Below are 72,089 nucleotides of genomic sequence, written 5' to 3'. Positions count from 1 at the left end.
AGGCGGAGGCTGTTGCCAGGAGGCTTGAGGCTGACTCGCCGAAGCAGCAGAGACTGCAGGATGGTTGCCCACATATTCTGGGATGTAGGGCGAATGATACGAAGCTGTATGCATGACCTGCTTCGGCTGGGCTTGTTGTGCTGCTGCTTCAGCTATTTCCTTTTGCTTCTGTATAGTAACATGGCACATCCTGGTAGTATGGCCTTTGTTCTCACCGCAGAATAAGCAAAAGATTCTTCTCGGTTGATCGCCAAATCTTCCTCCGAAGCCCCTGGCGCCTCTGCCTCTTGGAGCTGGTGGCCGGAAGGAGCTTTGCTGTTGTCCAGAAGCCTGTGAGGAGCATTGTGGCCTTTGCTGTTGGCTTCCTCTGTCATCATTTTGTGTAGAATTGTGAATTGATCTCACATGCCTCGGGTAAAACCTCCCTCCGAAGCCCCTGGTCATTTCAGAAAACCTGAAAGCCTCTTCCCTTCTTTGGCGAAAATCATTGTCGGCCCGAATGTATTCATCCATTTTCTGGAGAAGCTTCTCCAAAGTTTGAGGAGGCTTCCTGGCGAAGTACTGAGCTGACGGACCTGGCCGAAGCCCCTTGATCATGGCCTCGATGACAATTTCATTGGGCACCGTTGGTGCCTGTGCCCTTAAACGCAAGAACCTTCGGACATATGCCTGAAGGTATTCTTCGTGATCCTGAGTGCACTGGAATAGAGCCTGAGCAGTGACCGGCTTCGTCTGAAATCCTTGAAAGCTGGTTAACAACAAATCCTTCAGCTTCTGCCATGAAGTGATCGTTCCTGGTCGAAGGGAGGAATACCAGGTTTGAGCAACACTTCTGACAGCCATAACGAAAGATTTGGCCATGACTGAAGCATTGCCACCATACGAAGACACTGTTGCTTCGTAGCTCATCAAAAACTGCTTCGGATCTGAGTGGCCATCAAATACGGGGAGCTGAGGCGGCTTGTAGGACGGAGGCCAAGGTGTAGCCTGCAGCTCAGCGGACAGGGGAGAAGCATCATCAAAAACAAAATTCCCATGATGGAAATTGTCATACCAGTCATCTTCGTTGGGAAAGCCCTCCTGATGAAGGTCTTGATGCTGAGGCCTTCGGTGTTGCTCATCCTGAGCAAGATGACGAACTTCTTCAGAGGCTTCGTCTATCTGCCTCTGCAGTTCAGCTAGCCTGGCCATCTTCTCCTTCTTGCGTTGAACCTGCTGCTGAAGGATTTCCAGATTTTGAATCTCCTGATCTAGATCATCCTCCGGAGGTGTTGGACTGGTAGCCTTCCTCTTCTGGCTTCGTGCCTCTCTAAGAGAAAGGACGTCTTGATTGGGGTCCAGCGGCTGCAGCGTGCCAGCCCCTGGTGCTGAAGCCTTCTTCGGCGGCATGACGAAGGTGATGCTTGCCGAAGGTATTGAAAAGCTCAAGAAATGGAAGTGAGTTCACCGGAGGTGGGCGCCAATGTTGGGGACTTGTTCTCAAATGCTAAGAGTTAAGAACAAGGCAACATAGAAAATGTTAATCGTTAATATCCTTCGTCCTCCGAAGCATTATTTCCCTTAGGATATAATGACTTGCGGACGAAGGTGATGAAGGTCATACCTTCATCAATTCATCAAACAACGATGAAGGATGAAATATAAAGAATGTAAAAGAAAACGTGAACAATCATTTATTATTATTGAGCATAAACAAAAATATTATTGAACTACAAGTGTACCTTCAATCGGAAGGAAATGACAGTACAAGCGTGACGCAAAAAGCGAATGCCAAGTCAGCGTGAACAGTACGAGGATACTGTTCACCTATTTATAGACACGGGACACAGCCCTTACAAAATTACATTCATGCCCTTTACATTTGATAATAACTCTATAGTAGTCTATTGAGGTCTGAATAGCCTTTTCATCTTTAAGTCGGTTCCACTCTTTGCTGTCGCGCCGAAGCTTTCCTGCTCGCACCTTCGGCTCTGAGTCAACCTTCGTATTATTCCGGTCCACTGCAATGCCGACTTTAGTCCGAGGATACCTGTTTACACATTGTACTGCAGGAATACTGTTAAATCCTGTTTTTGAGGACCTTCGGACGCCGAAGGTCCCCAACAATACACTATTGCTAGTAAAGAGCACCTCTTTAATTCAGTATATTAGTTCTTGTTAGAGTTGGCCTAGAACTAATATGAGCATTAGTCTCAAGTCTAAGTTTCGTAGATGCCGAAGGACCTTTATTAGTGATAGTTAACAACACCAACTTGAACTAAAGAATATATATTAGTCTTGATTGATGCTATCGACCCAAACTAAGGAGCCTTGAGACATTAGTCCCGGATGGTAACAATAACCATGATCAATATATATGGATCCTTTGGTAATACCAAACATGAGTAAAGGTACTTCTAGAGTTGATCCAAAAGAAAAGCATCTTAGACTTAAGTTATTTGTGTGGCGATGATGAAATATGTGAAGACTGATGTGAGACGTCTTGGTTTGAATTCCACACCTTCTATTATTCCTTTGTAGTTTTAACGAGCATCTTTAGCGCTGGTTATCCAAACGAAGACTAAAAATATAACACCTTTAGTACTAAATTTGATGCCCTTTGAGAAAATGAGACTAAAGCATAGTTTCTAGTAGTGTATGTCTAGATCATAACTTTTTTCTATATATCTAGAAATGTCAAATGACTTATAATTTATAATCAAGGGAGACTAGTACTTGTGGGATCGGAACACACACTCTCCTTTTTACATTTCGTATTAGTTTTGTTATAAGTCAAATATTTCTATCTTTGTGGAGCAAATATGTGATCAACATGATATTTCCTCTGTTGTTTTGAGTGGTTGAATGGACTGAAAATAAATTATCACAAATCAGAAATACTTGTTCAGGAGAAAACCATGAAGGCGAGCAATTAAAGATTGTTAACATGTCTAATCGCAAAGTTCATCTACTTCTAAAGAATTACTTGGGGATTCCAAAATTAGTGATAAACATTTGGGTCAGCCAATTGGCCTTCAAAGGTGTAGTTGAGAAGCTATGAAAAAATGACTCTAGCCTTGAAACGGAAAAACATAACTTCAGGGAATGGCTGATGCTAGAATGCCTCTTAATCAAGCAACCTATATATCAATTTATACCATGGTGGTATGTATGTGATATATGAGGGTATCTATTAGTTAGATACTATTAGATGTAAAAATTTTGGTCAAGGCACAAAAAATAAATATCATATGACCAAATGGGTTCACTTATGCCTTCTTAAACATCATGGAGGTCTAGGGATTGTCAACAGAAGGGTAATGAATGAGGCTCATTTAGGGAAATCAGTTTGTAGAATATCGAAAGCTGATGACAAGGACATGTGATGCAACAAGTTGTGATGGAAATATCTACACACATCACAACTCTAGAACTATATCATAATAACACTGGATTGTAGTTCTCGAAAGGGTTAATTAAAATAAAACTCAATATAAATGGTGAATCAAGACTAAAGTAAATAATGGTTGTGTCAAAAATATTTAACTTCAGCAATACATATCAACATATCTGTCGGAGAGCAAATCTCCGGCCGGGTGGCGGAGTGCACCCGCCCAAAATCCTAAGATGAGGAGGGGCCTAAGCATTTTGCTTGTTAGTTGGAAAAGTGGGAAGAACACAAGAACACTGAAAGGGAAATGTGCCCTTGGGCCATTTCTAAGTATTTTGGTGATTGAGTGCCAACACAAGTACTCAAATGTGAACAAAGTGAAAATCAAGAGCTAAGGTATGTTTCTAAGACTTAGTACATTGGTTTTATGTACTAACATACTTGTCTAAGTATCAGAAACAGGAAGAAGAAGAAAAGAGGAGAGTTGGTTGTGTACAGCCAAGATGCTGTTTCGGTCTGGGGCACCGGACTGTCCGGTGCGCCAGGCTGCCTCGGCCGAAGAGGCCGCTCTCGGGAATTTGCTAACGGCGTACGGCTAAAATTCACCGGACTGTCCGGTGTGCACCGGACTGTCCGGTGAGCCAACGGTCGGCCGGGCCAACGGTCGGCCGCGCGATCTGCGCGGGACACGTGGCCGAGCCAACGGTCGGAAGGGGGCACCGGACTGTCCGGTGTGCACCGGACATGTCCGGTGCGCCAACGGCTCCCGCATCTGCAACGGTCGACTGCGCTGTTTAAGGAAGGAAATCGGGCACCGGACAGTGTTTGGTGTGCACCGGACTGTCCGGTGCGCCCGACGACAGAAGGCAAAGATGGCCTTCCAGATTTGTTCTCAACGGCTCCTAGCTGCCTTGGGGCTATAAAAGGGACCCCTAGGCGCATGGAGGAGAACAACAAGCAACCTAAGAGCATTCTTGATCATCCACACTCATTCTTTGCGCATTCGTCTGTCATTCTAAGTGATTCGAGCTCCGTTCTAGTGAGAACTTTGAGATAGTCTTTTGAGCTCGATTCTTGGCCGTGTGTGTGCGCATTTTGCTGTGGATTTGTGTGTGTTGCTTCCCTCCCTTACTCCGTATTTCTTTGTGAATCTCAAGTGTAAGGGCGAGAGACTCCAAGTTGTGGAGATTCCTCGCAAACGGGAAATTGAAAGGAAAGCATAACACTGTGGTATTCAAGTTGATCATTGGATCACTTGAGAGGAGTTGAGTGCAACTCTCGTCCGTTGGGACGCCACAACGTGGAGTAGGCAAGTTTTGTACTTGGCCGAACCACGGGATAAATCACTGTGTCTTCTCTGTGTTGAACTCCTTGTGATTATCATATTGTGCAAGATCTTCTCTCTAGCCACTTGGCATTAACTGTGCTAACACTTAATCAAAGTTTTGTGGCTTAAGTTTTGAAGTTTACAGGATCACCTATTCACCCCCCCTCTAGGTGCTCTCAATTGGTATCGGAGCCGTTCTCTTCAAGAAAGGGACTAACCGCCCGAAGAGATGGATCCTAAGGGGAAGGGAATCGTGATCAACGACAAGGAAAAGGAGTCCTTCGTCAACGAGCCAAAAGATGACAAATCCAACGACTCCGGCTCGGGCCACAGACGTAAAGATGGGAAGAAGAAGAAGACAAGACGTATCAAGGAGATCGTCTACTACGACAGCGACGAGTCTACTTCTTCCCACAAGGACGACGACAACGACTACAGGAAGACGGTCAATTCGAACTTTTCATTTGATTATTCTCGTATTCCACATAGTTTGAATTCGCATTTGCTTTCCATTCCTCTTGGCAAACCTCCACACTTTGATGGGGAGGACTACGGATTTTGGAGTCACAAAATGCGTAGCCATTTATTCTCTCTCCATCCAAGCATATGGGAGATTGTAGAGAGTGGAATGAAATTTGATAGCTCGGATAGCCCTATGTTTATTAACGAACAAATTCATAAAAATGCACAAGCTACTACTGTGTTGCTAGCCTCTTTGTGCAGGGACGAGTACAATAAGGTGAGCGGCTTGGACAATGCCAAGCAGATATGGGACACCCTCAAGATTTCTCACGAGGGGAACGACATCACCATGCTCACTAAAATGGAGTTGGTGGAGGGCGAGCTTGGAAGGTTTGCAATGATAAGGGGCGAGGAGCCAACCCAAACATACAATCGGCTCAAGACCCTTATCAACAAAATAAGGAGTTATGGAAGCACGCGATGGACGGACCATGACATCGTCCGACTATTGCTAAGGTCCTTTACCATTCTTGATCCTCATTTGGTGAATAATATTCGTGAGAATCCCAGGTACACCAAAATGTCGCCCGAAGAAGTCCTAGGAAAATTCGTCAGCGGGCGAATGATGATTAAGGAAGCAAGGTACGTGGACGACGCCTTGAATGGACCAATCAACGAGCCGCAACCTCTTGCTCTCAAAGCAACAAGAAGCAAGGAGGCGCTACCTAGCAAGGTGGCACAAATTGAGGCAGCCGGACTTAATGATGAAGAGATGGCTCTCATCATCAAACGCTTCAAGACGGTGCTAAAAGGTCACAAGGGGCAGCCAAGCAAGACCAAGACAAAAGGGAAGCGCTCATGCTTCAAGTGCGGTAAGATTGGTCATTTTATCGCTAACTGCCCCGATAACGATAGTGACCAGGAACAGGGGAACAAGAGGGAAAAGAAGAAGAATTACAAGAAGGCCAAGGGCGAGGCACATATCGGAAAGGAGTGGGATTCGGATTGCTCCTCCGACTCCGACAATGAAGGACTCGCCGCCACCGCCTTCAACAAGTCATCTCTCTTCCCCAACGAGCGTCACACTTGCCTCATGGCAAGGGAGAAGAAAGTAAGTACTCGAAACTCTACTTATGCTTCTTCTAGTGAGGATGAGTCTAGTGATGATGATGACATAGACTATTCATACTTATTTAAGGGCCTAGATAGAACCAAGGTAGACAAAATAAATGAATTAATTGATGCCTTGAATGATAAGAATAGGCTTTTAGAAAAGCAAGAGGATTTGCTGTATGAAGAACATGACAAATTTGTAGAAGCACAAAAATCACTTGCATTAGAGATTAAGAGAAATGAAATGCTTTCTTGTGAGTTGTCTACATGTCATGATTCAATTGCTAGTTTAAAGAGCAAAAATGATGATTTAAATGCTAAGCTAGAAAAATCTAGTAAATTAACATCTTGTGTAGAACATGTTGTGATTTGCACTAGGTGTAAAGACTTTAATGTTGATGCTTGTAGTGAACACCTAGAGTGCATTTCTAAATTAAATGATGAAGTAGCTAGTCTTAATGCCCAACTTAAGACTAGCAAGAGTGATTTGGATAAACTAAAATTTGCAAGGGATGCCTACACAATTGGTAGACACCCCTCAATTAAGGATGGGCTTGGCTTCAAGAGGGAAGTCAAGAACTTGACAAGCCATAAGGCTCCCATCTCCGCCAAGGAGAAAGGGAAGGCCCCTATGGCTACTAGTGTTAAAAGGAACCATGCCTTTTTGTATCATGATAGGAAAAATTCTAGAAATGCTTTTAGAAGATATGATGCTTTTGATTCACATGCTTATGATTCTTATGTTATGACTGCTTCTAGTTCTCATGTTGTGCATGATAGAAAAGTTGGTAGGAGGAATGTTGTTCATAATATGCCTAGGAGAAATGTTGTTAATATTCCTAGGAAAGTTAATGAGCCTTCTACAATATATCATGCTTTGAATGCTTCCTTTGCAATTTATAAAAAGGATAGAAAGGTAATTGCTAGAAAGTTAGGGGCAAAATGCAAGGGTGATAAAACTTGCATTTGGGTCCCTAAGGATATTTGCACTAACCTTGTAGGACCCAACAAGAGTTGGGTACCTAAGTCCCAAGCCTAAATTTGCCTTGCAAGTTTATGCATCCGGGGGTTCAAGCTGGATTATCGACAGCGGATGCACAAACCATATGACGGGGAAGAAGAAGATGTTCACCTCCTACGTCAAGAATAAGGATTCCCAAGATTCAATAATTTTCGGTGATGGGAATCAAGGCAAGGTAAAAGGGTTAGGTAAAATTGCCATTTCTAATGAGCACTCTATCTCTAATGTGTTTTTAGTTGAGTCTCTTGGTTATAATTTGCTATCTGTTAGTCAATTATGCAACATGGGGTATAACTGTCTATTTACAAATGTAGATGTGTCTGTCTTTAGAAGAAGTGATGGTTCACTAGCTTTTAAGGGTGTATTAGACGGCAAACTTTATTTAGTTGATTTTGCAAAAGAAGAGGCCGGTCTAGATGCATGCTTAATAGCTAAGACTAGCATGGGCTGGCTGTGGCATCGCCGCTTAGCACATGTGGGGATGAAGAACCTTCACAAGCTTCTAAAGGGAGAACACGTGATAGGTTTGACTAACGTGCAATTCGAAAAAGATAGACCGTGTGCGGCTTGTCAAGCAGGTAAACAAGTGGGAGGAGCACATCACAGCAAGAATGTGATGACCACTTCAAGACCCCTGGAGCTGCTGCATATGGACCTCTTCGGACCCGTCGCCTATTTGAGTATAGGAGGAAGTAAGTATGGTCTAGTTATTGTTGATGACTTTTCCCGCTTCACTTGGGTATTCTTTTTGCAGGATAAGTCTGAAACCCAAGGGACCCTCAAGCGCTTCCTCAGGAGAGCTCAAAATGAGTTTGAGCTCAAGGTGAAGAAGATAAGGAGCGACAACGGGTCCGAGTTCAAGAACCTTCAAGTGGAGGAGTTCCTTGAGGAGGAAGGGATCAAGCATGAGTTCTCCGCTCCCTACACACCACAGCAAAATGGTGTGGTAGAGAGGAAGAACAGGACGCTAATCGACATGGCGAGGACTATGCTTGGAGAGTTCAAGACCCCCGAGCGTTTTTGGTCGGAAGCCGTGAACACGGCTTGCCACGCCATCAACAGGGTCTACCTTCATCACCTCCTCAAGAAGACTTCATATGAGCTTCTAACCGGTAACAAACCCAATGTATCTTACTTTCGTGTATTTGGGAGCAAGTGCTACATTCTAGTGAAGAAGGGTAGGAATTCTAAGTTTGCTCCCAAAGTTGTAGAAGGGTTTTTATTAGGTTATGACTCAAATACAAAGGCGTATAGAGTCTTCAACAAATCATCGGGTTTGGTTGAAGTCTCTAGCGACGTTGTATTTGATGAGTCTAATGGCTCTCCAAGAGAGCAAGTTGTTGATTGTGATGATATAGATGAAGACGATGTTCCAACGGCCGCTATACGAACCATGGCGATTGGAGAAGTGCGGCCACAGGAACAAGATGAACGAGATCAACCTTCTTCCTCAACAACGGTGCTTTCCCCAACTCAAGACGATGAACAAGTTCATCAACAGGAGGCATGTGATCAAGGGGGAGCACAAGATGATCATGTGATGGAGGAAGAAGCGCAACCGGCACCTCCAACCCAAGTTCGAGCAATGATTCAAAGGAATCATCCCGTCGATCAAATTCTGGGTGATATCAGCAAGGGAGTAACTACTCGATCTCGATTAGTTAATTTTTGTGAGCATTACTCCTTTGTCTCTTCTATTGAGCCTTTCAGGGTAGAGGAGGCCTTGCTAGATCCAGACTGGGTGCTGGCGATGCAGGAGGAGCTCAACAACTTCAAGAGAAATGAAGTTTGGACGCTGGTGCCTCGTCTAAAGCAAAATGTTGTGGGAACCAAGTGGGTGTTCCGCAACAAACAGGACGAGCACGGGGTGGTGACGAGAAACAAGGCTCGACTTGTGGCAAAAGGTTATGCCCAAGTCGCAGGTTTGGAATTTGAGGAGACGTTTGCTCCTGTGGCTAGGCTAGAATCTATTCGTATCTTGCTAGCATATGCCGCTCACCATTCTTTCAGGTTGTTTCAAATGGATGTGAAGAGCGCTTTCCTCAACGGGCCGATCAAGGAGGAGGTGTACGTAGAGCAACCCCCTGGCTTCGAGGATGATCGGTTCCCCGACCATGTGTGTAAGCTCTCTAAGGCGCTCTATGGACTTAAGCAAGCCCCAAGAGCATGGTATGAATGCCTTAGAGATTTCTTAGTTGCTAATGCTTTCAAGGTTGGGAAAGCCGATCCAACTCTTTTTACTAAGACTTGTAATGGTGATTTGTTTGTGTGCCAAATTTATGTCGATGACATAATATTTGGTTCTACTAACCAAAAGTCTTGTGAAGAGTTTAGCAGGGTGATGACGCAGAAATTCGAGATGTCGATGATGGGCGAGTTGAACTACTTCCTTGGGTTCCAAGTGAAGCAACTCAAGGATGGCACCTTCATCTCCCAAACAAAGTACACGCAAGACTTGCTAAAGAGGTTTGGGATGAAGGACGCCAAGCCCGCAAAGACGCCGATGGGAACCGACGGACACACAGACCTCAACAAAGGAGGTAAGTCCGTTGATCAAAAAGCATACCGGTTAATGATAGGGTCTTTACTTTATTTATGTGCTAGTAGACCGGATATTATGCTTAGCGTATGCATGTGTGCTAGATTTCAATCCGATCCTAAGGAGTGTCACTTAGTGGCGGTGAAGCGAATTCTTAGATATTTGGTTGCTACGCCTTGCTTCGGGCTCTGGTATCCAAAGGGGTCTACCTTTGACTTAGTTGGATACTCAGACTCCGACTATGCTGGATGTAAGGTCGATAGGAAGAGTACATCGGGGACGTGCCAATTCTTAGGAAGGTCCCTGGTGTCATGGAATTCTAAGAAACAAACCTCCGTTGCCCTATCCACCGCTGAGGCCGAGTACATTGCCGCAGGTCAGTGTTGCGCGCAACTACTTTGGATGAGGCAAACCCTCCGGGACTTTGGCTACAGTCTGAGCAAAGTCCCACTCCTATGTGATAATGAGAGTGCTATCCGCATGGCGGAGAATCCTGTTGAGCACACCCGCACAAAGCACATAGACATCCGGCATCACTTTTTGAGAGACCACCAGCAAAAGGGAGATATCGAAGTGTTTCATGTTAGCACCGAGAACCAGCTAGCCGATATCTTCACTAAGCCTCTAGATGAGAAGACCTTTTGCAGGTTGCGTAGTGAGCTAAATGTCTTAGATTCGCGGAACCTGGATTGAATTGTAGCATACATGTAGTTCTGCTTTTGATCATGTTCCTTTTTGCATTTTGTTGCTTATTATGGTGCTCAAGTTGTACAAACACTCCCTGGACCTCACAAGTCCGTTGCAAAGTGATGCACATGTTTAGGGGGAGATGTGTTACAACTTGACCCTTTGAGACTAACCGTATGCTTGAGTTGATGATTTAGTCTCGAAGGAGGATTGAAAGGGAAAAGGTGGACTTGGACCATGAAAAACTTCCACTGCACTCCGATGAGAGGGTAACTTATTCCAAGTTCATCTTTAAACTCTTATTGCCTAATTACTCTTAATTGAAGATTTTGGTGAGGCAATGGGGTTAAAGGGGCCAAGATTGATCCCGTTTTGGTGCTTGATGCCAAAGGGGGAGAAAATAAAGGCCAAAGCGATAAATGGATCAGCTACCACTTGAGAGAATTTTGAAAACAGTAGTATAGAGTTTTTGTTTTGTCAAACTCTTTTATTGTCTCTTATTGTCTCTCTTGTCAAAAGTTGCCTTCTTATGGGGAGAAGTATTGGTTATGGGAAATAGGGGGAGTTTTTGAAATCTTTGATCAATCTCTTTTGGAATGACTCTCTTTATGCTTCAACATGTGTGTTTGACTTAGAGATAGAGATTTGAGTTTGATTTGCAAAAACAAACCAAGTGGTGGCAAAGGATGATCCATATATGCCAAAATTGAATCGAAATCAATTTGAGTTTTATTTAAAGTGATTTTGCACTTGTTCTAGTTGCTTTATGTTGTGTTGGCATAAATCACCAAAAAGGGGGAGATTGAAAGGGAAATGTGCCCTTGGGCTATTTCTAAGTATTTTGGTGATTGAGTGCCAACACAAGTACTCAAATGTGAACAAAGTGAAAATCAAGAGCTAAGGTATGTTTCTAAGACTTAGTACATTGGTTTTATGTACTAACATACTTGTCTAAGTATCAGAAACAGGAAGAAGAAGAAAAGAGGAGAGTTGGCTGTGTACAGCCAAGATGCTGTTTCGGTCTGGGGCACCGGACTGTCCGGTGGTGCACCGGACAGTGTCCGGTGCGCCAGGCTGCCTCGGCCGAAGAGGCCGCTCTCGGGAATTTGCTAACGGCGTACGGCTAAAATTCACCGGACTGTCCGGTGTGCACCGGACTGTCCGGTGAGCCAACGGTCGGCCGGGCCAACGGTCGGCCGCGCGATCTGCGCGGGACACGTGGCCGAGCCAACGGTCGGAAGGGGGCACCGGACTGTCCGGTGTGCACCGGACATGTCCGGTGCGCCAACGGCTCCCGCATCTGCAACGGTCGACTGCGCTGTTTAAGGAAGGAAATCGGGCACCGGACAGTGTCCGGTGTGCACCGGACTGTCCGGTGCGCCCGACGACAGAAGGCAAAGATGGCCTTCCAGATTTGTTCTCAACGGCTCCTAGCTGCCTTGGGGCTATAAAAGGGACCCCTAGGCGCATGGAGGAGAACAACAAGCAACCTAAGAGCATTCTTGATCATCCACACTCATTCTTTGCGCATTCGTCTGTCATTCTAAGTGATTCGAGCTCCGTTCTAGTGAGAACTTTGAGATAGTCTTTTGAGCTCGATTCTTGGCCGTGTGTGTGCGCATTTTGCTGTGGATTTGTGTGTGTTGCTTCCCTCCCTTACTCCGTATTTCTTTGTGAATCTCAAGTGTAAGGGCGAGAGACTCCAAGTTGTGGAGATTCCTCGCAAACGGGAAATTGAAAGGAAAGCATAACACTGTGGTATTCAAGTTGATCATTGGATCACTTGAGAGGAGTTGAGTGCAACTCTCGTCCGTTGGGACGCCACAACGTGGAGTAGGCAAGTTTTGTACTTGGCCGAACCACGGGATAAATCACTGTGTCTTCTCTGTGTTGAACTCCTTGTGATTATCATATTGTGCAAGATCTTCTCTCTAGCCACTTGGCATTAACTGTGCTAACACTTAATCAAAGTTTTGTGGCTTAAGTTTTGAAGTTTACAGGATCACCTATTCACCCCCCCCCCTCTAGGTGCTCTCAAACACACAGGGATTTAGAGTGGTTCGGGCCGCCGGAGCGTAACACCCTACTCCATTGTGTGATGTATTGCTTGAGAGCTTGTATGAACTTGTGAGACTAAGATTAGGTCTAAAAGATTGAGCTTGTGTGTAACGTCGCATGCCTCCCCTTTTAAAGCTGAAGGGGGCATGCACAAATGTACTAGGCCCCGACATGTGGGGCTAGGAACTTAAAGAATATAGCGCTTGGAGCCACTAATGTTTGCTGCTGGGGCAATCTTCTCGTGCCCTGACGCCCGAGATCTCCGTATCCTTGGCGTGCAGGGGAAGCTTCTTGTAGAAGGGACGATGAGTATTGTGCCCCGCTCGGCACGGGCGCACTGTTTGCCAATAGACTGGTCAGGCGCGCCGTCTCCTGGGTGACCCTGACGCTGTCTGCCGACGGATTGGACAGGACGCATTAAATGCTAAGAGGGCGCATCGCCCGTCAGCGTGGTGGCAGGCGGTGCGTCCTCTCCGCAATAAATGCAAAAGACTGCACAGCTGTATGGGCCTTACGTCAGGCTCGGCCCGTTGGCTTATGTCACGAGCCACAAGCCACGCGGCCGCGGCGAGTTTTCGCCTGAGCGGGGAGCGTAGGGCAAGGCCTGGACACGTGTCGGTACCAGACCCTTGCTTGTGTCAGGGTCCTCTCCGTCCCGGGACCTTGATAAGGCCCGGACATCACTTGGGGTGACCCAGCATGTCTCCTCGAGAGCTCCGGACTCGTGCTCATAGGGGTCCGGTGTTCCTCTGCGGAGGTCCGGACCCAACGGTGCTTCCTGGGATGTATTATCCTTCCTCGCCACGTGGTGCCCTTAGACTTGCCCATGTGGTGGGGTCGGGTGCCGCTCTCCATGTGACCTGGAGGTGTCGTACGGGTGTAGCGTCTTCATATTGTAGAAGAGGGTACCCCTAATTCAGGGTACCGGCAATATCATAGAGAAGAAATTAAATGGATACCAGACAAGACATATTGTTCATATTAGTTTAGGTATGTGGTATCGTATGTCCAGTTTGGAGTAGATCCCTTTACTTGTATGCTCAAGTTTATCAGGGTGCTGATTGTAGCTTGGGACATTTTATGCCAATCAAGGCCACCCTACCCCATCTTCTATAGTTTGCAAGGTAGGGCTATAGAGTTTCGACAAGCTTACCTATATATTTATAACTAATTATGAGGAATGTATAACAAATCTTCCATTGTATGTTAGTAGGAATCAACATAAAAACCTTCCTTATTGAATTTCTTGTCTAACATGTCTTGGTAATAAATGTCGATTATGTTGGGCTTTATCCTTGCTGTATTCGGGCCATCGAATCATAACATATGGTTGTACCAGTAGTAAGAAGGCAAACCAATCTTAAAGTGGGTGTTTTCAGTAGCAAATCATCACTAAGGTTGAGAAGGCACTCATGGATCTATCAACTAGTCTTTGAATGGGGCAACTTGTTGTAGCCTTAGCAAGGGGTATGAGTTGTTGAATGCTTAGCTTCGTCCCTTTTGTGGCCATCATTATCTTTGGTGTTGACCATGTTACAATCACAAAGATTTGTGAGATAGTCCATGATCTTTTATCCTCCAAGATATAGTCAGCCATGAGCTAGTCATATTCAACCAAATCAATGGGTTCAATGGGCCACCAGTGGAGTTGTTGATGTTGTCATCAATGTTAACTGAGGGGTCGTTTCTCATAATCCTAATGAATTGACTCTGTAGTGGCCCTCCCAATCACCCTCGGTAATGAGGTGATCTGGGTCGTGGGTAGCCTCTGTATCTTGATGAAGCTAAAAAGCTTTTATAGCCACCAAATTTATGAGCCTAGTTGGGACACTAACTAGGTTGTAGTCCAATAGTATTGTGTGTCTATGCACTAGTAGAAAAGAGCTCTAAGATTGCGGTGCGTTCAACGTTTTACAAGCGGTTTCAGTTATCGCACGCTAGTGATAATAAACTGATGGGCTCGACTAGGCAACCGCCAGTGGAAACACATTTCCACTGGCGATTTTCTTAACAAAACCGCCAGTGGAAATAAGCTATTTCCACTAGCGGTTTGTCGGTGTTTCAAACCTCGCTCTGACAAGTAAATTTATTGTGCACATTCCGGGCTCTGGAGGGTGAGCGTGGTGGGTGCAAGATTTATACTGGTTTGGGCACAACGTTCCTACTTTCAGGCATTGGTGGCTTGCTCTACCGACACCATTGATGATCAAAACTTGTAGTAGGGGTTACAAGCAGGCGAGAGAGGGAGGAGAGGCTCCAGTCTCTTCTTCGAGGTGGCAGTGGAGCTTAGAAGCTATAAGGTGGAGTCCTAGCTAAGTATTGGCTCGGTGGCTAGGCTCTGGCCTCCTAGTCCTCGCCGGCGCTACTCCTCCTATTCGTCCTTGTGGGTGCTCCGTCTGAAGGCGTCCGATGTCGTTAGGCTATCTTATGTAGTGTTTGAAATATCTCGCTTCAATCCACCAGCCAACCAGCTCGTCCAATAGCTAGCCCAGTAGCCCCTTGCCTAGAGGCCAACCCCTTTCTTTTATAGGCCAGGAGAGCGGTCAGCCAGTGGTGGTTTCCTTGGGAAGGAACCGTAAGGCAAGGGTAAAACCAATGTTCTACCTGGGGCAAAGCCACACGTACTCATGGGGCCCAGTATTGTCTGGTTGTATCGTATTTATCATGGTGGATGACGCGGGGCTTATCACACCCGGTTCTAGGGGCAAAACCAAATGCATATCATATGTGTGCCATGATCCATTTTCCACACATATGTTGACGTCATAAGTGTAATATATCATAAGATAATGCAATAAAGGCATAAAAGAGAGTATAATAACTTTATTACATCATCCAGACTTAAGAGTCTTAAATAGTATATCATTAAAGTACAACAGAAATATCATGGACAATCTCACACAAGAAGATGACCGGAGCGTCGCTAGACTCAGTACTCGTCAACATCTTCGTCAAAGTCTTCCTCATCAGCTTCTGATCAAAAAATTAGCAAGAGGTGAGCTCACTTACGGTGGGGGGCTCAACAAATGGGAGGAATTATGCAAGGTTAACAAGGTAGTCTAAGGTTAAGCGGTAAGCATTTTAGTTGGTCAATATTTTATTATCAACACCTAACTTACTAATTGCAAGTGTATGCCAAAATCCCAATTAATCATGAGCATAATGATTATATCTCAAAAGTACTTAAGTGAAACCACTTAAGAAAACCATTTCAAAAATCACGGATCACGATTTATTTCTCCATCTTTAAGTTCATTTATCATGTGAGGGTCCAGGCTGCTCTTAACCGTGATCACGGCTGACATATCAGTTTTACACTCTGCAAATGTGGTACAACTTTACCCATAAGTTGTGTATCCCCTCTAGCCTGGGTTGTACGGACCCTTAAACACTGCCGAGGTGAATGGCTACGGATTCACTATGAGGCTTTCACAAAATATCCTTAGTACAAAGCCACTCGCTAAGGTTTCCATGTTAGTAATTGTGACCCTCTGGACGAGGTAACTTAGCCAAGACTACCACCCCATGTTAACGTGAGCTGCCACCAAACCACTACCGTCCCCTCTTGCCCATCTTTCAGGTAGGGTTGCTAAGCACTAAGTCTAAAAAGTTATTTACAAAAGCCAGAGCCATGAAGCCATGATAGCACTCGTGGTTGCACTGTTTTCCTGGGTGGTCACTCTATGTTCTGTTAAGAAAACCACCGGCAGAAATAAGTTTTCACTAGCGGTTCCTTAAGCCAACGGCTTGTGATCTTTGTAGTATAAATACCCCTTTGTCCTCCCCGACAGGAGCTGTAGCTTGCAGCCAACTTCCATTGGAGGCAATTTTGAGGTCCAAATTTCACAAAGTACAAGGGGGAGGTTTTGATATTCATTTTTTGGAAGAAAGTTGAAAGGTTGGTTTATGTTTCTCTTGACAATTTTTGTTCATTCTGCTAAATTTCATCCACATTTTGGATCTAGAGTTTCATCATGTGAGAGAGAAGAGTATATCTAGGTTATTTTCTCTATTTCCTCAAATGAGGTTGCTTAAGATGGTTAGATTTTATCTTTTCATGTTTAGTTCTCAAATTAGTTTATTCATGATATATTTAGTTTTTAATAAATGGTGCATGTGTTTGTATGGGCAATTTAGTTGGATTTTGGAGAAACTGGGGTGTATATACTACTTAATCAATGTATTCAAGAATAATGTTTAGTGGGGCAGTTGCAAAAAAAGAATGAAAAAGCTATGGAAGAATATATAGTATGTCGTTGAATCTTAAGCGTCATTACAGGAAACACACAAATTTCCAACAACCTAGATTATGTTCGACGACTATCCTTAACCCCGTCGGAGATTGGGTTAAGTAAGTCTGACGGCCTGCTAGAGCTGTGAGAAGTAAGTAACGTCCGACGGCTAGGCCTAGGTAGGGCATAAGCCTTACTTCCAATGGCTACTGATATAAGTCGTCAAAAGTCCCTTAGAATATGGAACAGTGCCCGACACCGTTCTTTTTTTCTCTCCGTCTCTCTCTTACGCATAAACCGAGACGCGTCCGCCTCCCCGAAACCGCCGCTCGTCGACGTCGCATCGCCGCTAGAGCTCTCTTGCCTCGCGCTGCGCCTGTCGCCCTTAGCCTTGCCACCGAAGCTCGCCGACCGTGCGGTGTGCTGCACCCGTCGCCGTTGGCCATGACCACCACCTTCGGCCATGCCCGCCGCTCTCGGCCTTGCCGTTAGAGCTCGCTAGCCCTGCGCCACACCGCGCTCTCGCTCCCTCGGCCACACCCTCGCTGCCCAACATTGCTCGACGTACGTGGTCTTCCTCGCCAATTCCTCTGCACTATCCAATCATCTGCGACTTAAGTAATTGCACCAATATTTTAAATATGAGCTAATTTATTGTTTGTTTTGTTTCATACTTCCTCAACAATTACTTGCATCTAATTTATAGCAAGTGGCATAACAGATGGGCGTCCAACTGCTAGCCTTTGGGATGCCGCCTCTGGCACTTGCATCATTGCCCCCACCTCCACCACATTTTTCTTTGGTTTGTCTAGAACTGGTATTCATTTATATGTGCATGTGTGTTACAAACGAAGAGCTTAGTGTTTAATATCCAAATATGTGTTATAGGGCTTCCAAACACCTCCTCCTTTGGTTGCAGCACTCGAAGATGGATCTGGCCAAGACTACGTCGGCAAACAACCTCTTCGCCAGCCATAGTCCAGCCAGAGGAAGTGGCTACAACTCTAACCAACCAGGTGACAGCTGGTAGGCTTAGTTACTTAGGCTTTTATTGCACGTTAGAACTTTAATAGTTTTATGATGACATTCGAACTATGTGAACGTGGATTGGCCTTGAACTATGTCAATGTGAACTATATGTGAGGTTGAACTATATGTGAATGCGTTTTGTGGTTGTGAATGTCGTTTTGTGAATGTAAATTGGTGTTGCAAATGGGAATGGGAATGTGTGAATTGATGTATGTGTGAATGTATATATTTATGTTCTGGATGAATCTGATGTTTATGACATCTATAATTTTGTGAATTGTGGGAATTAACAAGAAAAATGTAGAATTTTGACCTAGCTCAGGATGTCGGACTCTTCCCTGGGAGCCGTTGGACTTCAATGCATTACGTCCGACTGCTCCCTGGTGACTGTCAGACATAAGACAAGTGGGTCCACTGGAGGTCGTCAACGCCGTTACGCGAGTTAGCTGCTGACGGCCGCCAAGTACCGTCGAAAATAAATTATATTTCCGATGGCGGCCGTCAGAAATAGCCTTATTTCCAACCGTTTAGAACCGACGGGCCATTGCCATCGAAAATAAGGTCTAAAGCGTTAGAAATAAGTTAATTATGTCCAACAGGTTAGGCCTTATTTTCGATGGCAACAACCGTCAGACTTTCACTAGTAGAAAAGAGCTCAAAGCCTGCGGCACCCATAAATTATCACTGGCGGTTTCAGTTATCACGCGCCAGTAAAAAAAACAAGGTGGACCCGACTTAGGAACCGCCAGTGGAAACCTATTTCCACTGGCGGTTATCTTAACACAACCGCCAGTGGAAATAGGGTATTTCCACTGGCGGTTCTGTTACACCAACCGCCAGTGGAAACCTATTTCCACTGGCGGTTGGTGTAACAGAACCGCCAGTGTAAAGACCCTATTTACACTGGCGGTTGTGTTAAGATAACCGCCAGTGGAAATAGGTTTCCACTGGCGGTTTTTCAAACCAACCGCCAGTGAACTGTCTGTTATAAATACCCATCTTCCCCGCGACAGTGAACTGTATGCTCGCAGCCAGCTTCCATTGGAGGCGATTTTGGAGGTCCAGATTTCACAAAAATATAAGGGGGGAGGTTTTGGTCTTCATTTCTTGGAAGAAGGTGGATAAGAAAGGTTGGTTTATGTTTCTTTGTCAATTTTTGTTCATTCTTGCTCAATTTTAGCCACATTTTGGATCTAGGGTTTCACATGTGAGAGAGAAGAGTATAGATTGGTAATTTTCTCTATTTTCTCAAATGAGGTTGCATAAGATGGTTAGTTTTTGTCTATTCCCTCTCTTTTTCATGTTTAGTTGCTTAATGAATGGTGAATGTGTTGTATGGAAGATTAGTTTAATTATGTTTCAATTGTTAGTTATTGTTTATTTTTTGCTCAATTTTAACTACATTTTGAAACTAGGCTTTCACCATATGTTAAAGATAGGTTTGGGTATTAATTTTTTTTTGTTTATTAGTTGCTAGGAAAGTTTGGCTTATGTTTCTTTTGCCAAATTTTGTTTATTTTTCCTCCATTTTAGCCACATTTTTGGATATAGGGTTTCACCATGTGTTTTATGTTACTTTTTTACAGGTGGTGATGGAGAGGACATCCTGGATGTATAACTTATCAAGGCTAGATCCATCATACATATCCGAGGTCCATAGGTTTATTGATGTCGCTACGAACCATGCTTGGAGAATAAAGACAAAACACATATATTGTCCATGCATGGACTGCAAAAATGCTGCTGTATTTAATGACACAGAACAAATCATATCTCATCTGGTATGCCGAGGATTTATGAAGGATTACACAATTTGGACAAAGCATGGAGAGGGTAGCTCTTCGCCTTATACGACTGGAAACCCTGAGAACATCGACGACAGATTTCAGTTCGTTCACGAGACACACCAACCTCTTCCACAGAGCGAACATGTAGTGCAAAATGTTACTGATCATGGTTACGCTGGAGGAAATGAACATGATAGACCTCATGTTCTGCCAAGTGTTATGGATGAGGAAGATGCAGAGTTGCTAGAGGCAATGTTGCGTCGTCATACAGATCAATCGATGTTCTTAATGAAAGGTATGGAGTCCCTAAAGAAGGCAGCAGAAGAGCCTTTGTACGACGAGTCTAAGGGTTGTACCAAAGAGTTCACGACGCTCCGGTCTGTGCTAAAGCTGTTGATGTTAAAAGCTAAATATGGTGTGTCTGATGCTGGCTTCGATGCGTTCTTGAGTATTATCGCAGACATGCTTCCAAAGGAGAACAATGTGCCTGCTAACACGTACTATGCAAAGAAACTAATCAGTCCGCTCACTATGGGTGTGGAGAAGATCCACGCGTGTAGAAATCACTGTATCCTTTATCGAGGTGATGATTATAAAGACTTGGAGAGCTGCCCAAAGTGCGGTGCAAGTAGGTACAAGACGAATAAAGACTATCGAGAGGACGAAGAGTGTGTTGCATCCGTGTCTAAAGGGAAGAAGCGAAAGAAAGCCCAAAAAAAGACTTCAAAATCCACGAGCAAAGAAAAAGAAGAAGTAGACTATTATGCGCTCAAAAAGATTCCTGCTTTGGTGATGTGGTACCTCCCCGTCGTCGATCGATTGAGGTGTTTGTTCGCTAATCCTGAGGATGCCAGACTTATGAGCTGGCATGCTTCTGATGAGCACAAAAACGATGGGAAGCTTCGACATCCAGCCGATGGGAAGCAGTGGCAAGATTTCAATGACAACCACCGAGACTTTGCCGATGAACCGAGAAATGTTAGGTTCGCACTGAGTACTGATGGAATGAACCCATTTGCTGAGAGGAGCAGCAAGCATAGCACATGGCCGATGATCCTCACCATATACAACCTTCCTCCATGGTTGATGCAGAAACGGAAGTACATTTTGCTAACCATCCTTATTTCTGGACCTACACAACCTGGAGTTGACATGGATGTATTTTTGGAGCCCTTAATGGAGGATATGAAAATATTGTGGGAAACGGGTGTTCAAATGTTGGATGAGTATCGTAAAGGTTCATTCACGCTGAGAGCAATTCTTTTTGTTACGATCAACGATTACCCTGCTCTCTTCACATTATCAGGCCAGTTTAAGGGAAAGGTTGGTTGCACAGTATGCATTGATGGAACTGCTTACGTATCCCTTGCTGCATCTAGGAAGATAGTTTACATGAGGCACAGACGCTTTTTATTGGAAGGACACAGGTACCGCATGCGAAAGATGGATAAGTACTTCGACAATAATGGTGAACTACATTCTACTGCTCCATCGGGTAACAATAGAGGTCATAGAGTTTTTGAAATAGTCAGGAATATCAAGTTTGTTTTTGGGAAGAAGACAAAAGACGGAAAAACAAGGAAGGATGTCAAACCAGCTTCGGGGGCTATATTCAAGAAGAAGTCTATTTTCTTCGAGTACTTGCCTTACTGGAAAGAGTTAGATGTGCGGCATGCGATCGATGGTATGCACGTTCAGAAGAACGTGTTTGAAAGCATAATGGGCACCTTGCTAGACATAAAGGGCAAAACAAAAGAAGGGCTCAATTCACGCATGGACTTGGTAGATTTAGGCATAAAAAAGGAACTACATCCCGTTCTTCAAGAAAATGGGAAGTACCATCTCCCAGCAGCAAGCTACAATCTCAATGTAGATGAGAAACATGCGATGTGTGTTTGGCTCAAGAATTTGAAAGTCCCATCCGGATTCTGCTCTAGCATACGGAGTATTGTGTCAATGAAAGACCTGACAATCACCAACTACAACTCACATGATTGCCATGTCATGCTGACTACATTCCTACCTATTGCCATCAGGGCTATAAATCCTTTGTTTTTAAAGATGGCAATCACACGGTTGTGCTACTTTTTCAACAGGATTTCACAAAAGGTAATTGGCCGTGATGAGTTGGCATCTCTTCAGGAATTCGCAGTGGAGACAATATCACAGTTTGAGATGTGTTTCCCTCCATCGTTCTTTGATATTATGGTGCACCTTGTGGTGCACTTGGTGCCACAAATAGAGGCATTGGGTCCTATGTACTTGCATGAAATGTGGACGTATGAACGTTTCATGTCAATACTGAATGGCTATGTATCAACCCGTGCTCGTCCCGAGGCATCCATGATAGAGGGGTACTGTACCGAAGAGGCCATTGAGTCCGGAGCTCCATTCTGCAATAGTATCCTAAAAGACCAGGTTGCAATAGGTCTGCCTCCGTCACGACACGAGGGTAGACTGTATGGAAGCGGGAGGATGGGACGGAAATCTTTCATCCCACCGGATTACGATATAGTACTTGAGGCACATCAGAGCATCCTACATCAGCTAACAATAATGGAGCCATTTATCCAACAACACATCAATGAGCTTCGCGAGCAAAATCCTGGGCATACGGATGATTGGGTAATGAAGCAACATAAGCAGCGGTTCAACACATGGCTAATGGTGAAGGACATTCCACGTGGAGAAACAATAGAAGAACAAACCATCAAGGGCTTGGCATCTGGACCATCACGCCAGGTCACAACATGGCAAACCTATGACATTAGTGGATTCACATTTTGTACCAAGTCCAAGGACAAAAAGAGCATGTCACAAAACAGTGGTGTTCGATGCGAAGCCATAGATGATGAAACTGGTGAGATTATTACATATTTTGGCTTTATTGAGGACATATGGGAACTAGACTATGGTACATTTCAGATCTCGGTTTTCCGATGTCAATGGGTTGAAGACAAACATGTCACGGTAGACAACTATGGGGTCAGAGTTCTTGATCTAAGTAAGGTAGGTTACAAAGATGACCCATGGATCCTTGCTAATCGTGCTGCACAGGTCTTCTATGCTGAACATATCATTTCTAACAATGAGAAGAAAAGCACCGACAAACCGAAGCATGTAGTTTTTCCTGGAAAACAACAAGCTATAGGAGTTGATGGTGTATCTGATTTAGAGGATTTTAACCAGTTCAATGACATGTCTCTTTTCATAGACCATCCAACCAAGATAAGGAACGTTGAGCGAAGCATCCCACGCAATTCGATGCCCTGGGTACGCCACGATGGACAAGGCAGAACAATAGCTCCCTAGATTATATAGTTGTCATGTAATTGATTATTGTTAGGACATGTCATGTAATTGATTATTGTTAGCGACAAACCGAAGCATGTAATTTTACACGACTTTCTAGAGAGGAGAGAGAGAGGATAGAGAGAGAGAGGAGAGAGAGAGGATAGAGAGAGAGGAGAGAGAGGAGAGAGAGAGGAGAGAGAGAGGAGAGAGAGAGGAGAGAGAGAGGATAGAGAGGAGAGAGAGAGGATAGAGAGAGAGAGAGAGAGAGAGAGAGGAGAGAGAGAGGAGAGAGAGAGAGGAGAGAGAGGAGAGAGAGAGGAGAGAGAGAGGAGAGAGAGAGGATAGAGAGGATAGAGAGAGAGAGGATAGAGAGGAGAGAGAGAGGATAGAGAGGAGAGAGAGAGGATAGAGAGGAGAGAGAGAGGATAGAGAGAGAGAGAGAGAGAGGAGAGAGAGAGGAGAGAGAGAGAGGAGAGAGAGGAGAGAGAGAGGAGAGAGAGAGGAGAGAGAGAGGAGAGAGAGAGGATAGAGAGGATAGAGAGAGAGAGGATAGAGAGGAGAGAGAGAGGATAGAGAGAGGAGAGAGAGAGGATAGAGAGAGGATAGAGGAGAGAGAGGAGCTAGGGAGAGGAGAGAGAGGAGAGAGAGAGGGAGAGGGGAGAGAGAGGGAAGAGAGAGGAGGGAGAGGGAAGAGAGAGGAGAGAGAGGAGAGAGAGGGGAGAGAGAGAGAAGTAATATATAAATATATATATTATGTATACTAAATATATATATTTATATATTTAATATGTACAAAAATTTATATACTTAATGTATGAATATACAATAAAAAATAATATACTAAAAACATTTCTACTGGCGGTTGACAATGAAAACCGCCAGTAGAAATCATTTCTACTGGCGGTTGACAATGAAAACCGCCAGTAGAAATGATTTCTACTGGCGGTTGTCATAGAGAACCGCCAGTAGAAATGGCCTCCACAGTCTGTGGATGGTATTTCTACTGGCGGTTCTCTATGACAACCGCCAGTAGAAATGATTTCTACTGGCGGTTTTCATTGTCAACCGCCAGTAGAAATATCTCCTATATAAAGGAGCGCGCGCGGGGCCGAAAAATTCGCTAAGTCTCTGGCGCCCTGTCTTTCCATCTTCCCGCCGTCAGGCTGCCGAATTTTCGCCCCGGCGATCTTCCTCCGTGCGCCGCCGTCGTCCACGCCGTCGTCCACGCCGTCGTCCCCGCGCCGTAGGTGAGTTCTTCTCTCTCTCTCTCTCCCTTTCTTCGTTCGCTCGGGCTCGGTCTAGGAGTGAGAGGGAAGAGAGAGGAGGGCGCGCGCCGCCGCCGCCGCCGCGCGCACGCGGGCGCCGCCGCCGTCTCTGCATAGAGTGAGAGAGAGGAGGGGCGCGCCGCCGCCGCCGAGAGGGAGGAAGAGAGAGGAAGGAGAGGGAGAGGGAAGAGAGAGGAGGGGCGCGCCGCCGCCGCCGAGAGGGAGGAAGAGAGAGGAAGGAGAGGGAGAGGGAAGAGAGAGGAGGGAGAGGGAGAGAGATAGAGGGAGGGAGAGGAGGGTGAGAGAGAGAGAGGAGGGAGAGGAGAGAGATAGAGAGAGGGAGAGAGATAGAGGGAGAGGAGAGAGATAGAGGGAGGGAGGGAGAGGAGGGTGAGAGAGAGAGAGGAGGGAGAGGAGAGAGATAGAGAGAGGGAGAGAGATAGAGGGAGGGAGAGGAGGGTGAGAGAGAGAGAGGAGGGAGAGGAGAGAGATAGAGAGAGGGAGAGAGATAGAGGGAGAGGAGATAGATAGAGGGAGGGAGAGGAGGGAGAGGAGAGAGATAGTTAGAGGAGGGAGAGGAGAGAGAGGAGGGAGACATATGTGTGTTCATATGTGTTCAATATATATATGTGTTCATATGTGTTCAAATGTATGTGTTCAATATATATGTGTGTTCATATGTGTTCAAATGTATGTGTTCAATATATATATGTGTGTTCATATGTGTTCAAATGTATGTTCAATATATACATTGTAATTTTATCCGTCACAACTCGATAATATACATATCCGATCCGATCCGAATTCGATCTGAACTCGATAATTTCCGTACGACTCTCCCTCTCTCCCTCTCTATACGTCCTATGCGACTCTCCCTCTCTCCCTCTCCTCGTCCTATACGACTCTCCCTCTCTCCTTCTCTATACGTAACTCGATAATATCCATACGATTCTCCCTCTCTCCCTCTTTATACGTCCTATGCGACTCTCTCCCCGTCCTACACGATACTATACGACTATACGATACGTCCTATACGATACGTCCTATGCGACTCTCTCCCTCTTTAGGGTTAAGGGTTCGGGTTTTGGGTTAAGGGTTAGGGTTAGGGTTAGGGTTAGGGTTAAGGGTTCGGGTTTTGGGTTAAGGGTTCGGGTTTTGGGTTAGGGTTAGGGTTCGGGTTAAGGGTTCGGGTTTTGGGTTAGGGTTAGGGTTAAGGGTTTTGGGTTAGGGTTAAGGGTTATAGTTAGGGTTAAGGGTTATAGTTAGGGTTAGAGTTTAGGGTTAAGGGTTCGGGTTAATATGCTTACGTTAATATGTGTTAATATGTATTTAATTATTGCTTATGTATTTGTATATATATAGCTCAATGAGTTCTCCGATCAAGGACCAAGATTTAGTGCCCGAGCACATGGACAAGAGTGTTGCTAAAGAAAAATCCAGCAGTGAAGGATATGAATCGCCTAGCGACCCTTTTCCTACCACTAGCATAGATAGGGCCGCTCTCCGTGAGTTGCAACGTGACCCTACTTATGATCCACGAGAAGCTGAGGTAAAAGTACGCATCTTTAGCTTCGTATGTGTACCCTACTGATTTCACATGCATGATCTCTTGTGCATTTTATTACATGAATAGGAGGTCATGTCTGAATTTCGTGCGATACTCGAAGAAGCCGTGGCACGAAACGAAGACGTACCGGAGCCGACCCAAGACGCACCGGAACAGACCAAGACAACAACCGAGACGTCAAGGAAAAGGAAGCAGAGCGATCGAAAAAGAGGTGACAGGGGGCTGAACAAGTTTCCCGACAAAACATACAAAATCTCAGACGTGAGCCCGAAAGGTCAGCCCCTTGCTCCAGAAGAGGCACTACCTAAGTTCCGGAATGCACTTGGGTTTTTAGTTAGAGATAATCTTGACATAACAATACGACAGTGGAGAGATGTGTCAGATGATGTCAAGAATCAAATATGGAATAAGCTATTAATGAGGTTCGTTCTGCCTCGGGGTTCAGAAGAACTCGTGAAGGAATACACGATGAAGCAGCTTGCGATAAATTTCCGAAACTGGAGGTCTGAGATGAACACAAAGTTTGCAAAGAAAGGTCTGGACCCGACCAAAAAATATAAAATCTCAGCAGGTCAGTGGGCAGTATTTTTAGAGCAGAGGAGCAGCCCTGATTTCATATCTATAAGTGAGGCAAATTCTGAACTATCAAAGAAGAACAAGTACCGCCACCACCTAGGCACAGGTGGTTACAAGCGTCAGGTTCCTAAATGGAGACAAGAAGACGCCGAGAAGAAGGCCGCAGGGTTGCCGACGCTGTCCGAGCAACTTGGTGAAAGGGCGGCAAATTGGCTCTGTGCTAGAAAACCAAGGGAAACCGAGACCGGTGTATCTTTTGATGATCCCATTGTCGAAGAAGCGGCAAAAAACATATATACAATGGCAGCTAAGCAGAGCGAAGGAACTTTTAAGCCACAAAGGGAAAGAGACATCCTAACGGCTGGTCTCGGTAACCCTGAGCATCCTGGCCGTGTACGAGGAATCTCGTCTAAGGAAGGATGGAAGGAAGGATTCGGACAACAGTGGGAAGGTCTGTACAGGAAACGTGATCGATACAAGCAAGAGATGGCAGATTATTTTAAGTTGGAGGCCAAGAAAGAGTTCAAAGCCATGATGTCTCAAATGCTATCGAATCCTCCTCCAGAATTGATGCAACAGTTGGCGAGTGCGATGTCTGTTCAACAGATGACCACTCCACAGCTACAAATAATTCCAGCAGCTCAACCGCCGGCTTCCACAGATTGTACGACATTACCAAGCTCTGTTGCTTCAACGGGAAATAAGGACCGTTATCCAGTTGATGACATCACAAGGCCTGTGGCGTGCACACTGGTTATAAGATATGGTATTAACAATAAACGTACAAAGATGGTAGCCACAGGCCTTGCGATCCCAGGACGCAAGTACCATGGAAACGATATTCCAGATGATTATTGCAAAGTAGAAGTGACGACGGTCGTCCAAGGATACGAGGACGACATGCTAGACATCCCTGGGCCCGAAGATATCGAGAAACTTGGACAAGCTATTAAGAATTTTATCCTTTGGCCTCGAAGGGATGTCGAATTGCTTGATTTGTCGAATTCGTCGCAGGCGTCGCAGGCCCAACCGTCTCCGCCTTCTCAAATTGCTGTTCCTATTGTACATCCATCCTCACCTCTTCAAACTTCACATGCTGCTCCTCATCCTTTTTCTGACCCACCGTCTCCGCCACAAGCATCACCATTCAGGGCTCCACCACCTTCTCCTCCCCATCCTCTTGGTGACCCACTGTCTACGCCACCATCAAGGGATCCACCTTCTCCACAGCCATCAAACGATCCACGGCCATCAAAGAAATCTAAACTTCCTATACCAAAATTGGTGTCCCCGTATCAGAAAAAGAAGAGTAAAGCTACTACTGCTGGCACAGTTAGGTTTTTGAAAGGGATTGGACGGAGCCTCACGTCACAAACTGTTGATTTGGCCGAGCACGAGGAGTCTGCAAAAAAGGCTGAGGCAACGGCCGCAAAGATAAAGAAGCCAACTAAGGCAGATTACAAAAACGTGCCTAAAAAATATGTGCCGGGAAGACCTCTGCTACCTCTTGACAAACTAAGAAAGGTCCCGGCTGGTGTTAAAAGGTTGCATGACTGGTACATGCGGGCATCATCGGTTGGCATCGACACAATCAGTGTGCATATACCAGACCATGCTTTTATTGGTTCGAACCAAAAGGCCGTTGTTACATTCGAGGACATGTGGTTAATGATGAACCTTCAGAGACTCGACGTGCAACTTGTAACGATGTTTGCATTGTAAGTGTCGCTCATACTTCCACATATGTGTGTTATTATTAGTGAGCTGTATAAAATTTCAATATCTGACATGCACGTGTGACTTGCAGAATGCAACATGATCAGCAGGAGATTCTTTACGGTACCAAGCCCAATGCTAGTGCCAGTAAAAGGGTTGGGTATCTCAACCCAATACTTATATCCGAGGAAAGCCACACTTTTAGAATCGGGAAAGACAACGATGAAATAAGGGGAAAGACGGACGAAGAAGTTGAGAAGCGTATAAAGGAAATGAAGAAGGATTTTGAAGCTCGATACGCCACATACATAGGACATGCAATGCTTCAATTTCAAGACAGGGAAGCCATAATGGCCCCGTACAACTTTAAGTAAGTGTGATTTTGCATAAATAAAATTAATAATTTCAATACACATGCATCACAAATTTGATTCGTACAGGGACCACTGGATATGCTTCCTCATTTATCCTAAGGTTGGAAAGGTGCTGGTGCTCGACTCCTTGAACTTCGACCCTTCGACATATGCAACATTCCTCAGCATCTTAGAGCTGTAAGCCTTTTCTATGCATGCATACTTTTATCGATTAAAATTTGAGAATAACATGGTGATTCTATTTGAGATCACAGTGCTTATAGATTCTATAAGATGAAAGGTGGAAAGTACGACCTGTCGAAAAAACTCGTGCCACTAGACATCCATCATCACTGGCCGGTAAGTATGTGATTTTATGAATACATATCATACACAATGTTGCAACTAAATAACCAATCTCCCGTTATGTAGTGCCACAAGCAACCACAAGGATCGGTCCTATGTGGATTCTATGCGTGCGAGTTCATGAGAGTGAACGGACGATACATCACGAACCCTGACAAGGTATTATTAGTAATAGTTAAGTATGTATTTATGTCATTAAAGATGCAAATGTGTTATTATTGAGTATAAATAGATAATGTTTATAAAATTCCTTTACAGCAATTTCAACGAGGAAACCCGGAGAACTTGACCGAAGCTGCATTGTATGGCATAGTCGAGGACCTCTGCACATTCATATTGAAAGAGGTCATTCCCGCAGAAGGAAAATATCACGATGCTTCCGGGACATTAGCTTTGCCAGAGTTCAGAATACTAACAGAAATTAGTAGATTATCTCTTAGCCGAGATAGTTATTAGAGCTTAGGTGAAAACTTATGATGTATAGAATGCATGAAGCATATATGGTTGTAAACAGAATACTTTGATGTATATAAATGTATGATAGAATTTAATTTCATGTTGCTTTCAATATCAATATAGATATATATATATATATGTTTGTGTGTGTGTAAATAAATATATATATAATTCAGTATTGTTTGAAATTTTGAAAAAAGGCGGGAAAACTTCCACTGGCGGTTTTATAAAGAAAACCGCCAGCATTTCCACTGGCGGTTCGTTAAGAAAACCGCCAGTGAAAATGCATTTCCACTGGCGGTTTTCTTTATTCAGCCGCCAGTGGAAATGCACTTTTCACTGGCGGTTCGTTAAGAAAACCGCCAGTGAAAATGAACTTTTCACTGGCGGTTCCAAAATAACCGCCAGTGGAAATGCTGATTTCCACTGACCCCTAGCACTGGCGGTACTGAAAAACGCCAGTGTAAATATGTTTAGAACCGCCACTATAGAGCTTCTGTGTACTAGTGTTTGTAGGTTTTCCTATAGTGAGTTTCTTCTAGATACATACACAAGACAAAGTTCCAATCAGGTGTCAATCTGAAGAAAAAGAAATGGATAGGGAGTCACACGACTTGAATTCTCTGAAGCATATGCATACCATAAGCTATAGACCACTTCCTTCCTTGCATAAGTGGAAAATCCTCCGCTTCTGAAAGTAACTATATAGATTCCTAATTAGAATCAGAATGAGAAATACATTCATAATATATTGTTAACGTAGAGTCGTCGTAGATGTCGTGAAACTATATAGACGATGTTTTTTAAATAATGATAGAAGTTTAACTTAGAACAAACCTAGCTAGCTAATAGTACAATATTGTAAAAAAAATGGAGGAACTACATTGAACTGCTCCGATCGACGACCTCCGGATCCAGTAGTCCAGATTAAGGCTGTCTCCAACAGAGCCGGTAAAATGTCCTCTACCCTAAATATAGCGTATATATATGTGTCTTGTAAGCGTCCAGCAACAAACGCTAAATCATCCGCTATAATATAGCGGCTCTCTCTCCCTCTATTTCTGGCGGACACACGACGCTCGCTATGCACTGTTCAATCACACACGCCAACTCCTTCCATTCTCTCCCGCGCTTGCTCGTCGTCGTCGTCGAAGTCGTTTGAGCTCTCGACTGCTGAGCTGGACGACCTCGCCGCCTTCCCCGTCCCTGCCCCCGGCCATGGAGCAGAAGATGTCGAACCATTGCCAAGTTACGCGCCCGAGAGGGAGTAGACGAGAGACGGCGGGAGGTCGACGGCTGGGGAAGACGGTGGCAAGGTGGACCTCATGATGTTTGTCGCCAATGGCTGGTGCTCAAGGAAATGTTTGAGCCCCTCGGAAATCACGGACGCCTGGCTGGTGCTCAAGGAAATGTTTGAGCACTATAGTCTATAGACATGAATGATGTAATGTATTTTATTTTTAAAAGTCGGATAACCTTTTTCTTATAGAAACACGAGTAGTAATGTAGGATACAAAATGTAATTATTTTTATTAGTTCCTAATTCATTTTTGCTAGAAAGGTTTTTTATTGTGAAATCTGGCATACTGTAGATATAGAGGACTAAATTTAGGGAACATTGCTGGAGATGACGAAAATATAGAGGACAGAATCTTTTAGAGTGTGCTGTAAAGGACAGAGAATATTCTTTTAGAGGATGAATTTTAGGGGACGTTGCTGGAGAGAGTATAAACCCATGGAGCGAACTCATCTGTGGGCAGAGGAAGAGGGCCGGGCGGAATCCGCCGGAGAGGACCGTTCAGACATCAGAGACCTGTCGGTACGTGCCCGATGGCCATGCATGCAGATGTCGCAGTAGCGAGCGGGGGGAGAGCGTGTGTACGTCGGTCTGTACGACGACGATGAGGAAGTTAAGGTTACCTGGCGCTGGCGGGCAATGCGAGAGGGCGGGTGGTCCAGCGCTCGCTCCAGAGTCGCACTGTTCCGTGAACAGGACACTTCACCAGCAGGCAGCAGCCACCTGCTGGAGAATCCTTCGGCGGGCTAATTATGGAGATGAACATGGGCTGCTAGCTAGCTCTCATCTACCGCCTGATACCGTCTCTCTGCTTCACGCATGCATGCAGCTGCTGCTACGGCCGGCGTAGGCGCATCGGCGAGCTTGCTTCAGGTAGCTAGATCCAGGATACTCGCTCGCTTTGAGCAGGCAGAGATCAGTCAGGCGCGCGCGGATCGGAGCTTGTCTAGGGCCTAGGCTAGTATGTAGCAGTAGCAGGCGGCCATACTCTGCAGTACGCAGTATACTACGTACTGCAGAATGCATACGTCTCTCTCTCTAGATCTCTCGCAGCTGCTTGTAGTATAGTATATGGCTGCATCGGGTCCAGATTCAGAACCCTGAAAAGTGTATAAATTTGTATGCTCCCAAGGACGCATTATATACAGTGCTAGTCGTGAGGTTCCTAAGCTCATAATGCAACGCAATACGGCGACCATGTATGGATGGCGTCTCAAACATCTAGCTCCTCTTCCCAAACAACACCCCTATACATATACTAGCTATTTACTCGTGCATCGCTATATTTTTATTATATATGATATATGTTTTTTAGACAACACAAACTAACATAAAAGCTGTAGTGGTTAAAGGCGAGTGCTCTCTTCCTACACACAACGGTTCAAATCCTACGACTCTAATTTTTTAATATTTCACTGGCGCGTGGGAATGCTCGCTACACGCATTGACGAGGGAGACGATGCACAACAAAACTCGTGCTTTATATTAGTATACTAGTCGTTTGTTCGTGCGTTGCGACGGCTCACATCAATATCCATGTAAACTATCTGATCGTAAGATTTTTTATTGATTGTCTCCGTTCTCTGCATAATATTTTTTTTATTTGGTTATCTGAGTCAACATCATGGTAAGGGAAAGATCATGTAGACAGGCGATGGCGAGCCATCGAACGGGTACCATAGGCAGCAAATCAGGGACCCCCATCACTCGTCTCCCCCACTTACAAGGTTTCGTAGAGCAAGAAGGGAAGGGAAGAGGTAGTCATACATGTTCATTACCGGAGAAGGACACGACGAAGACCTAGACATCTGGAGTCGACATAGGTAGTATACCTCTAGATAAATACAGGGAGATAGCACACAAATGGAGAAACATGCCTAGTCGGAGCAGCTCCAAACCGAGAGGCACCCACACCAGGCGTCAGTCTGAGAAGGGCGAGAGAATGCGAGTGCCTTCCCAGCCGTTGACCCGCCGAGGCGACACAACACTACCACCAACTCCGTAGCATATGCCGATTGTTGCCACGCTATAGGCCTTGGTTGTCCAATATCTCAGATCTGGACTCCTCATCGCCAAGATAACCTAAGCATGGCAGGTGCCACCGTGTCCTCCTCGGCGTCACGCACAAAGAAAAGCCAGGAGTAAGACCGATTCGCCCGTACTCGCGTCGACGAGCGTCAGTTGGGTCGCGGCTGCACCCTTGGGCGGGGGCAGCAGGTTGGGGAGGAAGAACATGACGAAGGCCGGGAAGACGAATGGGACATCCGACGATGACAAAAACGATGGTGCGTGCATGCTGTGAAACATCCTCGTGGACGTGCAATAGCCACTGCGCGGTTCGGTGTCGGGGCTGGTGACGGACGAATACGGGGAGGAGACACCTGCTCCCACACCCTCTGTCGAGAATGTGTGGCGCGGAGGCGGAGACATGAGGGGAGAGAGAAAAGAAGCAGGATGGCGAACAAGGTGGTGGCAACTGAGGTGAGGACCATCATTATCGTGCGGAGGTATATATGACCAAATGGACTGTGTCTGGCGGGTTGTCCCAGGGCACGACCCATTTAATAGTGCCTGGGCCAGCCCGGCACGAGCGCCGTGACGTGCTTGGGTCGTAGCCTCGGCCCATATTGCTGACCTGGGCCGACACGATTATATTTTTTTAGTTTACAAAAAAATCGTATATACATATGTATAATTTATATTCAATATTAAAAACACTTGACAATAATGTTCTACTGGTTAGATGGCTTCACTCAGTGTCTTCCGCCCTTCTGCCATTAGGGTGTGGGTTTGAACCCCACCTCATGCATGACTTTTTTTAATATTTTACGTTAATTTAACCAAATGACCTAACTGGCTAACTGGCCAGACGTGGAGGTTGTGAGGGGTGCAGCGGGTTAACTTGAGATAGATATGAGAGGTTATTTATAAAAATATGACGTGCGACGATCGTTGAAACTGGTTCTTTAATATAGTCTCTACTACTCCTTAAGTTGTTAGCGTAGGCGTTCACAGGTTAGGTTGGTGCACGGTTCTGCCATACCCCCTCCTCCACGATTCGCGTCTCTGCCGCCATCCCCGCTCTCCATCGAAGGTGCCGCCATCCTCGCCCTCCCCCACGCCCTCGCCCCGCTCTCCATCGAAGGTGCCGCCATCCTCGCCCTCCCCCACGCCCTCGCCCCGCTCTCCATCGAAGGAAGGCGCCATTCTAGGGATTACCGCACCATTCTCGCCCTTGTCCGCTCTCCGGCACCATTCCAGCATTCCAGGGATTACCGCCTCCCCCTCGATCCGCGGCACTCTCCCCCGTCCTTCTCGAGTATGGCACCGCCAGTCCGCCTCGCGACCCCTGCCTCCTCCCCCTCGCTCTCTTGTTCCCCCAGCCACCGCGAGGAACTCTGAACCCCATTCCCCACCACCGTACCAATCCCCGCATCTACGCCGCTCCCCCCCGCCCCCTGTCAACTACGCCAGGTCCTCGCCATCGATGTCGCCCAAGCGTGTTGTCCTCGCCCCCGACCTCGGCGTGCGGGATTCGGTACCGAAAGAAGAGACGGGAGGAGAATACAAGCCCTCAGCCTCGGTGTTCCCCATTCACCGCTCAGGCGCAGTCCATCGCTCCTTCGACGAGGACTCCAGCGACTACGGCTCCATCGCTCCTCATGGTGATGCCGCCGAGGGTTGTCCTACGAAGCCGTCCGCGATGCCGAGGGTTGTCCTACGAAGCAGACACGCCCTGCGGCTGCCCACACAAAGGGTGCGTCCGCCGCTGCTCATACACGCGATGAATGCATAGTCCCGATGAGTTCTTGGAACCCGATCTGCTTCTTCTTGATTCGTGATCTTAGGTTGGTTCTTGTTCCTCCAAGCTACTGCGCGTGTGCTTCCACATTCGGCACAGTGGGAGCCCTCATGGCAGCAGACGACGTGTGACTCCAGACTCGGCGTAGATGACCCACAAGGAGGTTTGTCCCCCCCCAAATTTTTGGTTCGTTTCCCTCATTTTTGGTACTGGCATCATGTTAGTTTTCACTGACCCTCATGATTTGCTGCTGGCAGCTGCTAATGGCGGAGGCTGAGCGCCGCCATGGATCTGACACGGTGTGGAATGGGAGGAGCCGAAGCGGAGATTGGATCAAAGTGCACTGGGCAGGAGCCAAGCAAATCGTGAGTATTTTTGTTTTGTGGCTTTGAGTATTTGGATCCCCGTATTCCCTCCCTATTGTGCAAAATTAAGCACCTGAACCCTAAATTGAGCTATTTGTATTCGAATCATTCTTATTCCCTCCCTATTGTGCAAAATTGAGCTATTTGTATTCGAATCATACTTAGTGGTGGACGCCTAAGGATCAGGGCGTGGTGCCTCCCGCACTGGTCCGCGGCTGCTGGAGCAGCTGCCACGGCTGGCATCGCAGTGGTCTTGTTAACCTCAAGAGGTAATCTGGTGGTCCGATGCGCGGAAGTTTTGATCTGCTGCTATGGCCTATATGAGAATGGGTTAACCGTTTTGTTAGTGTCACTGGAGTCGTAGTAGTAGTATCTTTACTATCAGCTGGATAATAGACTAGATGAACATGTATGGCAAGTACCTTTACTTTCTGAAGTTTTCAATGGTAATAAGAGTCGTGAACACAAACATGAGGTATAATTGAGTTCTTGTCTGATCTTTTGAGTTGCACCTGATTCCAGACTTTGAATTATTATGACTTGGATGGTTTGTACTGTTAGAGGAAAGATGGTGCTACTTTGTTTAGTTGATGCCTGAGATGTTTTTTATTGCAAATTTGAAATATGCATGATTGTTTGCATGTCTCTCACAGCTTGATGCTTGTAGAGATGTTTGTTGCATGATATGCTGACTGCTAGGCTATCTCACAACCCCATATGTACTAAAATTGGCAACATGAGAGCCATCATATGCATTGCCTCTTGAAGTCTTGATGGATCGAATCCAAAACAGTAGGAGTTGTCCTTGACTGAATTAACATATCTACAAAGTTGAATCCAAACAGAGTAACAATAAGCTCTCATGTTGAATCCAAACATATCAATAGTAGAAGTCTTGAGGCTAGTGCACCTTGTGGGCTGCCACAAAGTTAAGATATAGTTTTTTTTTCAGTCCCTAATACATGTTATCGTCATGTTCATTTTGCACTTAAAAATGATATTAATTAAACCAAAGCATGGATAGTTGAAGTTGTTTTTCTTCATGTTTTACCGTGTTCCTATATATTACTAATAGGGTCTTGGTACAGAGCTATCAACAAGATAGCTGATTTAGTGTCTTGGTACAATCCCTAATACATGTTGTCTGTTTATATGTTGTGCAGCCAAATGTGTGAGCTGAGTTTCGGTCTCATATTGGTGGAGCTGCTGTATCTGCAGCAAAGGTGAATGTTTCTGAACATTAGTATGTGCTTAGAAGACAAATTTGTTGCTCTCAGTTCACTATTGTTGGTTAAGATCTTTTCATTATCTACCTGCTAAATTTTCTGCACCAATATAGAATGACAAATGCGCAAGCAATTTGCTTCACATGAATGCCAATTCAAAGTTATATGTATTATCTAATGGATCATTTTAGTAGAATTTTTTTCTAATAATACTCAACAGTTGGCAAGCTACCTAACATTTTCATGCTATCTATCATAAAACAAGTGGTTCTTTCTTTGTTTTCTCTGTTGATACGTTTTTAGCAGTTATTCTGTTTAATCCTTCTATTTCACATATAGGGTCATTTATTGGATTGTTTGTGTTGAAGGCAGTTGGTTACTACAATGCTGGAACAGTGGAGTTTATTGTGGACACTCTTTCTGGAGAGTTCTACTTCATGGAGATGAATACTCAACTCCCTCCTCCCCTCCTAGATCCCGTGATCTGCTACGAAGCTGCCATCAACGCCCTCCTCCCCCTCCGCTCAGCTCCTCCTTGCTCTTTCGTAGAGGAGAGGATTTCACACTGATGCAAGCGCTCATCAAGGCAGATTTCTGGCTTCTGTTTTTCTCGTCTACCAGATAATCAAGAAAGATTTTAGTATTGCAAGATTTGCTCAGGTGCCTATGCTACCTCATCAGTCTTATTTTGTGCTATGTCCTAATGAGTTTAGTACTTTAGTCTCATGTATTTCTTGTTACCGCCTTTTAAGCACTAGACCAATAACTATACTTTCCATGCAGATGATGTGGAGGTTAAATTTCTTTGTGGCATTCTGTTGCATTGGGCATATATAATAGAGCATGAGATCATTGTCAAGGATCACTTGGTCTGTTTAACACATACAATGAGGTACCATCAATCATGGCTATTAAGATTGCTTGCTGCTTCTTGTCTATAATTTTGATATGGGAAATCCCTGGGGTATTTGAATTATTGTGGACCCCTTTACGTTTCTGCTAGGTAAGTTATTGATGTAGTTTTGTATGACATTCTACCTACCAGTCATGCTCAGGAGTTCAGGACCAACCTTAATTATTTCCTATTCAGGCTATAAAATTCATCACCATCCAAGGCACACTTACCCCTGCTACATGAGTGGCATTTCCGATCTGGCCTCGATCGATACATATGGATTATTGGAATGATTTATGCTTACTTCCATCCTAATGTAAGTATTTCAGATATGGACCTATATTACCCTGATCACCCTCTGCGACTGTATCTGCGAGATTTTATTGGATACGTCTCGATATATTTTCCCTAATCTCTATATATATTAAGCATCGTTTCTTTTGTTCAGATCATGCTAACCTTAACATGTAGCTTATGACGTAAACAGGTTGAAAGATGGATGGAGAAGCTGGAAGAATCTGAGACTAAGGTTAGATTATCAATCAAGGGAACCATTGTCACTCTTTCGTTGACGGAAAGTTTCCACAATCTCTTACCTTTGTTGTTGTGGAAACTGTTGGATTTCTTTAAATCAAGTACTTGACACCACTGTGTTGTTAATACTGTACTGACTTGGTGTTGTGTCTCTTCTTCTAGGTTGGCTTTCTATGGTATGAACATATATACAAGCTAGACAAAGGTACATACAACAAGTAGCATCCCTACACATCATGGATCCCTATAACGTACGTATAAGAAATTTAACATGTATTCATAATCGATGTGGCACTGGAAATTTAACATGTCAGTTCGATGTCATGATTTTTATGGGTGGCAATTCATTGCTACTGGTGGTGTTAGGACATAGGAGTAGGATCCCTTTTTTATAGAGAAATGTAGGCACTTCAAGTGTATTGATATTTTTTCTTCTTATTTTGCTGTTCGGCATGTGGTAGATGGGGGTAGACGAAGAGCAGCAGTAGCAACATGTTCTGCTTACCACAGGAGCAGCAGCGAAGTATTTTATTGTAAGCAAGCTGGGGTAGACTCCGGTTAAGAAACTCAGTAGAATGCACGGTTCAGGCATATAGATAATTGTTTTTCAAGAATAAATCTTAGATATATCCTTCTTCTTTTATTGCTTATTTTCGTATCAACTTCAGTTTTATCTTCATCTTTTTCTATTGTTATCACGCCTTAAAATCCTACTATGCTTCTTCAGCTTGGCTCAGTCTGCTTATATTTCAGATTATCTTGCAATAATTGGATGTTGTTTTTGGCTGAGTTAGAAGCCCCGTGCAGGTCGGCTCAGGCTTCTTATGTTTCAGATTCTCCTGCAACCATTTGGTGTTGTTTTTGGCTGAGTTAGAAGCTCCGTCCAGGTTGGCATATAAGAGATTTTTTTTTCTTATAGTGCCGCTTGCTGCTACTTACTAGCATGAAGAAGTTCCCTTAGTTTTTTAGCTGTCAGGAATTCTAAAATCTTACAGGAAGTTCACTGCCATTAAAAGGCCCAGAAACACAAATGCACACCCTTGCCAAAAACATCGCTGGGACTTCATTGGTCTACACAAAATATTTTATTATGTCCAAATTCAACATTTGTGATATGCAAGTCCTGATCCCATGCAAAATGTTTGCAGGATAAACGATGCTCCATAAATCATGAAGCAGATGCCCCCGCCACCTAAGGATTTGGAGATTGCTATAGTGTAAGTAGAGTGTAGTGATCAAGTAGAGTGTAGTGATCAATGGGTCCTGATAATGTTCAAAGGCTACAAGCATTAGCCGGGACATAGTCCAAGCCTGATACAAGAAAAGTGTCACTTAACATTATGCCCAACTTTGTTTTGTTTGTGCTACGAGCTGTGTAACTATTTAAGTAATTATGTAGCTATTTTTATTTCAGTTTCACTAGCATTGTCTAGAATATGGTGTTCGGTATACATGTTTTATACTAATTTTTAACTTCCGTGGCAACGCACGGGCACATACTGAGCCCTGTTGAACTGGAAGAAATAGGTTATAAAATCATAGCCTATCCATTATCTCTAATTGGTGTATCGATGCATGCAATGGAGGTTTGTTTTTCATTTATATATGTGAATAGAATGTTTTTCATTCATATATGCAAACAGTATGATTGTTTTTCATTTATATATGTCATTATTTCATTGCACGACTAACTGCATCTCAGTGGATCATGCACATTGTTTGCAGTCGGAGCTCGAGCTGCCCTTCGATCGAACCAAGAATAACCCTGCTGCCCTCACAACATCAAAGTTTGGTATCAGCAAGATGGAGCTTCTCAAGGCATGCTTTTGTAGGGAGTGACTGCTGATGAAGAGGAACTCATGGATGAAGGTATCAGGTACTAGCTGACTTAACAGAATATCCATCAGTATTCTACAATGATCAATACAGGTTGTCCAGTTGTTTTTTCATGTCTGTGTTCAGTTGCCTCCAACTTTCTTGCATATGCACAATACTTCTGAATATTTGTGAATAATTGTTGCCTCAGCCAAGCTGTTTATTGTTTATTTACTGAAGCACTCACCAGTTTCTCTTAAATTGCAGATCATTGATCCCTTTCATGTCATGGTCTATTCAAAAGGAAAATCCACTTCTGAGATTAATGTTGGAACTTGCTCTCTATTGCAAGGGGATCCAACAGGGGTGAGCAGTGACGTCAACAGGGTTCTCGCGCAAGATGGCAATAGCTCTGTTAATCTAGCCTCTCACGGGCACGGTGCGGGGGTATTTATAGGTATCTGAGTGTCCAGCGTCCTGTGTTAAGGACGCATGTGCCCTCAGACATCTAGGTTATCCCCAGAATATTCCCATAAAGCAGGGTTACAGACTGTAATTACAGGGATGCCTTTACAAATTAGGCTCGTAACACGCAGCGGCCACGCAGGGCCCGTTACAATGGGCCGGATCACACGTGGGCCTCCGTGCTGGACGAGGCCGCACGGTGGGATGACCTCGTCGCAGGTCTTCGTCTGATGTCATACAGGGCGAAGGGTGTCCCTGCCCGTTGTCTTGTCTCCGTTGGACCAACGACTGCAGCGAAGGCCTCGAGCGAAGGATGGCGTCTTCGCCTTCACCCCAACAATTAACAGTTGAGAACTGTGAGTTGTCCAGTATTGGTGTGATTATACTTCTGGACTGCCTCACAAATGCGAAGCAACTCCTTGATGTGTTATCTATTGCAGACAATCATCTAGGGAGGTGAGTTGTATGTCTTTTCATGCATTTTGTTCTGTTGTGCTGTATTAAGTCAACATATTAATTGAAATGCGATTGCAGTCCTGTGGCAGCTGCATTGGCCAGATTCTTGGGTTCACATGTACGAGCTTTAAATGCTACAGATATCGGCTTGGGAACAGTAGGCTTCCAAATACTTGAGGAAACATTGCCAACAGAAGTAGCTCTTTCCCACATCAACATCAGGTAGAACCAAGCACTTCCACTCAGCATAGATGTCAGTTTTCTCACTTACATTATTTATATTTTGTAGTAAGAATCGTGGTGGGATCAGAGCAGCATATTTTGTTTCCAGATTAATATGTCGAGCACCAAACCTTGTTTCAGTCAATGCAGCATGGAATCTGTGGACCCTCTACAATATGTGTATGATAGGATGTGTCATGCGTGTGTTGATATATGTTAACTGAATTGGCATAACACTTGATATATATTAAAATATGTTGACCCCAATAATCCTATCAAGATTTTCCTTTGGTATTATATATGTTTCATATAATTTTTTTTATTCCCGTCGCAACGCACGGACATTCACCTAGTAAAGATATATAAGGATATGTCATCGCTATTCATCGAAGGCTCCATCATCTGGACTCCTAACGGAACCCTAAACACGCTCCCAGTTGCCGTCTGATTAACCCTACGTGCCGACCCACCCCTGCAGACTAAAACTATAACGGGATGACTGAATGAATGAACGTTTGAGACTAATAGAATAACTGAAACTGTAACGGTAACAAAATAATTGAAACTATAATGGAAAGACTGAACCTATAACGGAATAACTTAAATTGTAACATAATGGCTGAATGATAAATGCATGAGATTGTAATGAAACAACTGAAACTGTAATATATATAATATAATGACTAAAACTGTAATGGAATGGTTGAATGACTGAATGGATGAAACTATAACAGGATGACTCAAATTGTAACAGAACGACTGAAACTACTAACGAAATGATAAAAATCGATGCCCAAGAGAATCGATGTGGACGGAAACAATAAGCGGATTAATCGGATCCATTCTGTAGTCTGGTGGGCTGGTTCCACCGGCCGGTTGGCTCACTGGCTGTATGTTTGGTTGGATGTTGATGGAGAGATGGAATAGGTCGGCCACAGTTTTTATAGTGTTTGGATGAGAGTCGCGTAGAGCGAGGTAAACACCGGAGTAGTTTTTTGGTGGCGACGTGATCCCAAAAATTTAAGGGAACAGTGTCACCCTGTCTCATACCACTTTAACCTCGAACCAAACACATTATTAGTTTGGCTGAACCATAGAGGTCCAGATATGCATCAATCAGTTCATCACACCATAGGTCATGTTCGTTTTGTCGTAAATTCATAGGGATTAAGGAGAATAAATCCACTACTAGTTAAAATCCTCCTGAATTCACTTCAATATATACCCTTTAATCCACGTGGTTTAGAAAGAGCGCGCGCACCAGAAGCACCTGTTCCTGCGTCTGTATACAGTACGAGGTACGCGCATGCATGGGTCCATGTATCCTCGCTGGGGTTTCGTTTCACATGCATGGTGTGTGGCATGCGCAGCAGCCTCGGTGCCGGGGGAACCACACCAGCTGCGCATCATGCTGGTTCGTCCAGTCCCGTCACCGCTCACAGTAGCCGGGGGCTGTGCTGCTACAATGCCTGCTACCTCCATGCACGCACGCTGCGTGCTCAGCAGCTCGCTCGCTCGTCGCGCCGTCGCGCGCAGCCAGCCCCTGCCCGGCCGGCCCCTCCCACAGACTACACTACACAGGCATGCATGCTGGCTGCTGCATGCCCGCTGTGTGCCCGGCCCGCATGCAGCTGCACGAGCACGTACACGCCTGCTGGAGATCTAGCTAGGGTGAGAGAACCAACACACGGCAGCGTCACACGACCATGTCGGAGCCGAGAGCCTCCATAGGCGTACGTGCCTACGCTTGCCAGTAAAGAGTAGGATACAGGAGAAAGTCGATTGGAGCGGATGCTAGCTCACTTGCGAGCGCTTATATGACTGTTCATCGCCACAGTGGACGTGTTCCATCAGGCCCGGCGCCAGTCCACAAGAGTTAACTAGTGCATGTCCAAAGCGGCAAAGCGAGGCTAGCTGGCCGGCGGCTGGGGGGCCTCACGCTCTTAGGGCCGGAAAAAAAAGGTCGAGGTTCGCGAGCTCTGGACGGCTCGGTTCAGGTCGGAGTGGCTCACGATCCTCAAGCGAGTCGAGCTTGGTTTCGAGCTCGCTAGTCCACCGAGCCGAGCCAGCTCGTTCCGACCCACGAGCTGTGCCAAATTAATAAAACTATATAATAATAATGGAAAATAGATGATTTTACTTATAATATTGAATAATGATTATATTTTTCACATTTCTATACTATTGAATCACTATATAATGCAATACTATTTATCAAGGTCCAGCACACGAGCCGAGCCTCCTCTTTCTGCTCGTTGAGTGAACGAGCCGAGTCGACACTACACCACGGTTGATCTTTAGCGACTCTTATTTCTTACCAACTGTTGGTTGCTAAGAGTTATGGACCGATGGTTGGTCACTAAATCCGTTTATAGCAACGGTCTGTTGGTCGCTAAAAGTATAGAAATATAACAACTTATGGTCGGCCGTTATAGAGGTAACAGAGCGACTGTTGGTGGGTTGCTATAGATTGTCATGTGATTGTTGGTGGCTAAAAAATTGGGCCCGAACAGGCCCAACTTGGCAACTCGTCCGAATCAAAATAACCTAACACTAGCCGCAGTTCGCTCAGCACCCAGGCTCCAAGCGGCCACTTCGCAGCTCGCTCAGCACCAGGCGGACACTCTGCTGCCACCCGCCGCCCATCGCCCGAGTCTCCACGATCCATCCGTCTACCACTGCCATCTCCCTCGCAGCCCGCTGCCTCGCCAAGAGGAGGATTTCAAGGCTGACTTCGAGGAGTTCGATGTGAAGGCCGACATCTTGGAGCTCGTGCTCAAGGATGAGGCCAAAACCTTCGTTGCCCCAGGAGCGCACTCGCTAGAGGTTTACAACTGACCCTTCCCCATCTCTACTCGTTGCCCTAGATCCAGAGCTGTCTAGGTTGTTAGAACTCCGATCGATGGGAGGCAAACTCACACGAACACACAGTAGACACAATAGTATTTGTTGCTGCCGAAGGGCTACTATTCTCTGTTGATTATATTGTGCTCTCTATTTAAAGGAAAAAACAAGTGTCTGTACATGGGAATAGGAGACTGAGGCAATCACGGCACAATCATGATCGATGGTTGCCATCCCAACCATCTGGACGGTGCCGCAATCTGTCCTGCCGCTAATGGTGCTAGCCACCTATTACTTTCTATAGTTAGCTTGTGGACTTATTCAAACATTCTCTTCCTAAGTCCTAGAGCAACTACTTTAATTTCTTCATGCCGATCTGACCACGAAGCTCATGTAACCGAGTGCGCCCAAGTGCTTTTTTCAGTATGGCACCTAGTTGCAGCTAAGTGCCGACGAACTCGATGTCGATCAGCTTCCTGTCACAGCACTCTCGGATGAAGTGAAACTTCACGTCAATGTGCTTACTCCGGTCGTGATGCACAAGGTTCTTCATCAAAGCAATGGCGGACTTGTTGTCCACCTTGAGCTTGGGAGCGAGTACCGCTCCTCCGATGAGCTCAGCCATCAGTCTTGCCAACCAGACTGCCTCGCACACGGCTGCGATATACTCCGACTCACAAAAAGACATAGCAACAACCTTTTGTTTCGCCGATTGCCAAGCAACCGACCCTCCAGCCAGGAAGAAGATGAGACCGCTGGTGCTCTTCCGGTCATTGACATCTCCTGCCAAGTCACTGCCAGAGTAACCCAGCAGCTGTGGCGCTCCTTCATTCTTCCTGCTCGGATGATAGTGCAGGCCCTAGTGCAGCGTGCCTGCGACATACCGAAGAACACGCTTGACTGCAGCAAGGTGCTCTCGACGTGGCGCCTCCATAAATCGGCTAAGATATCCCACCGGATATGCCAAGTCCGGCCTAGAGTTGCACAGGTACCTGAGACTGCCGATAAGGCTGCGATATTCTGTGGCATCCACGCTCGGTGTCGTCCCCTCCTTGAGCAGCTTCAGCTTCGGCTCCATGGGCGTGGCACTAGCATTGCAGCCAGCTAAGCCCGCCTTCTCGAGCACTTTGGTGGCGTAGGCGCTCTGACGCAGCATGATCCCTTGTGCTCCCTGGGTGATCTCGAGCCCCAAGTAATAGGAGAGGAGCCCAAGATCACTCATCTTAAAGATCTTCTGCATGTGCACCTTGAACTTCGCCACAGCTCTTGTATCGCCACCTGTGATGATCAAATCATCAACATATACGCCCAAGATCAGGCATGCTTCTCCCTTGCCTCGAGTGTATATGCCATGCTCATTAACACCACGCGTGAAGCCAAGGGCCAGTAGCTCGACATCAAGCTTCTGGTTCCGGGCGCGTGGGGCTTGGCGAAGCCCGTACAAAGCTTTGTGAAGCCGGAGCACCTTATACGTGTGCTTGTCGTCGACGAAGCCAGGGGGTTGCTGGACGTAGATTCTTCCTGGAGCTCCCAATTCAAAATGCCGACTTCACGTCCATGTGATGGACGCCCCAGCCGTAGTGGGCTGCGATGGCGAGGAGCAAGCGCACAGACTCCTGTCGTGCAACCGACACGAAGACCTCGTCGAAGTCGACGCTAGGCTGCTGCACATAGACCTTGGCGACAAGGCGGGCCTTGGACTTGACAATGTTGTCGTTCTCATCACGCTTGACTTTGTACACCCACTTGAGGCCTATGGCGCGGTGACCACGCGGGAGCTCGACCAGTGACCATGTCTTATTGTCACGGATCGACGCCAGCTCCTCCTCCATCACGACAACCCAATTTGGGTCACCATCGGCCTCCTTCAAGGTCATGGGTTCCTCCACGCTCACGGCATGCAGCTCAGCGTCCTCGTCGTCATGGTGCACCAGCTCGGGCGCTGCACCCACGCTGTGGATGTTGTCCAGCGTCCGGTACCGGAGCTCCCTCTTTCATTTGTCATCAGCGTCGAAGTTTAGGTCAGTGGTGAGCGGCGTCGCAAACTTGATGAGTGGCCCGGCAGCAGGTGTTGCTGTCTATGGAGTCGCAGCTCGTGGAGCAGTCAATGGCGAAGTAGGTGTAGATGTCGTGCTCGGTGCAGCTGGTGCGCCTATAGAAGGTGGTGTGTCCGATGAGGATGGTGTCCCCAGCGAGGACGACTTGGGTACAACCACCTCATCATGGCTCTTCAGGTTGTATTCGTACTCCACCGTGAAGGAGTCCTCGCTCCCCGCCATCAATGCTTCTCCCCAGTCCCAGCGTGCGCTCTCGTCAAAGACGGCGTCGCGTGAAACATGGACGCGCTTGGTGACAGGGTCGTAGAAACGATATGCCTTCGACCCGTCCTGGTAGCCGATGAAGACGACCTTCTGCCCGCGATCATCGAGCTTGGTGAGGTGTGGATGTAGGTTCTTGATGTAGGCAATGCACCCAAACACCTTGAGAAAGTGCACGGGCGGCTTCTTCTTGTACCATGCCTGGTATGATGTCAGCCCGTCGAGTGCGCTGGTAGGCGCCCGGTTGAGGAGGAAGACAACGGTGTGCACCGCCTCTCCCCAAAGTACCTTGGCATGTTCCACGCACGCAGGATACTCCTCGCGGTGTTCACTATCATCTGGTTTCGGCGCTCTACAACACCATTTTGTTGCGGCGAGTACGGCGCTGAGTGGTGCCATTGGATGCCTTCTCCTGCACAGTATTTGCCAAACTGCACAGATGTGAACTCACCACCATTGTCGGTACGAAGTACCTTCAGCTTCTTGTCGATTTCACGCTCGACACGCGCCTGGAACGCCATGATCGCTGCTGGTGCATCTGCCTTTGACCGCAACAGCGTGAGCCACATGTAACGGCTCATGTCGTCGACCAACAGTAAGAAGTAGGCATTCTCGGCCGGCGTAGGTGGCGAGATCGGGCCACAGAGGTCACCGTGTACGAGTTCGAGCTCCTCCTGAGCCCGGTACTTGGCAGCCTGCGAGAATGGCGTCCTCTTTTGTTTTGCTAGAACGCAGTCCTCGCAGACTTGGTCGACGTGGTCAATTGCCGGCAGCCCACACACCATGTCCGCACATCCGAGCTTGCGCAGCGACTGGAAGTTGAGGTGACTGTAGCGCTCATGCCAGCGCCACGCCACGTCACCAACCCGCGCGGTGAGACACACCGGGGCAGCGGTGTTCATGTCGAGGAGGTACAATCGGCTAGGTGATCGATGCACCTTCGCCGGTAGTTTGCGCTGCAGGTCGTAGAGGCATAGTACGCCCGACTCTATGTTGACCTTGAACCCGTCCTCGTCCATTTGGCCAAGGCTCACAATGTTCGTGGTGAGGCACGGGATGTAGTAGACCCCATCAAGATGACGGTGCTCGCCGGACTTGCACACGAACAGGATAGTGCCTTTGCCCTTGATGTCGACCACCGATCCATCGCCGAATTTTACGGTGCCAATGACACCAGTGTTCAGCTCGGCAAAGACAGACCGCGAGCCCGTCATGTGATTCGTCGCACTAGTGTCGAGCACCCAGCGGCGAGAAACCGCAGTCTTCTCCTCCTGGCTGAGATGGAGGAGCGCCTTCGGTTCATCGAGGTGGACATGAACCGGCAGCTTGACGAGGTCCAGCGGTGACCTATGAGGTGAGCACGACATATCCGGTGTTGTTACCTCGACGTCGGCGGCGATGTACATGAGCATGTGCTCATCTTCCTCGGCCTGCGTGACATGAGCCGCGCCCTTCTTCCTCCCGCGACAATCTTTGGCCTAATGGCCAGTTTTGCCGCAGCTATTGCAGCGATCGCCTGGGGGTGGCTTGCCACCAGCGTGCCTAGTCACCGTGTTCTGGCCATCACGGACGTCGTTGCCTCGTCCGCGTCCACGTCCACGTCCACGACGTTTGCCACGTCCGCGCGGACCCAGATCTGCCCCCTGAGCTTTCCTGTTCATGGTGAGCTTTATGGCGGGCCTCCCAGTCCTCCTCGCATAGCATCATGCGCCCCATGGCGTCCGTGACCTCCTTGGGCTTGGAGCGTTTTTCAAACACGCGTAGCCGTCCAATGACTTCCTCGATCGATGTTTTGTTTAGATCAAGGAACATCTCGAGGGAGACTGCGGCCTGGGACAAGCGCTCTGGGACTACCTGCAACATTTTTTTTCACTACCTCGACGTCCGAGATATTGTCCCCGAGGGTGCGAAGGTTGGTGGCGAGTGTAGTGATGCGGATTCCGAACTCGGTGACGCTCTCGCCCTCCTTGAAGGCGAGCATACCGAACTCACGGTGGAGTTGCTGCGCGCTGGCGTCGCGCGTGCGATCGTCCCCGATCCACAGTACCTTGACCGCGTCACACGCCTCCTTCACGGTCCGCTTGTGGGCGAGGGTGCTCCACATCTTGGAGGGGACCGAGCGTAGAAGGCCTGCCATCGCCTGATGGTCGTCGTGGTACTCACTTTCGTCGGGGTCTTTGTCGATGCCGAGGTCGACGGCGTCCTAGACACGGAGTGTCTGGAAATTCACCTCCACCACCAAGGCCTATTCCGGATAGTTAGTCCGGGTCAACATCGGCCACGCTACGTTCGCGGTCGATCGCTCGATGACGCGCTCGACGACGCGCGATCCGGAGTCCCGGTGGCGCGAGCGGCGGCTGCTCGAGCGACCACGGCGACATGGCGGCAAACACGACGGCTGGACCTTCTTCTCGCCGGAGTCATCACTGGTCTGCAGCTTCTTCTTGAGAGGCGACTATGATGCCATGACTACGGCGGAACTCGACTCTGGTACCAATTGTTAGAACTCCGATCGATGGGAGGCAAACTCACACGAACACACAGTGGACACAATAGTATTTGTTGCTACTGAAGGGCTACTATTCTCTGTTGATTGTGCTCTCTATTTAAAGGAAAAAACAAGCGTCTGTACATGGGAATAGGAGACTGAGGCAATCACAGCACAATCATGCTTGATGGTTGCCATCCCAACCATCTAGACGGTGCCGCAATCTGTCCTGCCGCTAATGGCGCTAGCCGCCTATTACTTTCTATAGTTAGCTTGTGGACTTATTCAAACATAGGTAACCCCCCTCTCCCTCCTGTTCTCATGTAAACCCCCTCTAGGTATGGTAATTTGGTTAAACTCCCTCAGAGAAACCTTGTATACAGAGGATATGTTAACATACCAAAAAATAATCTAAAAACTTTTGCATAAAAATCAGTTAATAGATAGAATAATAAAATCGATGCAGGACGATTACCTCAACTTTCTTTTCTGCTTGTGTAAGCTTCCTCGACACCTCCAAAAGTAATCTCTCAACTATATAAATGTTGGTGTCTTCCTTCATGGCTTGACTAGAGTATCTTCATCTCAAGTCTTGTATTACATTTTCAATCTTTGTGAATAATTGCTTCCATGACACAACATGTTCATCTGTAATCATGCCTAACAACAGACCATCTATTCTGAACTGGATCGTAGGAGATGAACAATCTTTTGCCTATGTAGGAAGAAAGCATGTTATGTATATGTATATCCACCTATCTTTAGGTTATGTATTGTCATTCTTTTTAGTTGCTAAGCTGTTGTGGTTATCTGTAGCTTGAGCACTGAGTTTTTTCTTTCTTGTTTTGCATAACAATGCATCATGCACTGATGCACACAAATGGATCCGGGAGTCTTCAAGTGCTGTTATGGTGGCAAAACCGTAGTTAATTGCTATCTGCAAGCAAGTAACCAAGTTACTATGCAAACAATATATAAGCATAGCTACACTACCAAAGAAATGTATTGAGATTCTATAGGTACAATATCATTTTTTGGCTTTGGATTAGTACTACATTGTCGTATTATTTTCCTTTACAAACAAATATACAACCTTATGAATACTAAAAAATGATGTTGTTCATTATATAGAAAATAGACCCACACAAATTTTATATATGAGGCCTGCTTTCTAGATGAAATACATTTTAAACTATCTAAATACTAAATTCTTTATGAGGCAAGTATATAATAGGGCATGTGTGCATGGTGGCTTCATATCTTACTCAAGCTGCTTCATATCTAGATGAATACTAAATATACTCACCAGATCCAACTTGTTTTACCTGTCTGTGCAAATCCTTGCAAGTGCACAGATCAGGGCTACGCCAATCTCCCCTCTACATATCTAAACATATCTAGATATTGTTGCACTGTGTTTACCAGCCATTGCACTTATATTATTTTTTACACATGTATGGTAGAGGGCCCGATAGGGCATTTTTCTAGTGACCTTAATTCTATGTGAATCGTTGCACTTATCATTTCTGTTTCAACAGATTTCACTAAACTAGAATGTCTTGTTTGCAGGTCAAAGAATTAGACTCCTAAGTTTTCTTAAGAAAAACTGAGTTTTAACATGCCTCAGTACACTATATTCTCACAATGTATCCAACTTTAGCTTTTGTGATGCATTTGCATCCATTACAATTTAAGCTTATGCGGCTAAACTGTGCTTCAGAATTGTTTTTCGCATAAACTACGATGAATCCATCATTAAATTTCTCGTGTTGAAGGGCCACCTTCTTCAATTTCTTGGCCTGCTCCTAGGATTTGGAGGCAAGGGAACTAGTAGCCAGTGCCTCCTCTTTTGTCTTCCTCACTACCTCTTCCACCTCCCTCCTTGCGAGGGAGTCCACTGTTATTGTCACTCAGGATTCCTAAACGCCTACTTCTAGCTAGTCCCCATATGCTCAAGGATATTCCTCTTATTCTCGAGCAACCTTTACTTGGTTGTGGTCATGGAGTGCATCTGCTCAATAACACCCTAGGATCTCACCAAGATAGCATCTAGGGACTGTGAGGTCCTATCTGATGGAGCCACCTTACTGGGATGGACCACCTCCTACACATACGTCTTCTTAGCCTAGGGCCCCATTATTGGCCCCATGACATGGGATGACACTAGCCTATCCTATTTCCATGCTAGTGGCCTACTGAGGCTGAGCATAGATGGGGGCCTAGGTAGGCTTATGCTCTTGCTTAAGTAAGATCACTCCACTGTTGGTGGCCCTTAGCGCTCTCAGGGGTACATGGCCCTAGGCCATGTTTGAAGGTGTTACGTCCGTCTGGGCCATCGCCTGCCAACCCTCATCTCTCGTGGGCACCGACACGTCTAATAAGGGAAGATCCCCATCCTAGGGATTTTCAGTCTTCATAAGGTTCCCTCGATGCTAGCATCTAGGACCTCCACTAACATACCCTCAGGGTGCACCTCAGTGCAAGTGGTCCCCAAGCCTAAGCCTTCCTTTGCGCTGGGTGCATCACTAGAGATGTTCATAACTAGGGGCTCACCACCTCTGATTGTGGTTGTTGTGGTCTACTAGTCATAGCTTGTAGGAGCTAATTTAGGGCCACCAATCATGGTCCTAGTTGTAGCCCCCCAAGTATAGGGCCCTATGGAGATGCCTCCCACCATCGACTTGAAAGAGAAATATCAAAAGTGCTAGAAGAACAAAAACATCCACATATAGATGCCTACCTAGGCATGTCATCATTATGATGCCATGCCCCCATGAACAACACCTAATTTGCACCCATGCATAGTCTTTTGTGTTTGAGGTAGGGATGGTAAAATTTAGTATGGGGGCGGGACCCCGCAGGGATCCGACCTGTTCAAAATAAGTATGAGGGTGGTTTCTCCCCCCCGTGGGGCTAATGGGACAGGGCAACAAAAATTAATGGGATGGATACAGGGAATAAACTACCCCACATGGCTCCATTGGAGACTCGATAAGAAATCATAATGTGTATTTATGTATTCTGTGATTTGTGAGTGTGAGGCTATTGTTAGGTTGAAATAATTGTGATTTGTGAGTTATGAATCTTTATAAAGTTGTTAGTTGTTTTAGATATTATTGTTGATGTCTTTTGATAATTGATATATATGTAATAGATATCATGTAATGAATGTTTTTACGTGCTATAGTATTTCCCATGGGTCCCTAAATGGGGAACGGGGATCAGCGGGGATAGGGATGGGGATGAGTTTGTCCCCATTAAGCTAAATGGGGCAGGGATGGGGAATGAGTTTCAGGGAACGACGGTCCCCACCCCCACTCGCCCTATTGCCATCCCTAGTTTGGGGGTGGAACTATCGCCGCTTTTGCTTGGCCTACTCTTTCACTGCACTCCACCTTTGTTGACACTGGAGGCTATGGAAGCTTTGGTGGTTTAGGGGTTCACATCCTTCACATAAGTTGTCTTCTTTCCTTCCTCGTTAGCTCCCTCACTAGTAGAGGCCTCCCATCCCCTATGATGGCCCCAAGGTTAGTCCTAGGGGGTCATTCGACTGACAGGGAATAACATGTTCCCCATTGGCTCCCTCATCCTAGTGATGGTACAGCTCGACATATGCCTCACCATGTGTTAGAGCCTTGCCCCATCCTTTAATGATGTGAACATCCCACCAATGTCGACAACATACTATCATCAAAATATTCAATGTGAGCCTTCATGACCCCGCCCACAACCTAGGAACTGAGATTTTAGTGGGGACACTGATGGACGCACAATAGGTCCTTAGTGCTGGAGTAGATCCATGACAAGGCAATCTATCACACCATGAAGTGTGCAAGCACAATGGTTAATGTCATCCTAGCACAAATGAGTTGGATGATCTTCCCATGGATGGGCTCCCATGTTGCTTCCGTCTCTAGTAGCTCCCCCACTAGTTGTTCTTGCATATTGGCTCCCTCGTAGGCATCTCCATGTGGGTTTTGAAAGGGAATTAGGCTTACACCTATTTCCTAATTGATTTTGGTGGTTGAATTGCCCAACACAAATAATTGGACTAACTAGTTTGCTCTAGTCTATAAGTTATACAGGTGCCAAAGGTTCACAAAAAGCCAATAAAAAGACCAAGAAAAGGGTTCAACAAAAAGAGCAAGGGATAACCGAAGTGTGCCCTGGTCTAGCACACCGGACTGTCCGGTGTGCCACCGGACAGTGTCCGGTGCACCAGGGGACTTCAAGCTAAACTCCACACCTTCGGGAATTTTCAGAGACGCTTCGCTATAATCCACCGGACTGTCCGGTGCACCACCGGACAGTGTCCGGTGCCCTAAGGGAGAGCGACTCTGAACTTGCCAACTTCGGGAATCCGCTCCGCTATAATTCACCGGACTGTCCGGTGTGATAGCGGAGCAACGACTACTTCACGCGCAACGGTCGACTGCAACGCATTAAATGCGCGCCTGCGCGCGCAGAGGAGCAGAGCACGCACGAGTGGCACACCGGACAGCCTACAGGGCCTGTCCGGTGCACCACCGGACAGCCAGGCGGGCCCACAAGTCAGAGCTCCAACGGCCGGAACCCAATGGCCTGGTGACGTGGCTGGCGCACCGAACAGTGTCCGGTGGCGCACCGGACTGTCCGGTGCGCCCGTCGACTGCAGCCCCAACCACCCCCACATTCAAGTCATCCAAGTTTTCCACCTTCCAACTACTTACAAGAGCTAAGCATTCAATACAAGACACACCAAAGTGATCAAATCCTCTCCTAATTCCACACAAGGCTTTAGTGATTAGTGAGAGAGATTTGTTGTGTTCTTTTGAGCTCTTGCGCTTGGATTGCTTCCTTCTTTCATTCTTCCTTGCGAACAACTCAATTGTAACCAAGGCAAGAGACACCAATTGTGTGGTGGTCCTTGCGGGGAAGTTTGTTCCCGTTTGATTGAGAGGAGAAGCTCACTCGGTCCGAGGGACCGTTTGAGAGAGGGAAAGGGTTGAAAGAGACCCGGTCTTTGTGATCACCTCAACGGGGAGTAGGTTTGCGAGAACCGAACATCGGTAAAACAAATCCTTGTGTCACACTTTTTATTCGCTGGCGATTTGTTTTGCGCCCTCTCTCGGACTCGTTTTTATTTCTAACGCTAACCTGGCTTGTAGTTGTGATTAAGTTTGTAAAATTCAGATTCGCCCTATTCACCCCCCTCTAGGCGACTTTCAATTGGTATCAGAGCCGGTGCTTCATTAGAGCCTAACCGCTCGAAGTGATGTCAGGAGATCACGCCAAGAAGGAGATGGTGACCGGCGAGAAGCCCGCTACAAGCCACGGGAAGGCTCCATCGGGAGAGTCCTACAACAAAGGGAAGGGGAAGAAAAAGGAATCCCCTTCACACAAGTTGCGTCGGAGCGGTGATAAGAAGAAGAAGATGAGGAAGGTGGTCTACTACAAGACCGACACCTCGTCGCCATCCACCTCCGGCTCCGACACGCCGTCCGTAACTTCTAAGCGCCATGAGCGCAAGAAGTTTAGTAAGACCCCCTACGCTATCCTCGCATTCTTAAACATACGCCTTTACTTTCCGTCCCATTAGGCAAACCGCCAACGTTTGATGGTGAAGATTATGCTAGGTGGAGTGATTTGATGCGATTTCATCTAACCTCACTCCACAAAAGTATATGGGATGTTGTTGAGTTTGGTGTACAGGTACCATCCATAGGGAATGAAGATTATGATGAGGACGAAGTGGCCCAAATCCAACACTTCAACTCCCAAGCCTCAACTATACTCCTCCCTTCTCTAAGTCGAGAGGAGTATAATAAGGTGCAAGGGTTGAAAGGTGCTAAGGAGATTTGGGACACGCTAAAGACCGCGCATGAAGGAGACAAGGTGACCAAAATCACCAAACGGGAAACGATCGAGGGGGAGCTCGGTCGCTTCTGACTTCGCCAAGGGGAGGAGCCACAAGACATGTACAACCGGCTCAAAACCTTGGTGAACCAAGTGCGCAACCTCGGGAGCAAGAAATGGGATGACCATGAAATGGTCAAGGTTATTCTAAGATCCCTCGTTTTTCTTAACCCTACGCAAGTTCAATTAATTCGAGGAAATCCTAGATATACACTAATGTCTCCCGAGGAGGTAATTGGAAATTTTGTGAGCTTTGAATTGATGATCAAAGGCTCAAAGAAGATCAACGAGCTTGATGGCCCCTCCATGTCCGAAGCACAACCGGTCGCATTTAAGGCGATGGAGGAGAAGAAGGAGGAGTCTACATCGAGTAGAACACCCATCGACGCCTCCAAGCTCGACAACAAGGAAATGGCGCTCATCATCAAGAGCTTCCGCCAAATCCTCAAGCAAAGGAGGGGGAAAGATTACAAGCCCCGCTCCAAGAAAGTTTGCTACAAATGTGGTAAGCACGGTCATTTTATTGCAAAATGTCCATTATCTAGTGATAGTGATAGGGCGACGACAAGAAGGGGAGAAGAAAGGAGAAGAAGAGGTACTACAAGAAGAAGGGCGGCGATGCCCATGTTTGCCGGGAGTGGGACTCCGACGAGAGCTCCACCGACTCCTCCTCCGACGAGGACGCCGCAAACATCGCCGTCACCAAGGGTCTTCTCTTCCCCAACACCGGCCACAAGTGCCTCATGGCAAAGGACGGCAAAAGGAAGAAGGTAAAATCAAGATCCTCCACTAAATATGAAACCTCTAGTGATGAGGATAATGCTAGCAATGAGGAGGATAACTTGCGCATTCTTTTTGCCAACCTAAACATGCAACAAAAAGAAAAATTAAATGAATTGATTAGTGCTATCCATGAGAAGGATGATCTCTTGGACACCCAAGAGGACTTCCTTATTAAAGAAAATAAGAAGCATGTTAAGGTAAAAAATGCTTACGCTCTAGAAGTAGAAAAATGTGAAAAACTATCTAGTGAGCTAAGCACTTGCCATGGGACTATTGACAACCTTAGAAATGAGAATGCTAATTTGTTAGCTAAGGTTGATTCAAATGTGTGTGATGTTTCAATTCCAAATCTTAGAAACGATAATGTTGATTTGCTTGCTAAGATTGAAGAATTGAACATTTCTCTTGCTAGCCTTAGAAATGAAAATGAAAAATTGCTTGCTAAGGCTAAAGAATTAGATGTTTGCAATGCTTCCATTTCCGACCTTAGAAGTAAAAATGATATATTGCATGCTAAGGTGGTAGAATTAAAATCTTGCAAACCCTCTACATCTATCGTTGAACATACTTCCATTTGTACTAGATGTAGAGACATTAATGTTGATGGTTTCCATGATCACCTAACTTTAATTAAGAAACAAAATGATCACATAGCTCAACTTAATGCTAAGATAAGTGAGCATGACTTAGAAAATGAGAAATTTAAATTTGCTAGAACAATGCTCTATAGTGGGAGACGCCCTGGCATCAAGGAGGGCATCGGCTTCCAAAAGGGAGACAATGTCAAACTTAATGCCCCTCCTAAAAGATTGTCTAATTTTGTAAATGGCAAGGCTCCCGTGCCTAAGGATAACGAGGGTTACATTTTGTACCCTGCCGGTTATCTCGAGAGCAAAATTAGGAGAATTCACTCTAGGAAGTCTCACTCTGGCCCTAATCATGCTTTTATGTATAAGGGTGAGACATCTAGCTCTAGGCAACCAACCCGTGCTAAGTTGTCTAAGAAGAAAACTCCTAATGCATCAAATGACCATAGCATTTCATTCAAAACTTTTGATGCATCATATGTTTTAACTAACAAATCCGGCAAGGTAGTTGCCAAGTATGTTGGGGGCAAACACAAGGGATCAAAGACTTGTGTTTGGGTACTCAAAGTTCTTGTATCTAATGCCAAAGGACCCAAAACCATTTGGGTACCTAAAGTGAAGAACTAAACTTGTTTTGTAGGTTTATGCATCCGGGGGCTCAAGTTGGATCATCGATAGCGGGTGCACAAACCACATGACAGGGGAGAAGAAGATGTTCTCCTCCTATGAGAAAAACCAAGATCCCCAACGAGCTATTACATTCGGGGATGAAAATCAAGGTTTGGTCAAAGGATTGGGTAAAATAGCTATATCTCCTGACCACTCAATTTCCAATGTTTTTCTTGTAGATTCCTTAGATTACAATTTGCTTTCCGTTTCTCAATTATGTCAAATGGGCTACAACTGTCTATTTACTGATGTAGGTGTCACTGTCTTTAGAAGAAGTGATGATTCAATAGCATTTAAGGGAGTGTTAGAGGGTCAGCTATACTTGGTAGATTTTGATAGAGCTGAACTCGACACTTGCTTAATTGCTAAGACTAACATGGGTTGGCTCTGGCACCGCCGACTAGTCCATGTTGGGATGAAGAATCTTCATAAGCTTCTAAAGGGAGAGCACATTTTAGGATTAACAAATGTTCATTTTGAGAAAGACAGGATTTGTAGCGCATGCCAAGCAGGCAAGCAAGTTGGTGCTCATCATCCACACAAGAACATCATGACGACTGACAGGCCACTTGAGCTCCTACACATGGATCTATTCGGCCCGATCGCTTACATAAGCATCGGCGGGAGTAAGTACTGTCTAGTTATTGTGGATGATTATTCTCGCTTCACTTGGGTATTCTTTTTGTAGGAAAAATCTCATACCCAAGAAACCTTAAAGGGATTCTTGAGACGAGCTCAAAATGAGTTCGGCTTAAGGATCAAGAAAATTAGAAGCGACAACGGGACGGAGTTCAAGAACTCACAAATCGAAAGCTTCCTTGAGGAGGAGGGCATCAAGCATGAGTTCTCTTCTCCCTACACGCCATAACAAAATGGTGTAGTGGAGAGGAAGAATAGAACTCTATTGGACATGGCAAGAACCATGCTTGATGAGTACAAGACTTCGGATCGGTTTTGGGCCGAGGCGGTCAACACCGCCTGCTACGCCATCAACCGGTTATATCTACACCGAATCCTCAAGAAGACGTCATATGAACTCCTAACCGGTAAAAAGCCCAATATTTCATATTTTAGAGTCTTTGGTAGCAAATGCTTTATTCTTGTTAAAAGAGGTAGAAAATCTAAATTTGCTCCTAAGACTGTAGAAGGCTTTTTACTAGGATATGATTCAAACACAAGGGCATATAGAGTCTTTAACAAGTCCTCTGGACAAGTTGAAGTTTCTTGTGACGTTGTGTTTGATGAGACTAACGGCTCTCAAGTAGAGTAAGTTGATCTTGATGAGATAGGTGATGAAGAGGCTCCGTGCATCGCGCTAAGGAACATGTCCATTGGGGATGTGTGTCCTGAGGACTCCAAAGAGCCTCCCAATGCACAAGATCAACCATCCTCCTCCACACAAGCATCTCCACCAACTCAAAATGAGGATGAGGCTCAAGTTGATGAAGGAGAAGATCAAAGAGATGAGCCACCTCAAGATGATGGCAATAATCAAGGGGGAGATGCAAATGATCAAGACAAGGAGGATGAAGAATCAAGGCCACCACACCCAAGAGTCCACCAAGCAATCCAACGAGATCACCCCGTCGACACAATCCTCGGCGACATACATAAGGGGGTAACTACTAGATCTCGTGTTGCACATTTTTGTGAGCATTACTCTTTTGTTTCTTCTATAGAGCCACACAGGGTAGAGGAAGCACTATAAGATTCGGATTGGGTAGTGGCGATGCAAGAGGAGCTCAACAACTTCACTAGGAACGAGGTATGGCATTTAGTTCCACGTCCTAATCAAAATGTTGTAGGAACCAAGTGGGTATTCCGCAACAAGCAAGATGAGCATGGTGTGGTGACAAGGAACAAAGCCCGACTTGTGGCCAAGGGGTATTCACAAGTCGAAGGTTTGGATTTTGGTGAAACCTATGCACCCGTAGCTAGGCTTGAGTCAATTCGTATATTAATTGCCTATGCTACTTACCATGGCTTTAAGCTTTACCAAATGGACGTGAAGAGTGCCTTCCTCAATGGACCAATCAAGGAAGAGGTCTATGTTGAGCAACCTCCCGGCTTTGAAGATAGTGAGTATCCTAACCATGTGTATAAACTCTCTAAGGCGCTTTATGGGCTCAAGCAAGCCCCAAGAGCATGGTATGAATGTCTAAGAGATTTCCTTATCACTAATGGCTTCAAAGTCGGAAAGGCCAATCCTACCTTATTCACTAAAACTCTTAACAATGATTTGTTTGTATGCTAAATTTATGCTGATGACATTATATTTGGGTCTACTAACGAATCTACATGTGAGGAATTTAGTAGGATCATGACAAAGAAATTCGAGATGTCGATGATGGGGGAGTTGAAGTACTTCTTAGGATTTCAAGTGAAGCAACTCCAAGAGGGCACCTTCATTAGCCAAACGAAGTATATTCAAGATATTCTAAACAAGTTTGGGATGAAGGATGCCAAGCCCATCAAGACACCCATGGGAACCAATGGGCATCTCGACCTCGACACGGAAGGTAAATCCGTAGATCAAAAGGTATATCGGTCGATGATAGGCTCCTTACTTTATTTATGTGCATCTCGACCGGACATTATGCTTTCCGTATGCATGTGTGCAAGATTCCAAGCCGACCCTAAGGAAGCTCACCTTACGGCCGTAAAACGAATCTTGAGATACTTAGTTTATACTCCTAAGTTTGGGCTTTGGTACCCTAGGGGATCCACATTTGATTTAATTGGTTATTCGGATGCCGATTGGGCAGGATGTAAGATTAATAGAAAGAGCACATCGGGGACTTGCCAGTTCTTGGGAAGATCCTTGGTGTCTTGGGCTTCAAAGAAGCAAAATTTCGTCGCTCTTTCTACCGCCGAAGCCGAGTATATTGTCGCAGGACATTGTTGCGCGCAATTACTTTGGATGAGGCAAACCCTTAGGGACTATGGTTACAAATTAACCAAAGTTCCTCTTCTATGTGATAATGAGAGTGCAATCCGCATGGCGGATAATCCCGTTGAGCATAGCCGCACTAAACACATAGCAATTCGGTATCATTTTCTAAGGGATCACCAACAAAAGGGAGATATCGAGATTGCATATATTAACACTAAAGATCAATTAGTCGATATCTTTACCAAGCCACTAGATGAACAAACCTTTAACAAACTTAGGCATGAGCTAAATATTCTTGATTCTAGGAATTTCTTTTGATGTCTTGCATACATAGCTCATTAATGTACCTTTGATCATGTCTCTTTCATGTGCTATGACTAATGTGTTTTTCAAGTGAATTTCAAACCAAGTCATAGGTATATTGAAAGGGAATTGGAGTCTTCGGCAAAGACAAAGGCTTCCACTCCGTAACTTATCCTTTGCCGTCGCTCCGAGCAACTCTCCGTCTTTGGTATAATCTTCACTCATGATTTATTTGCCAAAGGGGAGAAAGTAGTTCCAAAAGGGCTCTAATGATTCCGTTTTTGGCGATTTATGCCAAAGGGGGAGAGAGCATGAGCCCAAAGCAAAAGGACCGCACCACCACCAATTTTAAAAAAAATTAGTCTTTCAATTTGTTTTTAAAGAAGTAATTTCAAATTGGTATACCCTCTTCAAAATTAACATCAAAACCCCCTTGAACACTAAGAGGAGGATTTCATTAAGGGGGAGTTTTGTTTAGTCAAAGGAAAAGCATTTGAAACTGGGGGAGAAAATTTCAAATCTTGTAAATGCTTCTCAAGAATCTTATTCATTTACCTTTCACTCTTTGCAAAAAGACTTTGAAATGAATTTACAAAAGAATTTGCAAAAACAAAACATGTGGTGCAAGCGTGGTCCAAAATGATGAAATTAAAGAAACAATCCATGCATATCTTATGAGAATTTATATTGGCTCAATTCTAAGTAACCTTTGCACTTACAATTATGCAAACTAGTTCAATTATGCACTTCTATATTTGCTTTGGTTTGTGTTGGTATCAATCACCAAAAAAGGGGGAGATTGAAAGGGAATTAGGCTAACACTTATTTCCTAATTGATTTTGGTGGTTGAATTGCCCAACACAAATAATTGGACTAACTAGTTTGCTCTAGTCTATAAGTTATACGGTGCCAAAGGTTCACAAAAAGCCAATAAAAAGACCAAGAAAAGGGTTCAACAAAAAGAGCAAGGGATAACCGAAGTGTGCCCTGGTCTGGCACACCGGACTGTCCGGTGCACCAGGGGACTTCAAGCTGAACTCAACACCTTCGGGAATTTTCAGAGACGCTTCGCTATAATCCACCAGACTGTCCGGTGCACCACTGGACAGTGTCCGGTGCCCCAAGGGAGAGCGACTCTGAACTCGCCAACTTCGGGAATCTGCTCCGCTATAATTCACCGGACTGTCCGGTGCACACCGGACTGTCCGGTTTGACAGCGGAGCAACGGCTACTTCACGCGCAACGGTCGACTGCAACGTATTAAATGCGCACCTGCGCGCGTAGAGGAGCAGAGCACGCGCGGGTGGCACACCGGACAGCCTACAGGGCCTGTCCGGTGCACCATCGGACAGCCAGGCGGGCCCACAAGTCAGAGCTCCAATGGTCGGAACCCAACGGCCTGGTGACGTGGCTGGCGCACCGGACTGTCCGGTGCGCCCGTCGACTGCAGCCTTCACCAACGGTCAAGTTTGGTGGTTGGGGCTATAAATACCCCAACCACCCCCACATTCAAGTCATCCAAGTTTTCCACCTTCCAACTACTTACAAGAGCTAAGCATTCAATACAAGACACACCAAAGTGATCAAATCCTCTCCTAATTCCACACAAGGCTTTAGTGATTAGTGAGAGAGATTTGTTGTGTTCTTTTGAGCTCTTGCGCTTGGATTGCTTCCTTCTTTCATTCTTTCTTGTGAACAACTCAATTGTAACCAAGGTAAGAGACACCAATTGTGTGGTGGTCCTTGCGGGGAAGTTTGTTCCCGTTTGATTGAGAGGAGAAGCTCACTCGGTCCGAGGGACCGTTTGAGAGAGGGAAAGGGTTGAAAGAGACCCGGTCTTTGTGATCACCTCAACGGGGAGTAGGTTTGCGAGAACCGAACCTCGGTAAAACAAATTCTTGTGTCACACTTTTTATTCGCTGGCGATTTGTTTTGCGCCCTCTCTCGGACTCGTTTTTATTTCTAACGCTAACCCGGCTTGTAGTTGTGATTAAGTTTGTAAAATTCAAATTCGCCCTATTCACCCCCCCTCAGGCGACTTTCAGGTTTCAAGGGTTATAATGAGGTACACCACATCTCCCTCCAATGCTCCCACTTGCTAGTGAAGTTGAGTGAGATGTATGGTGTTCGAGGCTCAGTCTTGAGCAAAGTTGAACGTAGTATACTCTTAACAAGTTCTAACTACTCAACACCTAAAGGATGAAGAAGTTTTGGAACAATGTCATGGAGGGCCTCACCCCATGAATGCCTCACACAGGTAGGCGAAGGTCAACAAGGTGATGATGGAGTTGCGAGTGAGGTGCCTAATCTAAAAGGCATAGGACTCCAAGATACGAAGGAAGAATCACAATAGTGAGAAGTTTATCCCAACCATCGTGAAGGACTAGATGAAGATATACTCCCCAAACATCTCAAGGCATTTGAAGTGGGATCATCACAACCCACAAATTGTTGGGGGCTAGTGGCAAGGTCTAATTGAGGAGCCGCACACCTTGTCCAACTCCTCTTGGTTCAAGATTTGCGAGCTCGGTATCAAGTACAATGGGAAGGGAGTTTGCATGGTGTTGAAAAGAATGAGGGGATGAGTCGAGTATGGTTGGTTCGTGTCGACTATGGGGTAGATAAGGGAGCTTGTTGACATGTGTGCAATAGATTGTGCGAAGTATTAAAGCAAAAGGAAGATGGAACCACATGCCCAAAATTTAAGGTGGCTTTCTCTCCCTTTCATGCAACGATCAGGCACAACACCTAAAGCATCACATGACCCTTGTAATTTGATAGTCAAGCGATATGACTACTATTTGACACATTCACTGCTGGCCAGGATGGTTGAAGCAAGCAGATTACCTGCACACATATTATATTGTTTTGTTAGATGTTTGCAGGAAAATTGGTGTCACCTATGGACCTTCTTGGGCTTATGGTGGGCCCAAGTACCACTGTTAGCTTTATTCTAGGAAAGGCATACCCCCATATGGTGTCAAAACAACCTATATGACTTCATTAGCAGAAGGCAGACCCATAGAGCCTCACTCAACTCCAACCTATATTTTTGGGGCCCTACGCATAGAGGCCCAAGTCCCATGGCGGTTAGCCCTAGGGTCCGATAATACGGGGGCCTTGCATGGGATTCCTCCAGCACTCCTCAAGACGCCCTCAGGGCAGGATGGCTCCGAATGATATGGCCCCAACACTACATGCTCCCATGATCAGGATAACCACACATGGCGTCGAGCAGTTAAATATGGAATTTGTCCATCTATTTATTGCAAAAGTGACATAGCGGCCAAAAGCATCATTATAGCCCCGCCTCAGATCATAGGTGTATATATCCATGAACACTATATAGTATATGCACCTTCAGCGGTTATCAACTACAGAGTACTCGGAGACATAGGTACCTATACCCTCCATTACGGCATGTCATAATTGATGTTGTGGCATGTTAGAGGTGCTTAGCATATGGTACAATAACTATGACAAGGTAGGAGTAGTTGCACATGTTTATGGGTAGGATCCCGTGCCTATAGAGAGATATAACTCTCTTCTCTCTTATGCTATAACAGTAAGGTGTAGAGCAGAATAAAAAGTGCTTTTCCCCTCTTGGGTTTTGTAGCCTTCACCTTTCTGAACTTCACTTCCTCAACGAGCTAGCACATAGAAAAAGCTATCGTTTGAGCGTGAGCTCCCTCGATCGCTCGGCTCAACAATATGTATCACAAGGGGTAGCTGGTGCTCTTCATACTTGGTAGCTTAGACACACCGCACATATGTCAACTATGCCTACACACTTACATCTAAATGTCACTCATACAGAGGACGTAGGAACTCAGGCTCAAACGAACTGAACCTCTGTAAATCCTCATCGCGCATGTGTGTATAGGGGTCCCTACAAACCAAACAACCCCATGCATAGTAATGTTAATATCCTGATCCAGTACGGTGGCAGGTCTATGTTCGTCTCTTCCTCTCTGATTTTCTCGCGTACTTTTGATCTACTGTGGTGTCGCAACTCGCAACGCAACGACAATATTATATATCATACAACTCTTATAATCCCTTGTATTTGTAGAGGGAGGGGGATAACAGCCGTAAAAAGGCTCTGGGTAGCTTCCTGTCTTGACTAACAGAACGGATACCTGAAGCATGCATCCATTGACACTTCCAAACGGGCAAGTTTAAAACGGATGCCGGGGCCTAGAACCTGGAGCCTGTAGACACAAGTTTTCATGGCACGTACGTTTCACCAGACACACGAGGGTTATACCGGCCAGGGGCAGCAAGCAAGTGCCACAAGAAGCAAGCTGAGACGGGGTTCCTTTCTGATGTCGAGGTTGTTGAATTTGTGATCCAAATTCTGAAGAAGGCGGCCAAGTTGGCGAGCGAAGTTGTAAGCCGCAGGAGATATCTATCTCAATTGTAAATCTCCTGCGATCTGTAACCACCCAAAAATAGTGAGAAGTTGCCGGCCGGCGCCCGTGGTTTTTCCCCTTCCCTTTGGAGGGGTTTTCCACGTTAAATCCGTGTCTTCTCTGTGATTGATCCTATTTGTGTCGCATTCATTTATAACAGAGGTGGCCGGCCGGTAACAGTCTCAAAGCACTTGGGCGTCAGTTGCAGACTTGCAGTAAAATCCAGGCTACTACGCTTCCCTAATCATTCGTCACCCAGCTCTCACGCTCAAAGCGCGCGCGCGCGAATTGCGGGGAACCGGCCCTGAGGTTCCTTTGGCCGATCGATGGAGTGCTGCGTGTGCAATCGAACTGTGCCGGGCGAGCGCGCTCCCCGCGTCCGCACGAGCCCCCGCGCAGGCCGCGGTACTCAACAAGTCATATCAACGGATCAACCTCGCCGTGGGTTGTCACGGTGACGGCGGAGCAGTAGAGCTCACTCAAGGTTAGTACACGGGGTAATGTCCATGCACCATGCGTGGACGACGACGACGACTTTCCCACGAGTCTCGTCGGTCGATTAGTAGTACTGGCCCGCCCCTCACATGCATGTGGAGCGCTCGGCCCTAATTCATGCATAGAGCAATCATTCATGTGCATCGTATACTGGCCGGCCCGTTGATTTTTTTTCATTGCAGCTGATTGCTGCCGGAAATGCGAAACCGCTTTTAGGTCTGTCAGGTTGGATTTCTACTCTATTCGACACATGCATGTTGGAATTTAGAACGATCTCTCAGAGTAAGTAATTCAGAAGGCTCTGCGTCTCTATTTTTCCCGAGTTGTAGAACGGAGCTACGAGTAGCTAGTAAAAATAGAATTCCAATTTAGCGATTTAGAGGTTAGCTTTCCAATCAATTGGTGAAGCAGAATTCATATCAGTAGTATAATTTAGTGGATGCGGATGGATGTCAACTGATCTTTCAGTTGCAGTTAAGCTGAGTCGGTTAGGACTGGTTTGGTGGATATGGAATTGGAGTGGACCGTACCATAGGAGAGTAATCTTCTTCTTATTCAAATTTAAATAGGGAGATGATTCCTCCCACATAGATCCTCTCTAATTCCATGTCCACCAAATCAGCCTTTGAGGTATCGAAACCTCGCGACCTGGCCTGGCCTGCACGTGTGTCCAAGGCATCCTATACGTCAACAGGTTAAACTAGGTCACAATCCAAATTCATTTATGGTTCGTATTGGATCTTGCCCTGCGTGCTTAGACTGTCCGCAGCTCATCGCCCTTATCAATTTCTTCTCTACTGCATGCACGGTACGCGAGGGTAGGCCTAAGGGGCGGTTTCCACCCGCCAGCTCCGGCGGATCCATGTAGAGCGCGCTTCTTGTGCTCTTGTACTGTACCTATACACGCTAAATGTGGAAAAAAATTCTGTACATCTCAGATATAAACACCCTCTTTTACAGCCTCTCACATTCATCACTTAAGACCCACAAAAACATATCAAATTTTGCAACTTAACCATTAGTAATTTGTTTTTCTTCTATTTATATGGACCACCAGATAGTGGATGTGAGGGGTCGTAAAAGAGATTCTTTGCATTTGGGACTACTTCAAGGTTTATCTATGAGCCCTTGCATTTTTGCTTTGATGTTGGATGAGTTCATAAAGACATACAAGAGGATATCACTTTTTGTCGATGATGTAGTGCTAGTTAATAAAAGTTGGATTGAAGTAGATATGGAACTAGAGGTGCGACAGAGGACTCTATATAGTTCATAAGTTTTAGGGTTGGTATAACTAAAACCGAATATATGAGATGTTACATCAACACTTCTACATATAAGGTGTTATTAGTTTGGAAAGTCAAGTAGTGTCGAGAAAAGATATCTTTTGGTATTTAGGATCAATGCTGCAGACAGATAGAGTGATTGTTGAACATGTTAACCATAGAATTAAAGCATGGTGGATGAAATGGTGTCAAGAATTTGACGTTCTATGTGACAATAGGATACCACAGATGCTCAAAGAAAAAATTTGTAGGACGACGATTAGACTTGCTATGTTGTAGGGTATAGAACTTGGCATATAAAAAGATGACATGTTCAACAAATAAGATTGCAAAAATACTTATATTGCATTGGATTTGTGGCCAACAAAATTAAAAGGGATTGAATTTGGAATGATGATATACATGATAGGCTAGAGGTGGCACCAATTAAATAAAAAATTACCCAACAACGGTTGGGATCATTTAGACATGTCCAAAGGAGACTTCTAGAGGCACCAGTGCATGTAGTGGGATCCTAAGGCGTGATGGCAATGAGAAGAGAGACATGAAAAGTACCAAATTTGACATTAAAAAGGCAGTACAAGGATACTTGAAACAATATAATATATCAAAAGATTTAGCCTTGAAATGAATTATATGAGAAACATTTATTCATGTGTCTCAACTATGATGTATTGTTTCTATTGGGTTTTGACTCTAGCATATTCCAATTGATTGGCATGGAACAAAAATGTTTTTCTGTTGTTGTGGTGTATGTAAGGCCCTGTTTGTTTTGGATTATAATCTCTCCACATTATATAATCCAGCGCAAATAATCCAACAGGTAAAAAAACACCTAGATTATGGATTCAGATTATATAATTTAAAGCCCATATTATGATAATCTCATAATCTCCTCAATAGTAGCTTATTTGAGATTATTTTTGGCAAAAGACCTACTACACATGGTCATGTAAATAGAAATTACAATATATGTCATCCTTCTTTCCTCACCTCAAATAAACAAACAATGGTACTATTGTCTTTGTGAATAATCTACATTTGTATAATCTGAACTACCAAACAGCTACATAGATTATAATCTGGATTATATAATTTAGATTATAATCCAAATTATTTAATTTATAAGCTGAAACAAACAGGCCTAATATATGTTGAGATTATTGCTAGGTCTAGATAACAGTACTAATGTGAGAGACACAAGCATATAATAAATATACATACCATCACTCCATAAACATACATCATCGTCGACTACCAAAGATGATCCTCCAGTTAGTCTTCAATTCTGTCCATTATTGTGGATTATAATTTATATGTGATATTACAGAAAATAAATACACATATGAGTCGTATTAAGAGTAGTGCACTAGTGCATATATTACTAGTGGATAGCAGCTCTTCCAAAGCTAGCTAGCGCTTGCTTTGAGAGCAATCAAGCGATCCCTAAACAACGATCCTCGGGATCGTTAACGGCGTAGAAAAGTGCAGCTGACCGCTGGGCGATCGACCTCAGCTCCCTCCGCGCGCGCGCGCCCTCATGGCCGTGCCTTGCGTCCTACGCGACCAACTTTATCCCCGTCCACCGCCGTGGCGGCCGGCTTCAACGCTCCCCCACCGCCCTAGCTCCGAACCTCTCCTGCTGCTGCCTACAGCCTGCAGCTAGCTGCCTGCAGTGCTGACGATGCACCTGCGACCTGCCCATGCCATGGAGGGAGGTCGGCCGCGCGTGTGTGTATATATACGCGCTACAGGCCTCTCTCCCGCGTCAAAATTGAAGGCTTGATTTGGGAGCTTAATAATTACTGATTGATTGAATTGCGAAGCATATATATGGCGGCCTTCTCCTCCAGCAACGGCGTGCCGCCGGGCTTCCGGTTCCACCCGACCGACGAGGAGCTGCTGCTATACTACCTCAAGAAGAAGGTCGGATTCGAGAAGTTCGAACTCGAGGTCATCAGGGAGGTCGACCTCAACAAGATCGAGCCATGGGAGCTGCAAGGTATATATATTATATACTTGGCAAATAAAAACCAGTTCATGCCCCCATGCATGCATGCATGTCCATGGCGATCAATCAATCAGTTACTACATGCAGGCGCAGCCATGCCGGCTGCAGCTTCTTCTTGTTGAGTCGTTCGTCGCTCATCCACGTGAATCCATCGTTGCATTGCATGCATCGGATATATATGCAGAGACGTGCCGGATCGGGTCGGCGCCGCAGAACGAGTGGTACTTCTTCAGCCACAAGGACCGCAAGTACCCGACGGGGTCGAGGACGAACCGCGCCACGACGGCCGGCTTATGGAAGGCCACGGGCCGGGACAAGTGCATCCGGACCAGCTACCGCAAGATCGGCATGCGAAAGACGCTCGTCTTCTACCGCGGCCGCGCCCCTCACGGCCAGAAGACCGACTGGATCATGCACGAGTACCGCCTCGAGGACGCCGACGACGACGACGCCCAGGGCGGCACCAGCGTGCGTTGTTAATTACCTTCTCGCGCTCCGATCCTAGCTCTCTCCACTAACCACTATATATCGATCCGCGCCGCGTGTTTGCATGCGAAATCTGAGCGCGCCATTCACATCTCCGTTAATTCTTGTGTTAGGTTTTTTTTCTGTGTTGAATGTTGATCATGCTTGTCGATACTGTCGTCTGTGCAGGAGGACGGATGGGTGGTGTGCCGCGTGTTCAAGAAGAAGTGCTTCTTCAAGATTGGCGGAGGCGAAGGGAGCACCACCAGCAGCCAGGGCGCGGATGCCGGCGGCCACCTGGCCACCATGTCGCCGCCGCTCGGCGGACACCACGACCTGGCGTACATGCACCCGCACCCGTACTACCACCACGCCGCCTCCTACTACTCCCAGATGCAGGCCCCGGGGCCGCATGCCACCGCATACTCGCACCACGTGCAGGTCCAGGACCTCCTCACCAACCACCGACCCACGGACGACGACGGCGCCGGCACCGGCTACGACTTCTCCGGCCTGCCCGTCGAGAATCAACCCGGCGGCGGCCTTGACGTCGGCAGCAGCGATGGCGTCGCCACAGACGACGGTGGCCAGCTGGCTGGCGAAAGGAGGGATCAGACCACCGGTACAGCCGCAGATCATCAGTGGCAGGCGATGGATGGTTTCAGCAACGGCGGGAGCGCCGAGGTGCAGCAAATGACCGGCGCCCAACGAGGCGGGGAGATGGATTTGTGGGGTTACGGAAGGTAAAAACTTGATGACCACCACCTACGATCGAAAACATGGACGTCAAGTGAGCATCTTTCCTGCATACATGATCGAAGATGGTGCAAATTGACGCATGCGTTCCTTGGGAGTTTATATATAGCTTGGTGACTTGTTTGGACTAGTTTTCGTGTTCACGATGTGTTTGTATATGTTGGTTAATTTGTTGGTACAATAAGAGCCGAGGATACATAAGAGTATCTCCAACAATATGACCTATAAAAATGCCCTATAATTTGAAAATAAGTATATTTTATAGAATTTAGGGCACCAACAAAACACCCCGCTCCAACAGTAAAGCCCCAAATCTAGATTATAGGACAGCTCACTACGGTGTAGTATATTTGAGTCACTTGAGAGGGTGCCCTATAGTTTTTTGACAAAATTTTATGAAATGGGGCACTGTTGGAGTAGTTTTTCTTGTGTAGAGCCCCATATTTCAATTTGAGGCACTAGTTTGAGGCATTGTTGGAGATGCTCTAATAATGGTGTGTAATTGGTGACTAGATTGTGTGGCCATGCAGAAGAAACTAATAAGCACAAGGATTGAACTTTATCTGGGTTTTTTTCTTGATATTCATACACGGGGGTGCAGTGCGGGTACATATAGAGATGAAAACGGTTTTGAAATTTTTCAGTATTTCAGAAATCGATTTCGACTTTTTTCAATTGAATTCACCGGTAACGTTATTTTTCGCAAATGGAATCGGTTTTCAAATTATCTATCAGAATCGTTATCTAAATCGGCGTGGTGTTTTACCGATCGTTTCCTTTGATTATCAATTTTTGTCAGAAATTATCGGATTTGTGCCTTGGAATTTTCTAGAATTGTCTCGAAATTTTTCGGAATTGTGTCCCAGAATTTTTCGGAATTTTCCATCAGGGCAGCAACTAGGTCACAGGCCAATAGGCCATAGACGGCGTAGCCAGGTTCTCCGCTCACACGTCTCTAAAAAAGATTACTTCTTTTTGTATTTTTTGACACATCAAGAATATTTGAGACAGATGGTGCTGGGAGGCAGTTGGGATTGGCGATTTGTTCTATGAGACGAATCCACTCTTTTCTATGCACATGTTATGTATTAGTAATATATAATGATAAAGAGTCGGGAGCCTGCCTTTTCCACACACTATATTTTAGAGTTTTACTGCGAGCACTACCGGACAAAGTTGCTTTGTCGAGTGCTTCAAGCACTGGGCAAATCTCAGAAAACACTTGGCAACCTATTTGCCGAGTGTTACTCTCGACAAAGAGGACCCGGTGAACTGTACATCGACAACGGCTTCTTTGTCGGTTACTTTTTGTCGGGCACTCGACAAAGAAAAGTCACGTCGCCAAGTGACGATGACGGAGTCTTTGCCGAGTGTCCTATGGTGACAGAGTCTTTGCCAGTCCCTTTGCCGAGAGCTCCTGTAGGCACTCGACAAAGCGGTCTTCATTGCCGAGTGCCTGATGGACGGGCTCTCGACAAAGGAGGCTCTAGTGGGCCCTTTGCCAGTCCCTTTGCCGAGTGCGATAATAGGCACTCGAAAAAGAGTTTCTTTGCCGAGTGTCTGGACCACAGCACTCGGTAAAGAAGTGTCGGCGTTTCGAAACCCGGGGGTCCCTGGACCGACGAGTAAATTGTCGCCGCGTGCCCCAGCCCAGATGGGTCGGCGCGAGACGGAGCGCGAAGGGGGGAAGGCAGCCGGAGGGAGACGAGCGTGAGAGGTGGAAATCCCGCGGCCTTCGTGTTTGTCCCACGCCCAGGTCGGGTGCGCTTGCAGTAGGGGGTTACAAGCGTCCACGCGGGAGGGAGCGAGCGGCCTCACGCGAGCGCCGTCCCGTCCTTCCCCGCGCGGCCAACCCTCTGTAAGAGGGCCCTGGTCCTTCCTTTTATAGGCGCAAGGAGAGGATCCAGGTGTACAATGGGGGGTGTAGCAATGTGCTAACGTGTCTAGCGGAGGAGAGCTAGCGCCCTAAGTACATGCCATCGTGGCAGCCGGAGAGGTTTTGGCACCCGGTTCGTGTGGTGTCGTGGCCGTCGGAGGAGCGCTGGAGCCTGGCGGAAGGACAGCTGTCGGGGCTGTCGAGTCCTTGCTGACGTCCTCTTGCTTCCGTAAGGGGGCTGAGAGCCGCCGTCGTCATAGAGCGTGCAGGGCGCCATCATTACTTGTCTGGCGGAGCGAGCCAGACGGGATGCCGGTCTTGTTCCCCGTAGCCTGAGTCAGCTTGGGGCAGGGTAATGATGGCGCCTCCTGTTGACGTGGTCAGTCCGTGCCCTAGTTTGGGCGAGGTGGAGGCTCCTCCGAGGTCGAGGTCGAGTCCGTCTTCCAAGGTCGAGGTCGAGTCCGAGCCCCCGGGTCGGACGAGGTGGAGACCGTCGGCTAATGCCAGGGTTGAGTCCGAGCCCTGGGGTTGGGCGAAGCGGTGTTCGTCGTCTTCCGGGGCTGAGCCCGAGTCCGAGCCCTGGGGTCGGGCGGAGCGGAGTTCGTCGTCTTCCGGGGCTGAGCCCGAGTCCGAGCCATGGGGTCGGGCGAAGCGGAGTTCGTCGTCTTCTGGGGCTGAGCCCGAGTCCAAGCCCTGGGGTCGGGCGGAGCGGAGTTCGTCGTCTTCCGGGGCTAAGCCCGAGTCCGAGCCCTAGGGTCGGGCGAAGCGGAGTTTCCTATGGCGCCCGAGGCCGGACTTGGTTGCTGTCAGCCTCACTCTGTCGAGTGGCACAGCAGTCGGGGCGGTGCAGGCGGCGCTGTCCTCTTGTCAGACCGGTGAGTGGAGCGGCGAAGTGACTGCGGTCACTTCGGCTCTATCGACTGGAGGGCATGCGTCAGGATAAAGGTGTCAGGCCACCTTTGCATTAAATGCCCCTGCGATTTGGTCGGTTGGCATGGCGATTTGGCCAAGGTTGCTTCTTGGCGAAGACTGGGCCTCGGGCGAGCCGAAAGTATGTCCGTTGCTGGAGGGGGACCTCGGGCGAGACGTAGATCCTCCGGGGTCGGCTGCCCTTGCTCGAGGCTGGGCTCGGGCGAGGCGTGATCGAGTCCCACGAATGGACCGATCCTTGACTTAATCGCACCCATCAGGCCTTTGCAGCTTTGTGCTGATGGGGGTTACCAGCTGAGAATTAGGAGTCTTGAGGGTACCCCTAATTATGGTCCCCGACAGTAGCCCTCGAGCCTCGAAGGGAGTGTTAATACTCGCTTGGAGGCTTTTGTCGCACTTTTTTGCAAGGGGACCAGCCTTTCTCGGTTGCGTTTTGTTCTAGTGGGTGCGCGCGAGCGCACCCGCTGGGTGTAGCCCCCGAGGCCTCGGAGGAGTGGTTTGACTCCTCCGAGGTCTTAATGCCTCGCGCAATGCTTCGGCTGGTCTGGTCGTTCCCTCATGCGAGCTGGCCGTAGCCCGGGTGCACGGTTGGGTCCCAAGTTCTCGGGCTGGTATGTTGACGCTGTCAACAGTTTGGCTGGAGCCGGGTTTGCGAGAGCAGCCCCCGAGGCTCTGCACAGGGCGAGAGGACGGTCAAGGACAGACTCGACTTTTTTACATACGCCCCTGTGTCGCCTTTCCGCAAGGAGGAGGGGGGGAAAGCGCCATGTTGCCGTCGGAGGG

At 46.3% G+C, this 72,089-nt stretch overlaps 2 protein-coding genes and 1 long non-coding RNA gene across 3 annotated transcripts; all 3 read left to right on the top strand.

The window, feature by feature from the left end:
• The first annotated feature begins 36,785 nt into the window (after nt 1–36,785).
• On the top strand, nt 36,786–37,398 carry LOC109943011 (uncharacterized). The gene is made up of 3 exons (XR_002265605.1): nt 36,786–36,800; nt 36,999–37,119; nt 37,291–37,398. It is a non-coding gene; the product is annotated as an uncharacterized lncRNA (long non-coding RNA).
• A 2,532-nt stretch (nt 37,399–39,930) lies between these two features.
• Nucleotides 39,931–40,561, top strand: LOC103642767 (uncharacterized). The gene is made up of 3 exons (XM_035963265.1): nt 39,931–40,073; nt 40,152–40,295; nt 40,363–40,561. The coding sequence occupies exons 1-3, from the start codon at nt 39,931–39,933 to the stop codon at nt 40,517–40,519; spliced, it is 444 nt and encodes a 147-aa protein (XP_035819158.1). The 3' UTR covers nt 40,520–40,561.
• Nucleotides 40,562–67,068: 26,507 nt separating this feature from the next.
• Nucleotides 67,069–68,689, top strand: LOC100285286 (uncharacterized 100285286). Its single transcript, NM_001397506.1, has 3 exons — nt 67,069–67,270; nt 67,464–67,747; nt 67,934–68,689. Exons 1-3 carry the CDS (start codon nt 67,102–67,104, stop codon nt 68,489–68,491), a joined length of 1,011 nt encoding a protein of 336 aa, NP_001384435.1. The 5' UTR covers nt 67,069–67,101; the 3' UTR covers nt 68,492–68,689.
• The last annotated feature ends 3,400 nt before the right edge of the window (nt 68,690–72,089 follow it).

The sequence above is a fragment of the Zea mays genome, chromosome 10 (genome assembly GCF_902167145.1).
Source record: "Zea mays cultivar B73 chromosome 10, Zm-B73-REFERENCE-NAM-5.0, whole genome shotgun sequence".
In the NCBI taxonomy this organism is placed as follows: Eukaryota; Viridiplantae; Streptophyta; class Magnoliopsida; order Poales; family Poaceae; genus Zea; species Zea mays.
Note: the sequence above shows the minus strand (reverse complement) of the source record. Positions and strands in the feature narration are given on the sequence as shown.

Bases quoted from the DNA above. Each gene is read 5' to 3' on its own strand.
- LOC100285286 (NM_001397506.1), top strand. From the start codon at position 67,102: ATGGCGGCCTTCTCCTCCAGCAACGGCGTGCCGCCGGGCTTCCGGTTC. The intron at 67,271-67,463 runs GTATATATATTA...ATATATATGCAG, and splicing joins CGAGCCATGGGAGCTGCAAG to AGACGTGCCGGATCGGGTCG. The intron at 67,748-67,933 runs GTGCGTTGTTAA...TCGTCTGTGCAG, and splicing joins ACGCCCAGGGCGGCACCAGC to GAGGACGGATGGGTGGTGTG.
- LOC103642767 (XM_035963265.1), top strand. From the start codon at position 39,931: ATGGCGTCTTCGCCTTCACCCCAACAATTAACAGTTGAGAACTGTGAG. The intron at 40,074-40,151 runs GTGAGTTGTATG...ATGCGATTGCAG, and splicing joins GCAGACAATCATCTAGGGAG to TCCTGTGGCAGCTGCATTGG. The intron at 40,296-40,362 runs GTAGAACCAAGC...TATATTTTGTAG, and splicing joins CTTTCCCACATCAACATCAG to TAAGAATCGTGGTGGGATCA.